General features: G+C 33.2%; 4 protein-coding genes and 1 pseudogene across 4 annotated transcripts; 2 read left to right on the top strand and 3 right to left on the bottom strand.

Annotated features, from left to right (window-relative positions):
- Positions 1-22,724: 22,724 nt before the first annotated feature.
- On the bottom strand, positions 22,725-24,295 carry LOC139856008 (CASP-like protein 2A1; annotated as a pseudogene).
- Positions 24,296-25,296: 1,001 nt separating this feature from the next.
- LOC139853453 (protein ALP1-like) lies at positions 25,297-26,091 on the bottom strand. Its single transcript, XM_071842847.1, has one exon. It carries the CDS (start codon positions 26,089-26,091, stop codon positions 25,297-25,299), a length of 795 nt encoding a protein of 264 aa, XP_071698948.1.
- On the bottom strand, positions 26,092-26,592 carry LOC139853454 (uncharacterized). The gene has a single exon (XM_071842848.1). It carries the CDS (start codon positions 26,590-26,592, stop codon positions 26,092-26,094), a length of 501 nt encoding a protein of 166 aa, XP_071698949.1.
- A 10,970-nt stretch (positions 26,593-37,562) lies between these two features.
- Positions 37,563-38,941, top strand: LOC139856063 (photosystem I chlorophyll a/b-binding protein 3-1, chloroplastic). The gene is made up of 3 exons (XM_071845296.1): positions 37,563-37,770; positions 37,916-37,974; positions 38,241-38,941. Exons 1-3 carry the CDS (start codon positions 37,627-37,629, stop codon positions 38,854-38,856), a joined length of 819 nt encoding a protein of 272 aa, XP_071701397.1. The 5' UTR covers positions 37,563-37,626; the 3' UTR covers positions 38,857-38,941.
- Positions 38,942-45,402: 6,461 nt separating this feature from the next.
- Positions 45,403-48,934, top strand: LOC139852055 (transmembrane 9 superfamily member 12-like). Its single transcript, XM_071841271.1, has 3 exons — positions 45,403-45,515; positions 46,100-48,233; positions 48,658-48,934. Exon 2 carries the CDS (start codon positions 46,185-46,187, stop codon positions 48,159-48,161), a length of 1,977 nt encoding a protein of 658 aa, XP_071697372.1. The 5' UTR covers positions 45,403-45,515; positions 46,100-46,184; the 3' UTR covers positions 48,162-48,233; positions 48,658-48,934.
- The last annotated feature ends 23,155 nt before the right edge of the window (positions 48,935-72,089 follow it).

A 72,089-nucleotide genomic window follows, 5' to 3' on the forward strand; every position in this document is an offset into this window, starting at 1 on the left:
GCTTACCCATGGACTATCAGAAATTGGATAAATTAGACCTGCGTCTAGCAGTTTAATAATTTCTTTTTTAACTACATCATGCATATTCGGATTTAGTCTTCGTTGGCGTTGCACATACGTTTTATGACCTTCTTCCATAAGGATTTTATGTGTGCAATACGAAGGACTTATTCCTTTAATATCATGAATCTTCCATGCAATGGCTGGTTTATGAGCTTTCAACACATAAATGAGTTGTGATTTCTCATTTTCAGTAAGAGAAGACGATATTATTACAGGTAATTCAGATTCACCATGTAAATAAGCGTATTCCAAATGGTTTGGAAGTGGCTTTAACTCTAATTTCGGAGGTTCTTCTATCAATGATTTGTATCGATATCTGTCTTCTTCTTTTAGCATTTGAATTTCTTCTGTTGTTGGTTCATATCCATTAGCTATAAGTGTAGCTAACATTTCAGCTTCATCAATTGGTTCATTACCTTCTCCTAAAGAACATTCTCCTGTTCCTTGTAATTCTGGAAATTCCTCCAACAATTCTGCATGTGAATCTATAGTTTGAATATAATAACATGTATCATCTGCAGATTGCGGTTGTTGCATTGCTCTATCAACTGAAAAGGTAACACTCTCGTCCTCTATACTTAGGGTCAATTTCTTACCGAACACGTCTATCATTGCTTTAGCCGTGTTTAAGAATGGTCTTCCTAATATGAGAGGAACTTGAGAATCTTCTTCCATGTCCAGAACAACAAAATCTACTGGAAATACTAAAGTACCAACTTTAACTAGCATGTTCTCCATTATCCCTCTAGGATATTTTATTAATCTATCGGATAGTTGTATACTTATTCTTGTTGGTTTCAATTCTCCAAGGTCTAGTTTAGTGTATAGTGAATACGGCATTAAATTTATACTAGCACCTAAGTCTGCCAATGCTTCTATTGAACTAAGACTACCCAGAAAACATGGAATTGTGAAACTTCCTGGATCAGATAGTTTTTCTGGTATTTTATTCAACAGCACTGCTGAACAATTAGCATTCATAGTAACAGCCGAGAGTTCTTCCATTTTCTTTCTATTCGTGATCAGATCTTTCAAGAATTTAGCATATCTAGGCATTCCTGAAATCACATCAATGAAAGGATGATTTACATTTATCTGTTTAAACATATCCAAGAATTTGGATTGCTCGGTGTCAAGTTTCTCTTTCTTCATTTTACTCGGGTAAGGAAGTGGTGGTTGGTATGGTTGAAGTGGTGGTTGGTATGGTTTAACATAAGGTTTAGCCTTAACTGTGTTATCTTCATTAACCTTTTCAACTACCGGTTCTTTTTCCTTATCTTGATCAGGTTGTGGTTCTTGTGGAGTAGGAATAGCTTCATCAGAAGTTACAGGTATTTCAGGTGGTTTAAGTGTTGTACCACTTCTTGTGGTAATGGCTTTAGCTGTTTCATTCCGGGGGTTTGCATTTGTATCACTAGGTAGACTTCCCGGTTTTCTTTCACCTATTAACCTTGCTAGGTTACTTACTTCTTATTCCAAGTTTTGAATAGAAGCTTGTTGATTTCTAAATGCTTGAGCATTTTGTTTATTAGTTTGTTTTTGAGATGTGAAAAACTGCGTTTGAGTTTCAACTAGCTTCGTCATCATATCTTCTAAATTCGGCTTTTTATCATCGGGTTGTGGTGGTTTGTTTTGAAAATTAGGTCTTTGCTGGTTGTAAGTATTGTTAGATACTTGTTGATTGCTAGGACCTTGTTGGTTGTTGTATGGAATATTTCGGTTATAATTCTGATTTTGATTATAGATCGGTCTTGGCGGTTGATCATTATTTCCAATCTTTTGTCAAATGTGGTCCTCCACACTGCTCACAACTAATTCGTATTGAGTGGATATCTTTAGTCATCTTTTCCATTCGTCTCTCCACAGCATCTATCTTTGCGGAAATGGAATCTAAGTCATGGCTAGAATCGGCTCTAGCTGCTTTAGATGATCTAACGATATCTTTTTCTTGGTGCCACTCATGTGAGTGGGAAGCAGTGTTATCAATAATTTTGTAAGCATCAGTTTCGGTTTTCTTCATAATAGAACCACCAGCTGCTATATCTAAGTCTTTTCTTGTAGTGATGTCGCATCCTTGGTAGAATATTTGTACTATTTGACAGGTGTCTAAACCATGTTGCGGACATCCTCTTAATAACTTTCCAAATCTTGTCCACGCCTCATATAGAGTTTCATTCGGTTTCTGTGTGAACGTAACAATTTCTCCTTGAAGTCTTACAGCTTTAGATGTCGGAAAGAATTGTTTAAGAAATTTTTCAACTAAAACGTCCCATGTATCGATCGCCCCTTCAGGTAACGATTCCAACCAATCTTTGGCTTCTCCCTTTAAAGTCCAGGGAAATAACATGAGATATATCTGTTCATCCTCCACTTCTCGGATTTTAAATAGAGTGCAGATCCTATTAAAGGTACGAAGATGTTCATTTGGATCTTCCTTCGGCGCACCACTAAATTGGCATTGATTAGTCACCATGTGTAGAATTTGTCCTTTGATTTCATAATCTGGCGCATTAATGTCTGGATGAGTAATTGCGTGACCTTGGCCAGTGCGTTTAGCTCTCATTCGGTCTTCCATACTTAAAGGTTCCAGATTCTCCATAATTGAATTTGTTGAATCGGAATCACTAGAGGATTCTGATTTAATGGTTCGTTCCTCAACAATCTCTGTTTGAATGATTGGTGGTTTCGGAGGAAAATTTAATGGTTCAGGATCTATGAATCGTCCCTGAATATTCTCCGGATTCTCAATTGTGAGGTCGGGTTCAAAAAATGGATTATCGGAAATTTGAATTGGAGTACTTGGTCGACTGGATGACGATTCTAAAGAAAAATCAACAGCGGTAATATTTGTTAGATGTCTTGATCGAGTTACAGGTGGTGAACGTACAAAAGGTGGTGAACGTCTTGCTCGGTGCATTCACTGAATATCCTATTAGTTTTTAAAAGGAAAGAAAAATTATATAAGTTATCCAATTAATAGACTTTTCTGATTTTGCCCACGTTTCGAATAGCCAAAAGATGCAGCAGAGGGGCAGGATTCGTTTGGTCTCAATATAATTGAGGACTGTTTGGCTCCAATAACCCGGTCCACGTACAAATCCAACTATTACTACGAACCAGAAAATTTTGATGTCTATCAGTTTAACCACTTAAAATAAATTTTCGTAATTTTAAGAAATTTAGATAAGAAGTAGAATAAAAATCTATGTCCTAAAACTAGAATGGCGAGAAATAAGAAAGAAAAAGAGCGCGTCGAAAAAGGTCGAAAAAGAAAAGATCGAAAAAATAAGAAAAAAAAGATTGACTTATAAAACTTAAAAATACTTGACTAACCCAACCTTATTACTATCACTAACTTAAAATTATAATCGCAAATTGAGATTACTAATTGGAATGATAATTGATACATAGGTAAAAGACGTCTAAAAATATTAAAGCTTACAAGTAAAACTGTATCCCAAATGGCAATATCTTAAAAAGGAACTAAAACTTAAAAAGGCGTCGCAAAATTCTAAAGCACCTATATCTTAGTCTAAAGAAAAAGCACTTAAGGAATTTTACGGCAAAGCCTAAAAATCTAGAAATAAAAATAACTATGGCAAAAACTATGAATTAAAACTAAATACGAGCGAAAAATACAAATATTACGCTAAAAATAATTAAAAAAAATAAAATATAAAAATATACTAAAAGTTATAAAAAGTACAATTTTTATAAAAATATTATTTTTATATTATTTATTTTATATAACTATTAATTTTAAAATTTAATTAAACTAATTAAACTAAATATATAAATTAAATCTAAAAACTAATAACTAATTAAATAATAAAACCTAATTAGGGTTTATTAAATAATAATAATAATAATACCCGTAATTAATGCAGTTTTAGGGTTGCAGTTGGCGTGTCAGACACTCTCATGCGATCGCATGAGTTTATGCCTTCGGGCTCATGCGATTGCATGAGCTGAGGTTTTGGGCCAGGTTACGGGCTGCTACAGTAGCAGGCCCGAGTGTTTTTATTTTTATTTTTTTTATTTTGCTGTTTTGAATTTTGCTGTTTTATATATTTATGTAATATATTTATATAAATTAAATAAAACTTATATTTTTATAAAATAAAGATAAAGAAACTTTTATAGAACTTAAATATTTAACAAACTCTTAAAAATATTTATATTTTTGTTTTCTTTTTATATTTTCGAATATTTAAAACGTATTTTTACAAAAGCGTATTTTAATAAAAGTAAATTAAAAATAATTTTTTTTTTCTTTTTAGCGTTGCGCTTCCAGCTTTTAAGCAAGAAAGTTCCCCGGCAGCGGCGCCAAAAATACTTGATGTTAAAGCTAAGGGGTATAAAATACTATTACATTTTACAAGGAAATACTATTAAATACGATACAATTTTACACAAGATATCTATTTATTTAGAGAATGGATATACTTAAACCTTGCTACAACACTTATAGGTAGTGTACCTAATCGTACAGTAGTGTAGTTTTTAGTAAGTTCGGTTCGTTCCACAGGGAAAATCTTTTAATCAAAGCTTAACGCTATATTAGTTTAATTTATAAAAATACAAATATATATATATAAGTAATATTATTATTATAAAGGGGGGTTTTTACCGTTTAATGACCGGTTTGTCGATTTTAAAACTTTAGTCGCATTTAAAACCAAATGTAAAATATTAAATAAATAAAAGACTTAATTTAAAGCGTAAATTAAATAACGATAATGAAATTGCGAATAACAAAAGTGCGATAAAATAAACTTGCGATAATTAAAAAGTACGATAATTAAAAGTGCAATTAAATACAATAACAATAAATAAAAATGCGATAATTAGAAGTGCAATTAAATATAAAATAAAGGAAATTAAATATGAAATAAAAGAATTATGCTTATTTAAACTTCCGTAATCATGATGTTTGACGTGTTGATTTTAGTTTTATGCCCATGGGTTAATTGTCCTTTGTCCTGGATTATTTAATATGTCCGTCTAGTTTTTGTCCATAACAGTCCATCAGTCATAAATATAAAGTGCGAGTGTCCTCGTCAAATTATCCTTATACCCGAAGTCAAATATTCCAACTAATTGGGGACTTAAACTGTAACAAGGTTTTATTACTTTGTTTAATAATTACACCAGGATGTCGACTGAGTGTAACCCAAGGTTTTAATACTTTGTTATCAATTATGCCAAGTATCCTTGTACATAATTTCACCCCTGTCCGGTTAAATGAATGATTATTCGTACATATAAATACCCTGCCCATCGTATCCGATCGAGTGTATATGGTTATTTATAGGGACGTTCAATTGTAAATCTTTATATTAAAATTAACAAACTATCATTTAGTTAAACAAATATAAAGCCCATTAATAGCCCATAGTCTAATTTCCACAAGTGTCGTTCTTTTGTCCAAACCCCAATTATGGTACAAAGCCCAATTACCCAATTTTAATATTTTTAGCCCAACATCATGATTACTTCGGATTAAATAAGCATAATAATAACTTAGCTACGAGACATTAATGTAAAAAGGTTGAACATAACTTACAATGATTAAAAATAGCGTAGCGTTACACGGACAGAATTTCGACTTACACCCTTACAACATTCGCTAACACACCCTTATTATTATAAATTAAAATTAAAATATAAATATATACTACGTATGAATGAGTAGAAGAAAAAGATGTGTTTTGTGTTACACCAAAGCTCGATTTTTATAGGCATGTGGGCTGGAACTGTGCACCATGCGATCGCATGGAGTTTCTTCCTCCAGGCCATGCGATCGCATGGCCAGCTGGGGAGACTCAAAAGTCTTTGTTTTTTTATGCCGACGGTTTTTAAATATAATATAATATATATATTAATTTTAAGAATTAATTATATATTATATTATATTCATGTGCATAGTTGACTTGTAATTTTTAGTCCGTTGCGTCGAGCGTTGAGAGTTGACTCTGGTCCCGGTTCCGGATTTTCGAACGTTCTTGCGTACAATTTAATATCTTGTACTTTGCGTTTTGAATCTTGTACTCTTGTAATTTTGAGACGTTTCTTATCAATAATTGGAATCTCATTGATTGTATTTTGTACTTTTGAACTTTTTGGTCGTTTGCGTCTTCAATTCGTCGAATCTGTCTTTTGTATTCACCTTTTATTATTTAAACGAATATCACTTGTAAATAGAACAGTTGCAACTAAAAGCTTGCCTTTCTTGAAGGATAATGCTATGAAATATATGTTCGTTTTTAGCATTATCAACAGTACCCGATGAACAGTACCGATGATTTTTTTTAGATAGAGTATCAAAATCCAAACGTGGGAGAGACCCAACTAATCGAATGATGATAGGGTGGATCGATTGCTCTGATACCAATTGATAAGAATCAAAGGATCCGTTGGAAGACAAACGCTCTTCACAACAATAATTAAAACACAAACGTGTCTAATTGATAAAGAAACTCACGTAACTCTTGTTACGTAAACAAGAGACCAAAATAAATGATATTATTATTTTAATAGAAGGAAGATGTCTTCCAGTTAGAAGGTTACGGAGTATATATAAGCACATAAACACCCAAGTGAACTTGACACCAACTTTATGAAAACATATGGGACTAGGAGTCCCACTTCTAATCTAGTTCTTATTTTAAGAAACAAATAATATAAACTAATAATAAAATAAATAATATAAATAATTTCTATAACTTTCTTTGCCTCCAAGGAAGTGTCGATCCAATTCAATTTGCGTTCCATATCATAAATAATATTATTATTATCAATTTTATTATCTGTATTATTATTTATAATTATTATTAATATTAATAGTATTATTACTATTATAGTAATAATTATTAAATGATAAAATTATTTACATACACAAATAATATACATACAGATATATGATTACAAATACTGTTATATATAAATACAAATACATACACCGCTATAATACAGTATATATATACTAAGTAAATACAGATAATAGATATATGATTATATGAATACGATGTATATGAATATATATACAGCTAAATTGTTTACTGATGGAGTCTGTATCAAATCACTATCCTTCTGTTTAATTTGTCTATTTGATTGAATGATATACGAATCAAATCACAGGAGTGTCCAAGAATTCTGTTAACAGTTGTAGTCTGCTTTATTTATTTTTTTGTTTCTATTGTTTGTTCTTTCTCCCTCGTGATTCACTCTGTCGACATCATTGGGATAAAAATCAAACGGGTGTTAGCTGTTATCCTCACAATCATTCATTGAGTCATCTCTCATATCAATTACCATATTACACTACTGCAATTCGTGTAAATTAAAAACACAAGAACTGAGCAAAAAGTCGTTACCTCTGTTCTTGTATCAATTAATCAAAAGCTTGTTTTCAAATGAAATTTTAAAATCCATAAATGCCATTTTGTTAGGAATCCTCTATTGATACTATCTGCAAAGTTTCCAATTCTAATTTCTATTATCGAATGAGAGTTTTCAAGTCAAAGTTTTAATACCTCGCGATGTAACCAAATGTAATGTATTCGTCCAGATGGATTAGGACGGGGCTTTTCAACTCGCTACTATTATCTCATTCGCGTATTACCCTTGCCATCATCGTGTCCCTACTACCTATCATCTTGGTCCATAAAAAAAATAGTGGACCGTGACATGGTTAGCCGAAAATTTCTATTTGATTAATTAATTGCATAATACCTTAGTGAGTTTGTAATCCACTAATGAGAAAAAAAATCAGTGGGTACCCTTGCTAATAAAATGTCGGCCATAACAACAATAAGTGGATTTTTATTAGTTAAAGCTATTGTATCAACAACATCTTATATACGCGTTACAGTATCACTTTTAACATCATAGTTTATCTTCCCTCAGTTAAGTCACATAATTTCTTTGTGGTTCTTGTGGTGATGGATAAATGAAGGAGAGGATTAACCATGGTTTAATGGGTTTAACAAGAGACGAAGAAAAAAAAATAGTAACAAGTTTAATAGCAGCTGCAACATGAGCAGCTGTAGTAGCGAATAACTTGTGTGATATTGTGGTGTACCTTTCACAATAGAAATAAAGAAACTACAGCAGATTGTCGTTCTCACAGCCCCCAAAACAGAAACAGTGAACAGCAGTTAAGTCATAGGTGATGGTTGTTCGTCAGTCCAAAAAAAAATGAATAGCAGTGGGTTTATTTAAGGATTTCAGTGATGGTTGTCATGATGGTTGTGGCGTTCGGACTGAATAGCACAACAGAAGACATGGTTTTCATGGTGTTTTGAGGTGAGCCGTAAATAGAAACAAAAAGTTTTGTTGTGATGGAATTGTGGGGGTCTTGAACATAAAAGATGGTGGTTTTATCATGGTGAGGTTGTGGTGGTTTTTTTTGAAGAAGAAATAATAAGATGGCGATTGATTTTCGATGAAGATGGTTGGTGTGATTGTGTGAAGTTCTCGGGCAAGAAACAAGGTAGAAATGGGTTTGGTGATGTTAGCCAATGGTGGTGACATGGGTGTTCATATTTGATGACGGGATTTAGTGGGTTTACAATGGTGATAAGGGAGGCGATGGTTGCCGAAGATGATGATTGTGTATGTGGTTGTGTGTGTTCATCTATGTATATGTATCTGTGTTATATATATATATATATATATATATATATATATATATATATATATATATATATATATATATATATATATATATATATATATATATATATATATATATATATATGGATCGGAGTTATTTTATTCCATTAACAGAGATAGGTATTTATAACCCATATTATAGGAGGTTTGATAAGAATGAAACTCCTAATATAAAGGAGATAACAACTAACAATAGTTTGACTACATAAGTTCAAATTCTAACTCCTATACTCCCTCTCAAGTTGGAGCATGAAGATTGCGAATACCAAACTTGCTAAGAAGAAATGCTAACTGTTGAGAGCCCAATCCTTTTGTCAGAATGTCAGCAATTTGTTGTTTGGTGTCGATCGGAAGTGGTTGAATTTCTTTAGATTCCACTCGCTCACGAACGAAGTAGCAGTCCATTTCTACATGTTTTGCTCGTTCATGAAACACCGGGTTAGTCGCTATGTCTCGAGCAGCCTGATTATCGCAAAAGAGAGGAGTTGGGGTAGCTGAACCAATCCTTAATTCATCTAGGAGCCATCGAACCCATATGATTTCACTAACAGTGGAAGCCATTGACCTGTATTCTGCCTCGGCTGACGAGCGAGATACCAAAGATTGCTTTTTAGTCTTCCAAGAGATTGGAGCACCTCCAAGAAGAAGAATATAACTAGTTCTGGACCGTCTTGTGTAAGGACACCCTAACCAATCTGAGTCACAATAGGCGCTGAGTTCAAAACCTCCTTTGCGAGGTAGTAGTATTCCCTGTCCAACAGTAGCCTTTAAATAACGAAGCACACGATGAACAGCTTCTAAATGAGGCTGTCGAGGATCAGCAACAAACTGAGATAGTATGTTGACCGAATAGGTAATGTCCGGCCGGGTTGCTTGTAGATACAGGAGGCGCCCAACCACTCTCCGATAGCGCCCATCATCTACTTTTGGTGCATTCTCACACTTATCCAATTTGTGATTTTGTTCTATAGGGAAAAGACTTGGTCGAGATCCTTCATAGCCGCAATCAGCAAGGATGTCGAGAATGTATTTTCGCTGGCTCAAGAACAAACCCTCTGAAGTCCGGGCAACTTCAATGCCTAGGAAATATTTGAGGTCGCCGAGATCCTTTATGCTGAATTTTTGATCGAGCTCCATTTTAGTATTTTGAATCTTCGCAGCATCGTTGCCTATCAAGACAACATCATCCACATATATAAGAGCTGCCACGAAAGAATCATTCTTTTGATAAATGAACAAGGAATGGTCTGCCTTCGATTGTTGGAAGTCGAGTGCCAATAGAGCAGTGGTGAACTTGTGATACCAGTTGCGAGATGCTTGCTTTAAACCGTAGAGGGACTTGTTTAGGCGGCAAACTCGTGTTTCTCCCTCTTTAGCAAAGCCTTGTGGTATTTTCATGTAGATTTCTTCGTGAAGATCACCATGCAAAAAGGCATTGTTCACATCGAGTTGATGAATTAACCAATCTTTCTTCACAGCAATAGCTAAAAGTGTTCGAACAGTGACCAACTTGGCAACCGGAGCAAAGGTGTCATGATAATCTACTCCCTCTGTTTGTGTAAATCCTTTAGCTACCAATCGAGCTTTGTACCTCTCGATTTCTCCATTGGGTTTAAATTTAATTTTATACACCCATTTGGAGTCAATGGCTCGTTTATTTTCAGGCAAGCTCGTGAGTGTCCAAGTTCCATTCTTTTCAAGTGCTTCGATCTCTCTTTTCATAGCTTCTTTCCAACATTCTCTTTTAGCTGCTTGGTGATAAAACCTTGGTTCTTCATGTGAGTCAATGGAAGCTAAAAATGCCTTATGAGAATCGGAAAAATTATGAGAGAAAAAATTAGATAGAGAGTGTACCGTCGATGAGGCAAGATTTGATGCGGGTTGTGCATTGTCTACCGAAGGGGGAAGATCAACTATGAAGTTCTCCAGATGTTTTGGCTGTGACTTGTGTCGCATGGGTCTACCAATATTGTCTCGGGCCGAAATATCAGGGGTGTCCACTGGATCAGTGGGGTTGGTGGTATTATTAGTTGGGCCGATGGTGTTTCCTTGGTCCAAATCCTCAGTTGGGCTGTTGTTGGTCTCGGTTTCAAGACCAGGAATTGGGCCATGATTTTTGGTTTGATTCCCCTTTGTCACATGTTTCGTACTTTAAGTCAGTATGATTATCAAGCATGAATAAATCACTTTGATCATTGGGGATAAATTTATCTTTGGGTAAATCAGCAAAAGGGAATTTGTCTTCCACGAATTTAACGTCTCTTGAGACAATGATCTTTTTGTCTTGAAGATCATAAATTTTGTACCCTTTCACACCAAGTGGGTACCCTATAAATAAACCCGGTCTCCCTCTCACTTCAAACTTGTCTCCATGAGTGTTGGTGTTTCGATAGTATGAGAGGCAGCCGAAAACTTTCATGGATTGGTAGTCAGGTTTACGATTGAAAACAAGCTCATAGGACGTTTTGTCTTTGATCACCTTAGATGGTAATCGGTTTATGACAAAAGTAGCAGTCAATACACATTCCCCCCAAAACTTTTTAGGTAAATTGGCTTCATACATTAAGGCTCTAGCAGTCTCAATTAAGTGTCTATGCTTTCGCTCCACCACTCCATTTTGTTGTGGAGTGTGCGGGCAAGATGTTTCAAGCATAATACCATATTTGTTATAAAAGGAATGCATCTCATTGGATGTAAATTCACCACCATTATCACTACGAATTCTTTTGATAGTTTTGCCAAATTGAGTTTTTATCAGGTTAACAAAATTCATCAAGTGGGTGCTTGTCTCATGTTTGAATTTTAATAAAAACACCCAAACCATCCGACTATAGTCATCGACGATGGTTAAAAAATAACTAGCCCCTGATAGAGATGGCACACGGTACTTCCCCCAAATATCACAATGAATTAATTCGAAACAATCATTGGTCTTAATATTGCTATTAGGAAATGGAAGTCTTGTATGTTTTGCTTTAGAACAAGAATCACAATTTGTATTAAAAGAAACATTACTAAGAAAATCTATTCGAGCAAGTTTTTCACCGGAAGCATGTCCCAATCTTTTGTGCCAAACGTCGATGGTGGTTGTCAAGGCTTTCCTTTCCTTCCCAAGCATCCCCATTCGGTATAGACCTCCTTTGCACTTACCCGTGCCAATCAAGCTTCTCGTGTATAGCTTCTGCACGACACAAAAATCAGGGAAAAAGGTTAATGCACATTGAAGGTCTTTAGTTAATCTGCTCACAGACAAGAGGTTACACGTGAACTTGAGTATATATAAAACACCATTTATTTCGGTTCCTCCTGGCAACTGACAATTGCCTTTCCCTTTAACAGGAACGACATCTCCATTAGGAATAATTACCGGGGTCTCATGGTGACTTACAGTGGCATTATCAAGATTTTCACTGTCATATGTAATATGCTCAGTGGACCCTGAGTCAACAACCCAGTTATTATCGTCATTACCTTTGGTATTCAAATATACCTTTGGGTTGTTATCCTCTTTACCAGAGGTTCCAACTTCAGAAAAGTGCCTAACGAAGGAATCGTATTGTTCTTTGGTTAAACCGGGAACGGGTGACTGATCATCAGAGTTGGCGAAGGAAGCCTTCGGTTTGGACACTTCCTTTTTCTTGTTCCCCGGCCACCATTCTGGATACCCAATCTTTTTGAAGCATCCATCCGTTGAGTGTCCCTCTTTGCCACATTCTCCACATATTAGTTTGGTATCTTTAGATTGCTTTTGACTCTTGCTTCCCTCTTTACGTGTTGGTGTCCATGCCTTGAAGGCTGCGACATCTTGATTGGGTCTCTTTTCTGTCGATATGTTTCTTTGACGTTCATCCTCGGCTACAAGATGGTAGGCGTTTCCCAGGTTTGGCAGCGGACTCATAGCAAGAATTTGGGTCTTGATAACCGAAAATTGATTGTGCAATCCCATAAGAAATTCATACAACTGTTCCTTTTCCCTTAGTAGCATAGAGTTCTTACCCACTTCACATGTACAGAGGCTGCATGTACACTTGGGTGTTGCAAGAATTGAGTCTATTTCATCCCAAAGCGATCTCAGTTTTGTGTAATAGACTGAAACCGTGGCTCCATCTTGGTGAGTCATTGTTAGAGTTTGCTTCAATTCATATGCTCTAGGAGCACTTTCTTTACCGAATCGTTCTTTTAGGTCATTCCAGATTTCGCAAGCTGCGTTTGCGTATTTAACACTGCTGCGAATGTCTTTCTCCATCGCGGTGGTGAGCCACCCTTTAACCATGGCGTCGCATCTCATCCATAGCATGTATTCCGGAGCCGTTGATTGGGGTTTCTGTAACGTTCCGTCGATAAACCCAACCTTGTTCTTGGCGTAGAGGAAATTCAACATCTCCTGTGACCAATCAGCGTAGTTGGTGTCATTGAGGGTGTCATTCACGTGCATTTGTTTCGGGTAGTCTGAGGCGTGAATGTAGTATGGAGAATTTACATCCGACGGGTTTTGAGAAGTTCCTTCATCGCCAGCCATGGCAATTTAGGTTTGGTTTTCTGATTTTGGTTTTTAATTGGCTCTTGATACCATAAAGAATTTAATATGGATCGGAGTTATTTTATTCCATTAACAGAGATAGGTATTTATAACCCATATTACATGAGGTTTGATAAGAATGAAACTCCTAATATAAAGGAGATAACAACTAACAATAGTTTGACTACATAAGTTCAAATTCTAACTCCTATAATATATATATATATATATATATATATATATATATATATATATATATATATATATATATATATATATATATATATATATATATATATATATATATGTCCTATATATTTATTTTACTTAATAATAGTTAATAATAATAATATTATATAAAAATATCACTTCAAGTTGAGGAACAAGTTAGAGAAACACGGTACAACTTATTAATCTTTCCAATTCACGGATCAATCTACTATAATAATGAATATAGTAATCAGCAAAAGTTAACAGAAATAAAATAGTGCAGCCGCCTGTCTTGTACCGACAGTTTTCACGGACTATTATTTCGTACCCATTGTTTACTTAGTGGCGAATAAAAGTGTTCAGAAAATCCCATATTTTTTTAAATTAACTATATTTATTTATTTTGGTCATTATGGTATAAAATTGGATCATTAACTTGTTAAATAAAAATTACATCAAATGTCCCTCTCAATTATGGGTAAAATATAAAAAGTGTTAAAACTTAACAAATAGTTCCTAAATACATTTTTAATAAGCCTAAAATTTGTAGAACACATTTTCGGATCACCGTTTATTTTAAAATCATAAGTTTGAAATTAACTTGCTTAATATCAATCGGAACATCAAACGAGTATTACAATCATTCAATATTTATTTTTAATATACTTTATTTATATATAGAGATATATTTTAAATAATAATTATTATAATATCCTATGTTTATTTTATTAATCTTTAATAACAAAAACATATAATACTTCAAATTATATCTCGAATTATTATTTATATATACATACACACATATTTATTTACAATTAATTGTTCGTGAATCGTCGAGAGCAGTCGAAGGTCAATTGAATATATGAAACAGTTTCAACATTTTAAGACTCAACATTACAGACTTTGCTTATCGTGTCGGAAACATATAAAGATTAAGTTTAAATTTGGTCGAAAATTTCCGGGTCGTCACATGAAAATGATAGCAAGATGATGTCACTGGTCCCGTATAAACGTGCACGTGACGAGCCGAGTTCTGGTGCGGGTCCTAGCCAGACTTTGTATTTTGATATTGGATGGGCTGGTCCTTCGAGCCAAGGTCATGAACATACAGGAAGAGCTTCTTTTGTTATAGCAATGGATACAATTTGTCATAGTGATGATGATTCAATGGAAAGCGTTGCAAATCATCCGGGATTTGTCGATGAGGTTAATTATCCGCTGATGTCAGAAATCAAGAGCCCTGATGTCAGCTGTGACGATCGCTCCAAATCCATATGGACAATACGTCATTCATTGATTTCATTGCGAGGTATTTGACCTCTATATGATACGTTTTGTAAACATTGCATTCTTTTGAAAAGGTACACCATAAATGAATATTTAAATCAAAGGTTTTCGACATCTGATGATTTCTACATATAGACAATCACTGTAAATAATAGTTTACAATAGTACTTCCATTGACAATGCAGTCAAAATAAGATACATGGTGATGATTTGGTGAATGCAACATTTCCTTAAAAAATATGCCATGTATAACTCCATGCACATAGCTTGTCTAACATATAAGCAAACAGCGGAAGACTTCTAGGGAACCTGAGAATAAACATGCTAACAAGTGTAAACACAAAGGTTGGTGAGTTCATAGTTTTAATGTTTCGTATAATCTGTATATAAAGGTGGATCACAAGATTTCAGTTGTTTCATCCAGAAACGTTTATCAAAATATTCTACAAGATTGAGCACCCTGGTAACTAAACTTAACGTATATATAATTTGTACCCTTTGTATAATCATCTTAATAATACACGCAAACCAACGTGTACGCTTCTCAAATAGCATACATCCGTTAAAAGGCTAGTGCTCTAGCTCGGACGGGGATATCAAGCCCTATGGATCCATATATAACTACTCGCGCCCACCAGTTCTTATAACCGGCAGTTACTAGTTACCAAAGCTAAGGGATTTTTGGTTCAAACTCGGTGTAGAATTTAGTATGTACTTGTATCCATTGCGTTTAAAATAAATTGCATGTATTCTCAGCCCAAAAATATAGATTGCAAAAGCAATTAAAAAGGGAGCAAATGAAACTCACGCATATAAATCTAGTATTTTCAGTATTTATAAACAGTCGCATGTATTCTCAGCCCAAAAATATATTGAGTAAAAGGGATCATATGAAACTCACCTTAGCAGCATATAAAGTCGTTCACCAAAATGTGATCAAAACACGGATTACCAAATAACCGTAGATCTCAACCTAGAGAACATATGTTGGTCAATAAATGTCTATCAAGCTAGGTCAGGTCATAGTGTATCACAATCCTAATGCTCGATATTGACATGCAAAAGTTATCCAATGTTGTTTCAAAAAGTCAATTTTGACAATAGTTTAACAAAACGAGACGTACCTTATATAAGGATTCATTTACTCGGTTGGTAATATTCAAAAATCCAATTTATCAATCTCGTAAACAAGTTGTTTAAATCTTAATTATAGATTCAAAAGCAATTTCAATTAACTTCAATCATAATTCAGTTGCTCACATCTTTTAATCCATTCATCGAAATTATTCGATATCTAAATGAAAAGTTATTGATTTTTCGTCAGCTTTCCAAAAACATGTATATCATATACTTTTTACCAGTAATATATGTATTTAATTCGTGGTACATCATAAACTGTTTAATAAGGAAATTTAGCATACAAGCATGTATAAATATATATACTCGAGCACTAGATATGGATACACAATTATTATATAAAAGATAAAATATAAGTACTTACATATCAATATTGAGATTCAATATTGTAGAAAAGTACGTAGACGTAACGGAGATGATAACACTAGGTTTGACTTGCAAATAATACCCATGAATATTACCCATAACCTCCTTGGCAATAACCCATAATTTCCTTAACTCTGCCCCGCTCGTAAAACCCGTTTTTAAATTACTCGAACAGCACTCCGTCGTAGTATTTTATGTATAATACTAATAATAATAAGATTAATAATAATGTTAATCTTAATATTAATTTTAATAATAGTAATAATAATAATAATAATAATATAAATATTAATAAAATAAATAACAGAGGGAGGTATGTGTGTGTGTCAAATGCCAGAACTCGATCGCGTTTTATAATGTTTCCTGAATCTTGATCCCATGCGATCGCATGGGTAATGTGGGTTAGTGCCATGCGATCGCATGGCCAGCTGTTTGGCACCCAATCTGTTTTGTTTTCATTCTGTCGACATATTTATATATATTATATATAATAATATATATATAATTTAAATAATTAATTATATATTATATTAAATTCACGTGCATAGTTGACTTGTAATTTTCATTCCGATAAGTCGTACGTCGTCACTCGACTTATGTCCCGGTTTTGATTTTTCGAACGTCCTATCGTATACTGAGAAAACTTGTACTTTACGTTTCGTGAATCGTACCTTTGTCAAAATATAGTCTTAAATCATCCATAAACTATACCACTGTAGCAAAGTTACTGTAGCAAAGCCAATTTTTACTGTAGCAATTCACTGTAGTAAAGAGTAATTTTCGAAAACACTGTAGCATTTTGGGTACTGTAGCAATTTGAAAATGTTACCATCGTCTACTAAATAACTTGAAATTATATATATGTATATATCTTTTTAATATACATAAATCAGTTTCTAAATACACATTGGAAGTTATTTATAAATAAATTTTAATAATAAATATTTCAACTTATCATATATATTCAAATAGATATTTAAACCAATAAGTTTAATGTACGGTATCAAATAATTAATACATTGTTACCTTTTCAAGTTATAGTATATATGTATCTATTTACATATAATTGTTCGCAAATCGTCGAAAATAACCGAAGGGTATTTAAATATATAAAAGTAGTTCAAAAATTTTGAGATTCAGTTTTACAGACTTTGCTTATCGTGTCGAAAATGTTAATCATACAAAGATTAAGTTTAAATTTGGTCAGAAATTTTCGGGTCATCACATCAGCATTCCAGCTCAGCAAAGCACCTAATGAGCAAAGTTGTCATCCTTCTCTTTCGTGCAATGCGGTTGTATTTTCTGGCCTTGAAGCATCAAAAGATGAGGTGATGCAGGCACACAACTCATCTCCTTACAATGAATGTAGGTACCGTGCAAATGGGATCGGTTAGACCATTTACTCTTTTCAATCATATTTATATTTATATTTTCTGTATGTACATTTTAAAGATGGTCTTTGGATGTGTGTTGCTGTTTCTCATAAATTTAAAATCTTGCACACACAAATTTATAAAATCTCGCACCAAATATGTTAAGTTTGCACAAAAATCAAAAGTTTGCATAATACATTATACACCCTAGTTTGATTAAGGTATTGTTTGTTTTTAAGATGTCTTTGTCTGAAGATATGCGGACCATGTCTCTGTAAGGAAGATGTGGCCTAAAGGTCGGTCTGTATGCCGAATAATGAAGAGTGTTAATTATGTCAGCAACACTTAGAAGCATATTTCTAAGTCTGTCTGCAGACAGAATAAAACATTATTTTACCTTATGTATTCAGAAAAACAAACTGTCTACCGCAAAAACGTCTACGGGCGCTCTTACATAAGACATAATAAGATTTGTAGACTGAAAAACAATCGACACTTAAATCAGTTTGTGGTCTTTTCTAATTTAGGGCCTCCAAATGGAGAAAGCAATTTTGAAGAACCTGTGGAGTTTGACCCAATAAAGCATCATAATTTTTTCTGCCCATGGGTGAATGGGAATGTGGCTGCAGCTGGGGTTAGTAACGGTAACAATGGTGCGGGTGCGAGTTCAAGTGCTATAAGTGGTGTAGCTCTTTGTGGATGGCAGCTGACTTTAGATGCTTTAGATGGCTTTCAAGGGCCTGAACAAAATCAAACAGTTGAATCTGAATCAGCTGCTTCTCTCTACAAGGTATCTCATGTCCAATTTTGTTCTTTTACTAATAATTCTTGTACTTGTTTCTGATATCTATGATATGATCGGTGTACTTAATTTCATATTTAGTTTCTTTAGTGAGATGCGCTGTTATATATACATTCATTTTAGAATACAGCTAAATTTGAATTGATTGAGGGCGTGCGTTGTATACGTATTTGCAGGATGATCGTCGAGGTTCTGGAAAAAAAACTCTATGGCACGACACTCCTTTAACAAAAACCGTGGCCAAAGTTGAAAGAATCATCTAACGGTTTTCTTTTTTCATGAACTTTTTCAACAACCTGTTTATCAGAGTCAAAATAGGCCGGTTGAGATGGAAGTTTTCTGGTACGGGTTGGATTGATACCTTGCTGGAAAATACTTGTCTCTAATTATTTACAAAAATTGTGTAATTATGCTTTGTATAAGTCAATTTTATTTCTTCGATTAATAATCTTGTTTTTTGAATAAAAATGACAAAGGAGGTTATTATGCATTAAAAATACACTTTGGCTACTCACGTATACGAACCGACTTTCTTTTGATAAAACATAACATAAATCAACCTGTTAACTTGTTCACATAATTTGTTTATACAGGTCAACATCAATGGCTAAGAAAGCTCAACAACTCTTTTCAAGGAGCCGAATTCAGCGCTTTAGGTTTAGTGTTTTCTCAAGACCTTCATAATTGTGAATCTAGCTTTAATGGTCTGTCTAATATTTGCCATTCTGTCATTTTCATTTCTGTCTTTGAATCTACCATTATAAGATTCTCTGATTCATTCATAGGAATATAAAGTCAGCTCGGTTTTAGTTACTAGGATAATGATGCCACCAAGACCAGTGGCAACGATACATATAGTAGAGATCCATTTTATTGATCCGTGTTCACAATTTTTGAGCTTTCTTACACAAAAAATGCACATCATACACACATTTAGTTGCTTGGAATAAATAGATTTCAGGGTTGCAATGAAGTTACATAATTTGAAGCTTGGGTTATCGCTTTTATAAATTACACATCTATTACATGCTTATAAAATGCCAATGGAGTGACATCACTTCCTAATATAAACCTTATCTTAAAAAATTATGAAGTACACATGTCATTTTTTTAAGCCCTCTTGCTTACATCATCAATATTATTAACTTTTAAATTAATACTAAAATTAATTAATATTAACTTTTAAATACTAAAATTAATTAATTTTTTAAGTAATACTAGTATATTATTATTGCATGGGTGTCTGACAAAAAGTTGTTGTTATCTTCTCCCACACACTTTCTTCATTTATTCTTATTAAACTCTTATTTAGGGTTGTTTTTTTTTTCATCTCTTCTTCATTTTTCAGATCCAATACAGATTCAAAAAGGCAGAGATAATCAAGATTTTCTTGAGATTCAACAGGTACCTTTTTCATTTTTGATTTTTCGTTTCCTTCAATTCTAATCATCGCCATCATCTACGGTCACCACCACCGCAGCAGCCATCTACAGCTGCCCTCAATCTCACCGTCGTGGAAATCGATTGAAGAAGTGGTGGCGGGTTTGCAAAATCGAGTGAAATTTGAAGGTAGCCTTTTGATTAATACTTTGTATTATGGTTTTTTTCAGGAATTGATATGATCTGAAACACAACGGGATTTAAAATTTTAGCTATTCAATAACATCTTCTTCTCTTGGAATTTAAATTTTTGTCTACTGTTTTGTTTTTTTTTTTTTCATTTTCTTTTCTTTTGATGCATTGGTTGAAATTTCAATTTAAAAAGTTTATCTAAGTTTTTTGTGTTTGATTGCTAAGGAAATGATATAGGCTTAATCGTATTGCATTATTTACTATGACTAATCATTTAAAATGTATGAAAATACATATAAGATGTTTGATGAAATGTCTAAGAGAGACGTAAGAAAGAAAGTGATATGATGGTGATGGTGTATGTTTGAAGGACAAACTTGATCTCACGAGTTTCGAATCTAACTAATTCAGGTATGTATTTCTTGGATTTCTTTGTGTTTGTAGTAGCTCTTGATGGTAGTGATGGTATAGTTTTACTTTGAAAATGAAACATAACTCATAGTGATTAATGCAAGTTTGAGAAAGGAAGCGCATTGGAATGTTTATTCTGTAGCGGGCTTATTGCTACATACAAAATAAATGAAGTTACACATATAGAAGTGCAATTGAAACAGCAATGAAGTTATGTGACACATCGAATCAATTGATGAAATTCAGTATGCTATAGGTTCTATCTCTCGCCTTCCATTATGACTGCATTTTCAAATTTCTTATTGTCTAATTTGATTTATTTATTTCTTAAATGTTGTTTTTGCTAATTATTTTGCAACTTGAAAACATAACCATGCTTACAAAAGAGAGTGTGACAAAGATGAGCAGTGCGAAATAACATGGCTTTGTAGATAAAGGATTTGAAAACTTAAAAGTGCACCAATGACATTTGTGTCTGGAACTATGCATTAGTAGACCAACAAAAGTATCATCTTAGTTTTTTTTTTTTTTTTGAATAATAGTATTGGTTTGGGATGTCTCAGTTTGTAATGATGTTTATCTGATGCTATACTTGATGTCATTTGAGTTGGGTTTTGGACTTTAAAGTCTTAATTAGATAATTCATAGTTCACTTGCTTTTTCTTGATTTTACATGTATGATTGTTGGATATTGGTGCAAGTTATAAATATTAATTTAATGAATGTTATATGGGTTTTGATTTTGAATTTTTTAGATGAGAATGACTTCGGTTATTTAAAAAACATAATCAACTTGACCAAAGAACTTTGCATTGATAAGTTTCTGAAACTGAATCACCAATAAAAGTGCATTGGTGTGGCAATTTGAACCCATTTATGTTGGTCAATCAAAGTTGTCCCTAAATTGATTGTAATGCGTACCATTATGAATATTTTAAACTTATTGTCATGTATATGCATACAAGTAAGACTGCACCTAAAAGTATAAAAAATGTGTAACTATAGATTTTGATTACTTTGATTATTACGCGGTTTGGTTTCTTACATTGTAGTGATTATGGAATAAAGTTTTAAAAGTAGGCTATCCAATAGTCATTATAAAATACTACGTAGATATATATCTTTCAGTGCATGTAAGCAGGCTTATTGTTATATATGCATATCATGTCAATGCGTGTTTGATTTGTATTTTACTCGAGAAAGGTAAAGCAGACCAAGAATTCACAGGTGGACCAGCGGGAGGCGAACAAGATTATGGCGCTCAGTGAAGCGGAGCTGCTCAAGGAGGTTGAGGTCATGAACACATTCACTCGAACATAGAAACTAAAGGTCGAGTTCTTGAGTATGAAATTAAGGTAAGTTTAGGCAATTTACTCGGTTTATAAACTTTTAAGTTTTACCTTATACTTACTTTTTTTACAAGAAAATCATGGTATGATTTTTGGTAGATTATTTCAACTCTAATGTAACTCAAGAGACATATGTTAGAATGAAATCTTATCTGTAACATTATGTCTATGAAGCCTGATTGTAATACTTTAAAGGCTGTGTTTTGATGCGTTCCGGTAACAGGAGATTGTTAATTGTTGACAATGGAAGTGCTTATGTCTACTATAATGGCGGGAGAGTTAAACCAACTTTTGAATGGTATGTTATTCTTTTTTTTTTTATCATTAATTTTTTTTAAGATTATAATTTGTAAAGCAAAGCAAGTGATAAATGTTGAGGTATAGTTGATGACTGAGCAAATATTTCGTTAGATTTATGAACAGTCTTTTGAAATACTTGCAAACTATCAAATTCATTCAAATACTAATTTCAAGGTCTAAGTTTGTTTATTAGATGTTAATGGTTGCATTTTGTACTGTGGAGATTTGGAGTACTATCAAAAGGAAAATGATGATGAAGGTAAACGCATTACAATCAGCATGAAAGATTTAGAGCAAGTTTTTGTAACTTTTTAAATTCACACCCATTTTCAATCAGCCTGAAAGATTTTAGAGCAAGTTTTCTTCCCATGCCTGAAAGACTATGTTGTTTTGTTTCTTATTAGACGTTCTTTTTTCCCATTATCTTTCTTTGGTAAAATTTTTGTATGTCGTTCGAGTATTCGGTTAAACATTGTTGTTTCCTATTTCGTAGAACTTGATGAATTATGTTATTTTATCTAATGTTGATTGTGTAATATATCATTCAAAAAATTTTTCTTTAAAATCACGTGATTTCACGGGTATCTGCACTAGTCAAGTTTATAAAATACAAACAAGAAAATCCATGAAGAACACTATATATCATATATAACCTCTCTTCACAATCTTATTTTTGTTCTTCATGAAAACCAAACATGCACACAAGTCAACACTATTAGTTCTCGATGTCAACGTTCTGGATCCCTTTGTTATGGTATCCACCAGGTGCATCATACTTGCTGAATAGCCTATACGAAGATATGAGTGACAGCGAAATGTAACAAAGCACCACAACAAAGGTGATGATGATCGATGTTGTCGCTTGTTTGCAGAAAAGTGGCCGTAGGTCCCACATGCCTCACTCCATGTCACCGCCACGTCACCTTTGTATGACAGAAACGCAAACTCAGTTGCCACCGCACCAGCAGCCAGTATCAAGTATGTCAAAACCTATAGGTACAGTGCATAAAACTATTAACTGCTGCTTGCTTTGTACTATAGTACGGAGTATTCTTTATAAAATATGTATGTGCAATAATGTATCTTTTATTATTTGTGGAAACCATATTATAATAATGATGTTTTTAACAAAACTACTTGAACGTCTTATAAAAATTTATCAAATATGCTATTTGGATAAAGTAAGATGACTTGTAAGTAATAAATTTGGATACAAGTTAAAGACATTTCAAAGACAAGTATATAGACTTAATTTGCTATGAATGTAAGGTTTAGAGGACGAAACCTACAATTTGAATTCAAGTATATAAGCATAAGAACTAACTACATAATTAACCTTTTTTTCTTTTTTGTAACTATCGTATTAAAGTTTTTAAATTTTTAAATACACTTCAAACAGTACATGTTATTTTAGCTTACAATCTCAAAATTATTCAATTCATTAGACTAATTAGAAATTAAATATAAAGTATAGTTACCTGATCAAGGAGAAAGAAGGTCCAGGCTCGAGGCATGGTTACAGGGCGAGGTATTGCTGTGACAGCTGCCGAGAGTAGCGAAAAACCAGCACATATGCCATTAGCATGCACCAAAAACCTGTGGTTATAATTAATTTCTTATAAACACAATATATAATAAAAACTATGTAATCTTTTTTATAGCAAGTAAGCATGTCAGGCAGTTTCCATATACAACTTAACAGCATTTTTTGTAACTACACATAACATAACGTAACCTATACGAAGTACTCCGTATTATTTATGTCTACAATACAATATTTTAAAATACGAAAAAACTATCGTATTTGCTCAAATTAATGGTATATTCATGTAATAAAAATACAGTCACATGTTAACTAAATCCTTGAGTGATAATGAAATAATCTATTAATCTTGTTTATCCAAGATTTTGTTTTTGTTTCCTCTGAAACTTTGAATTAGAGATTTTGTTTTTGTGATATCAAAGAACAAATATACCTGAATGCGGTGATGTTGGAGTAAGATAAAGATCCATACTCATTAGACTCGGAATCTTTAATCATGATAACAAGTGCAGCCACACATAACCCCACCGGAAACAGCCTCAACAACGTTTCCAGCGTTCGCATGCCGGACAAGTTATCATCTTCTTGATCAGGTGATGATCCTATTGGATTAGGGGTTGCTACAATACTCTTTTCTACTTTGTGATCAGTCATTTTAGACCCTAATATAGATTGTAACTTTTTTTTTTTTTTTGGTATTGTATGAAATTGAGTAGAGATGCGAAATGTGGGCTAACTATCTTGTTGCATTAGCTTATGATTATATTTATATTTACATGTAGTAATAAATAATAAATGGTGGTCGTAAAATTTAGGTGAAGTTAGGTGATGTTACATTCAATGCTAGCTTAATAATTTTATTAAAATCAAGTTGTTTTTCCCCATGTACACCATATCTCATATCATATTCATATGGACATTGATAACTCTCTGCAATTTGCTAACTTTATAACAAAAAGTTAATTGTTGAACACCAGTCCACCAACAAAATGTTTAATCATGCATCTTTAAAATTGCTCTAACATCATGTAACTATGAATGTCTTAGATCATATACTGTATTTAGTAATGTGTGACTAAAAATTAATATGATGCAAATAACATGTAGAACCAAAAGTTAATACTACTTTACCACTTATTAAACGATGTCACTTTATTGTAGGTAAATGGGGATGTTGAATTGAAAACGAAAGGTAGGTATGTGAATTTTGTTGGGTCGGTAGTTAAAGGTCTAACAATCGAGTTAGTTAGCATTGTAGGAAGTGCAGAAACTGCAAAAAGTTTACTTCAAGATATTATGGTTCAAAGAAGCATGAGCATAACATAGAGTTAGTTAAGCATTGTAGGAAGTATTTGAGGTATTCTTTAGACCATTCCCAACCGTGACTGTGACTTCACAGGCAGTTGGGACATTTTTTGGCCAAAAAGTGCAATTTTACTCTGACTGGGCAGTGTCAGTTTCTGACATTTTTTAACCCAAAATGTCAGTTTTCAGTGTCAGTTTCAGTAGGGTCCACCAGCTTTTAATTTTTTCATTTTTTATATATAATTTAACACATTATTTAATATTTGAAAATAAGATATTTATTAATAATAAAAACAAAATACAAATAATTAAATAAAATAATTAATAAAAAACATACAATATAAAATAATAATAATCTTAAAGATTACATAAATAAATAAATACTAATTCGTTCGTCGAAATGCCGTTGGAAGATTCCAAATATGCTCGATTAAATCTTCAGTCAGCTGGTCGTGCACCGCCCTATATCTTATTTCTCTTGTGACAACGTCTTGATCACGTCCTTTATTCCTAACTCGTTGGGCACGATTTGCTCTTTCCTCGGTTATAAACCTTTCTTCCCATTTACATAACGCAAAATCATTGTCTTCTAAAATCATATTATGTAAAATGAGACAACATTCCATTACTCTTCGCATCTTGTTTACTTTCAAAGTCCGTGAAGGTTGACTTAAAATATGAAATCGTCCTTGAAGAACACCAAAAGCCCTCTCTATGTCCTTTCGTGCACTTGCTTGAAATCTCGTGAACTTAATCCTTGGTTCATCTGTGGGGCACGACATTCCTTTGATCAGTGTCGCCCAATCAAGATATATACCATCGGCAAGGTAATAAACTTTGGTGTATTGATGACCATTAATCTCAAATGGTGCAGATGGAGCTGTTCCCTTCTTTAGTGCATCAAAAACTGGTGACTGATTCAAAACATTGATATCGTTGTTAGAACCTGCCATCCCGAAAAAGGCATGCCAAATCCACAAGTCATATGAAGCCACTGCTTCAAGCATAATCGTCGGTTTCTTGTGATCACCCCTAGTGTATTGTCCTTTATGAGCGACCGGACAATTCTTCCATTCCCAGTGCATACAATCGATACTACCGAGCATACCCTTGAATCCTAGCTTCTCCTCATGTGCACTATATATTCGTGCAACATCGGTTGTTGTGGGAGATCTCATTTATCGACTTTTATGAAAATCAATAATACATATACAAAAGTTGTCTAAACATATTACTGATGTTTGCTCACTCATATGTAAATATTCATCGAGAGCATCGGGGCTTAATCTATAAGCCAATTGATGTATAGCCGAAGTACACTTTTGTAAAGTAGTAAACGACTGCCTACCAAGTGCATCATTTATTTCTCTAAAAAAATCAAAATGTTCAGGAATATAATTACCATTAAAAGTAGTTATACCTTGAGCTATACGTAGAAATAAGTTTATGCGCATTCGAAACCGCCTTTTAAATTTCTTAGCAGGGTAAACGGGTGCGTCAGCTAAGTAATCATTCCAAAGACGTTGCGCTGCTGACTCCCGATCTCTCGGAATGTATCCACGAACTCTTGGATTACGAGGAACGGACTCGACTTCGGACTCTTCGTCCAATTCTTGAATAAGTTGGATAATACGAACATCCTCCGAATCTGAATCGGAAGCTAGTAAATATGACGCCATAATTTTTTTGAGTAAAAAGTATATTTTTTGAGAGTAGTGTTTTTTTATTTTTATTTTTTTTGTGTAAAAATGAAATGCAAGAATGGGTATTTATAATGGGAAAAAAAAAAAAAAAAAGGAAAAACGGCTATAAAGCCGTTGCCTAACGGCTATGACACGTGGCCCAATCCTGACGCGACACCACCAACTGACGTTTTTTCCGTCGAGATCCCGACTAACGCCAGTTAGTGATGAAACTGACGCCACGATAACGGCCGTCAGTTTTCGTCAGTTTTGGCCAGCAAGGACTGACCTTGCAAACCGACGCCCGGTTAGGAAAGGTCTTACAAAGCCCTGATAAACAATAGGTGAATTTGATTAAACCTTAATGGGGAATGTACATATTTATTTGTATGGTTTGGACAAGTATTTATCTCAAATTCTAATTTATTAAAATAGTAAAATAAAAATTTTGATTGGAAGCTGTTAACACCTATTTTCTTATGAGGTAAGGCTTAGTGTGTTAGCACAATTCTAGAAGCGATCTAGCTGAATGTGGGGGAGTATTGCAGATTGATGTTTACCCTCGGGAAATAATCTCTGCAGACCCGGCACACAGATCTGGAAATCTGTGGGGTGGCTTAATCAATCTGTTGTCCGTTTAGCGTTTAGCTGTTAGCCGGATGACTTCTAGTGAGAGAAAGTACTGTGTGGGAGAGAAAGGTGAAGTCTCTGCTCACAAGTTGTCAGAATGTCTGAATGTGTAAAATGACGACCCAAGAGGTCTATTTATAGTGACAGATCCATCGGATTGTTCGGGGACACGTGTCAGATGATGATATGTTCTGTTATTCGTGATCCGAAATTTATGCTGAATAGGGCGCTCTCCGTTCAGGGCTTATGCGCTAGGCGGCTTTTAGGGCTTACGCATGACGGAGCAGCCTGTACAGCGGAGAACGCTGGACGGATAATTCCACAAAACTGTTGTTTCCAGTCTTCCTGATGCTATTTTTATGCGATCATTATGCCTTGTGCGTGTATACGATAGGATACACCATTAAGTCCCCCCCAGTTTAATGACTTAAGCGTTTGAAAAATGATTAAGTTGTTAAACTTCTGATAACACATCCCAACCAAGTCTTCACGTTTCCCTTTTGCATCGGGGAGCACGTTACAGGCATTAAATGATAGGTAAAATTTACTGACTTCGTAATGATTGTTTTTACATGGCTATAATACCCCACGCGCCTCCAGCTGTAAAAAGCGTTTTTTCGTATTCACCTTTTAATCGTGTCCATACACGTGTGTGGTTGAAAATAAAACCCCCAAAATCACCACCAAGCACAGCTGTCACAACTTTTTCCTTTTTAACCACCATAAACCCTGATCGAGCATTCACTTTTACAGCTTCCTTCTACAGTGTTCATCTTTTACCATCAATACCTTCTTTACTTCCTATTTCATTAAAACTTTAATGGTAGCCATAAAGGATGTTACAGCTATTCATAGCAGAGTAAATGAGAAATATTTGGGCAAGCTACTGCAACGTTTTTCTAGATTAGCTGGTGTTGAACCAATAATTCCTGCAACTAATGCCAGAGCCTGCTCACCACCCCTGGCAAGGTTGCTATTTATGGCCATTTAATTTTCGATTTTTGTTTGCGACTGCCATTTACTCCATTCTTTTTAGAAGTTTGCAAGTTCTACGATGTTTCCGTTGGTCAATTTGAACCAGCATCAATTCGAAAGATTCTTATTTTTGAAATGTATTGCCACGCAAGGAATATAGAGCCATCTATTCGGATATTTTGTCATTTGGTACGTATAGCATCCCACGAAAAAGGTTGGTTTACATTCAACAAAGTTCATGGATTTCTGAGACCTGCACTTGATCATCCCAGCAATGATTGGTAAGCTTCATTTATCTTTATAAATGAAGATGCAATTGATGACAAATACTCAGCTGCTCGAGTTTGGCGTAAATACTTGCATACCGTATCAGTTACCTTTCCAAGACTAAAGAACAAGGAAAGCATTTTGTTTAAGAAAATTAAAGCTGAACAGATCAACGACGTTAAATATGGGGAACACATGCTTTCATTGACATCTGTAAGCCAAGATTGGGATATCACACAAGGTTATGCCTGTGTTCTTGCTGGGAGGAAGAGTAAGTGCTTACTTTTGCTATATATGCTTAATAAGATGCTCCTCTTTATTTATCCAATTTACTGCTGTGACTTTTAAACTTCTGCAGAAATTACTCCGCTTACCGCCATGCGATCATCGTCTTACTCGCAACTTACCTTTACTACTCAGACAATTATTGACGATACTCTCATTCCTGAAGAGGATACTGTAAGGGAGGAGGAAGATGAAGAAGAATAAGTAGAAGACATAGGTATGAACCGAGTTGCTTCTAGGGAACGTCGTGCCTTGGGTAATGAGAATGATAACACTGAATTATGTAAAATACCAGACCAAAACCTGTATTTGTTTTCTTTTAAGCCCAGTACTGGTGGATTTTATAATCCAAACCCTTCTTTATACATTATGCCACCCTTGAAATCTTGTGAAGCATATTGGAACTCTTTTATAAGTAATAATTTCCCTTTATCTCCAACAGCTAGTGCACCACTCCAAGACACTACATTAGTGACTCTTCCGCCTTCCGACAAGAGAAGAAGAACTGGTCAAAATCCTCCGTCATCCGCTCAACAAGGAGCTGGCACTAGTTCCTCTCAGAAACAAATTACGTTTCCCAATCTTGACACAAATATACTGTCTTTCTTTTTAAAGGGACCACCACACTCTTACGAGGATTTCATGAATTTTTTGAACGCCATGGTTTGTCCTTCACTAGCCCAATTTTTTAGCAGCCTATCTGATGTAGATGCTAAGAAGGTTAAGGCACAAAGTATCATTCTTAACATTGCTTCTGGGTTAAATGACCTTTAACGCCTATCTGAGTTGCAAAGCAATGAAATTAGCACAAATAAGGAACTATCGACTGAAAAAGAGAAAGTAACCAAGATTGAACAAGTAGCTACATCTTTAAAGAGGGAATATGATACGATGAAGAGGCTTTATGATAATAGCAACAATCAGAAGGCGGAATATAAAGAACAAGTCAAAGAACTATCCTCCAGAGAAAAGCAACACTTGTGCAAAATTGATGAACTAGTGAAGGAGAATGAAAAACACTTGAGCAGAATAACGCTTTGAAAGAGCAGCTTAAAGCTAAAGAAGAGAATGAAAGACGTATGATAGCTGGGATCCCTGTTCTTATAGAGCGTATCTTTAATTGTCAAGCTCTGTCTCACAGGATACGTGAGTTCGTCCGTCTTGCTAAGTCTGCTGAACGACTAAGCTTTTTCAACTTTAAGAAAAGAAAACTTCCAGAATTGCCAAATCCAATGCCTGTTGTTATTACAACGAAGATTAACGAAAACGCCATCAAAGAAGCTGATGCAGCTGGTGCACTGATAGAAAATATGAAGTTTGCTGATCTTAAAAATCTTTGTAAAAAGCCAGATGTAACAATAGACGATGTACTAAATTATACTCCTCAAGATGAATGAAATACTATATATATATATATATATATATATATATATATATATATATATATATATATATATATATATATATGCCTTGTATAACATTTAATATTGTACTTGGTTGTAATTATTAGAAAGATGCCTTAATTTAGTAAGATTTTCGGTGTAAATAATGCATAAGATATTGATATTGTACGTTGCAACCGTTATGCTTGTAAATATTGAAATTATATTCTCCGTTATACGCTTTCCGTCATGAAACTCATGAGGAAAAGTTATGAACTATTTTCGCCTTTAAACATTTTGCAGGACGCCATGGTCCGTTTTCTGTTTTGCTCTGTATTTTGTGTATATAAGTTGTGTCATGACATTTTTTTTAGATTCGTTTCATCGCCTCGATGCTTTAGTGAGTTCTACATGTCTCACTATCGATACAACCATTTTGATTATGATTGCACTTCTACCACCGAAATGGTATCTTTCTTTCTGCGGGTAGGGATGACACACAGCTATGTGACACCTGGGCTAAAAGTCCTTGTCCGGATAAAATTTATGAAAAATATTGCCAAAAGAATAATTGCTATTATTCATATTCATAAAGAAATTTTTACATTTATGACTAGATCTCATGCATTTGACAGTTGATCAAGCTGCCCATGCAAATAGTACTACGCATAAAATTTCTTTAAATTCATTGCATTCCAAGCTCTTTCGTATTGCTCGCCAGATGGCGCAGCAAGCATATATGATCCATTCTGATTTACTTTTGTGACCTTATAACGTCCTTCCCATTTTGGGGCTAGCTTTCCAAATTTGATCTGCCTGCTTGCCTCATTATCTCATAGAACCAGATCACCAACTTCAAATTGTGTATGCTTTACTTTCTTATTGTAATATTTTTCCATTTTATGCTTGTGATCTACTTGCCGGATGGCAGCCATCAACCTTCTTTCCTCCAACAAGTTGAGATTCTCCCTTAATGCTTTAGAATTAGCTTCAATATCAAATGCCATAATGCGTTGTGTTGGTACACATATTTCAGCCGGTATTACTGCCTCTGTACCATATACTATACTGAAGGGTGTTTCCCCCGTGCTCCGTTTTGGAGTCGTTCGGTGTGCCCATAACACATTTGGCAGTTCATCCACCCAACCAGTTTGACTCAGCCCCAACCGTGCCTTAATGCCAGCAACGATTTCTTTGTTGGTAACCTCCACTTGTCCATTCGCTTGAGTATGAGCAACAGATGTAAAGTTTTTCTTTATACCCAGCTCTTCATACCAACTCCGAAATGGATTTTCTGCAAATTGCTTGCCGTTATCACTGACTATTTCATTTGGCACCCCATAACGACACACGATATCATGCCAGACAAACTTCTTGACATTTTCTCCTGTGATTTTTGCTAAAGCCTTTTCTTCAACCCATTTCGTGAAAAAATCGATTGCTACCACCAAGAACTTAGCATTACCAGTGCTTCTATTGAACGGCCCCACAATATCGATAGCCCACTTACAGAACGGCCAAGCGGATGACACTGGTATCAAGTCATATTTTGGAAGACGCTGAATTGTACCATGCCTCTGATAATTCTCACATGTTTTTATGATTTCTGCAACATCTCGATAAAGGGAAGGCTAAAAATACCCTTGTCGCATGATCCGTGATGCCACAGTACGGAAGCTGGAGTGTTGAGAACAAACTCCTTCGTGCATTTCTTTGACCACCTTTAATGCTTCATCATCGGTTAAACACCTTAACAACAGACCATTGCAAGATTTTCGATAAAGGACACCATTAACAATTTCATACATTGGTGCTGTTACCCTTATTCTTCTTGCTTCCGCCTTATCAACAGGTAACCATCCGTCATGCAAATACCTCAAATATGGAGTCATCCAAGTTTCCTTAGCACCTTCTACTATTGCCATAATTGGTTTTTCATTTATTGATTTCTCCTTAAGCTCTTCAACCAACACTCGTTTGTGCAAATGATCAAAGGTTAAAGTAGCCAGCTTGCTCAAGACGTCAGCCTTTTTGTTCTTATTTCGAGGGATTTGCACGACTTCAAGGTTATCAAATTTCTTTGAAATTGCCTCCACCAACTTTACATACTGCCTCATGGATGTATCCCTTGCATCAAACGTTCCATTAACCTGCTGGGCGACGATTTGAGAATCAACACATGCTCGTAAACTTGTTTTGCCCATTTCTACCGCTATGCGGAGGCCGGAGAGTAATGCCTCATATTCTGCTTCATTGTTTGAAGCATAAAAACAAAATTTCAATGCATAGGTATACTCTTCTCGGTCTGGACTTGTTAAAACTAGTCCTGCACCTGTTCCCTCTTCACTGGATGCTCCATCAGTGTGTAATTCCCACACATGCTGTTGTGGTGCCATTTTGTTGTCATACTCTACTTTTTCATTTGTTTCCAAGAGGAAATCTGCCAAAATTTGCCCTTTAACTGCATTCCGGGGAGCAAAATTGATTTCATACTCCCCCAACTCGATGGCCCATTTTGCTAAACGGCCAAATGATTCTGGACGCCGGAGTACTTGCTTCAACGGTTGATCTGTTAACACTAAGATAGGATGACCTTGAAAATACCTTCGTAAACGCCTTGAAGTATGCACAAGGGCATAAACCAGGCGGTGAAGTAGTGGATAATTTGTTTCACTAAGCTGCAACACTTTGCTAACAAAATATATAGGCATTTGCACGCCGTTCCGTTCTGCGATTAAGACAGAACTTATCGCCTCTTTTGAGACATCTAAGTACAAAATTAAGGTCTCCCCTTCTTTTGGTGCTGTTAATGTAGGTAACGTTTTTAACAACTGCTTGACCTCTTGGAATGAATTTTCGGCTTCCGCCGTCCACACAAAATCTTTTTTATTTAAACAGCATTTTAACACCTTCATGAATGGAAGCGACTTTTCAGCTGCTCTGGACAAGAATCTTATTAATGCTGCCAGACATCCATGCAACCGTTGAACATCTTTCTTGCTAGTTGGCGACTTCATGTCTTCAATTGCTTGAATTTTCTTAGGATTAGCCTTAATACCACGTTCTGTGACAATATGACCTAAGAATTTTCCCTCTTCTACACCAAACGTTCACTTCTTGGGATTTAATTTCATATTGATTTTTCGTAGAGATGCAAAAGTCTCTTGTATATCTCGCAACATCTTCTCTTCAGTATGACTTTTGATGACAATGTCATCAACATAAGCTTCTAAATTATGCCCAATTTGATCCTTAAACGCCATATCAATAAGTCGTTGATATGTTACTCCTGCATTCTTCAAACCAAAAGGCATTTTCATGTAACAGAATATGCCTTCCGTCGTGTGAAAAGCCGTTTTGTCTTCATCTTTTAAAGCCATAGGTATTTGATGATATCCCTTAGCTGCATTTAGGAAACATTTGAATCGATATCCTGCCAATGATTCAACCTTCCAATCAATTTCAGGTAAAGAATAATTATCCTTTGGGCATGCTTTATTGATATCTGTGAAATCCACACACATCCGCCATGAGTTGTCCGGCTTCTGATATTACTCTAATTAGTCATATCTTTAGTCGTAATATCACGTCCTATTGTTGTTTATTTCATATGTAAACATAGTAAATCCGTTTGTATTTCATAGTATTGTAATATAGTCTAGAATCATTGTAAACTTGAAGAAATATGAAGATATTGTATGGTAACAGCTCAGAGATCGAAAACGAGACCAGAAACCCAAAGACAGAAGAGTGCGCTCAGCGCACCCCAAAATGTGCGCTCAGCGCACATTGCATAATTTTGATCAGAAGATTTCTTAGCCAAAACCAAAGTGCGCCAAGCGCACTTATTGATGTTGCGCGCCGCACACAGTGGTGCGCTCAGCGCACCCATACGCGCACTTTTGACAGAAAAGCATATTTGAACGTGCGTAGTCGAGCTGTAAAGTATAAAGTGAAGTAGGTGAGAGTGCGCTCAGCGCACCCTTGCTGTGCGCGCCGCGCACAGCGCTTTTCACCAACTTTTTAGCTTATTTAATTCCATTTCCAGTTTCATTTGAGGAGTACCAGTTTCCTTTCTGCTCAGAGATGAAAACATACGATTCAAAGCAGTTCCTAGGCTTATCAAAGTGCATCTAAGCACTCAAATCATTGAAGAATCCAAGATCATTCAAGAGCTTCATCCAAAATTACTCCTAAAAGGTTAATCTTGTATTTACAATGAATTCTATCTTTGTTACTGTTATGTTTAAGTTTTCAAGCATGATTGTTGGCTAGTCCATTTTATGTTCATCTAGATAAATAACCGAGATGTTGAATGGTTACTATTGATTGATCGTAATTATGCACGATAGTTTGATGTTTGAATACAAGAACCATTCTTGTTAAGTTTAATCCTTTCGATTCAACTAGTTGATATGTTCATTTGATTAAGAAACATCATCTTGTTAAGTTAATGTATTGATTTACACCTAGTGACATGTGTTTATCCGTCTTTTACCAAAAGGGATAAGTTGAGTTCAAATGGTTAATTTACATAAGAATGTAAGAACGACTCTTGTAGATACTTTAGAATAGCTTAATTAGTATGTGTAATTGTCTAGGAGAATGACCAATTCCTTATAATCTATTATACACACTTTCAACTACCTAGTTACATCAATTAACATGTGTTAGTGATTTGCCTTATCTAGTGACGTTTATAGGGATCTTATTATAACACTTAGTTAATTGTTTGGGTTGGGTGAATTGAGCATTTTACCAGACCAAGGGAATGAACTAAGTTAAACCTTTAGTTGATATAGGAGTGGATCGTGTACAACACACCATTGACTTGATCATTCTTCAAGTCTTCAAACTAGTTGAATTAGTTGATTACAAATAGGAGGTCTTAGATGTCAAGAACATCACTTGCGTTGTGTAATCCCGTTGGAGTGTTTGTGCAAGACTATTCTTGGTGAACCAATTAATTAGTTCTCGTGCATAACCAATCAATCCGATCTTAATCCTAAATAACATTCAACATTAAGGGTAAAAAGTCTAGATGAGCATATTTCTTTAATTTGAATTCAAAACTATCTTTCTGTTTTCATAAACTAAAAATACCAAAAATATTGTCTTTTTAATCTCATTCATCACTTGATTCGCCTATCGCAAAAGGGCAAACCAAAATATATCTTGTACTTGTAATTTTCTTAGATAATCACAATTTAGTCTATAATCCTAATTTGATTTAGATACTGTCCTTGGAACGATACACGGATTTTACCATTTATTATACTACTACACGATCGGGTACACTGCCCGTTAGTGTGTAGCAATCTCTAATCGGTATTTTTTCATACTATTTCATACGATAATTCATATACCACGTTTTACACATCAGCTTCCTAACCATGACTGGATTGGCCACCCATGTCTGATATTTAACTTCTCGCAGGATTCCAGCATCTACCAAACTGCGTACCTCATCACGGAGGAATTTGCTTCTTTCTGGCGCCATGCCTCGCTTCTTTTGACAAACAGGATGTATGTTAGGATTCACATTTAATATATGTTCTGCGACTTCCCTTGGAACACCGGTCATATCAGACGGTTGCCATGCAAAGACGTCTAAGTTTGCTGCCAAAATGGTGTACAATTTTTCTTTACATTCGGCGAACAATGTATGCCCAACTATGATTTTTTGATCTGGAAATTGTAAATTTGGCGAGATTGACCCGTCATCATGTATTATTGGCTTAACTGTTGCTTTTGTTACTTGAGAACACTCAATTGACTTCCGCCGTTCTGCATATAACGTTGCTACTCCGCCTGGCGTTGGAAACTTCATCATGCCATGTACAGTTGATGTTACAGCTCCAAACGTCATTAAAGCAGTTCTTCCCAAAATTATGTTGTACTGTGAATTTGCTTTAACCACCAGGAACTCAATGTTGGCTGTGCGTCTTGGGGGTGGCTTGCCCAAGGTTACTTCAAGCAGAATACTTCCTTCAGACCAAGACGGTTCACTTGTAAAACTTGCTAACGGCACGTATGTTTCCTTCATTTTTTCTTGTTCATCTTTGGGAAGCTGTATGAAGCAATGTTCATACATAATGTCTGCTCCAGCTCCCGTGTCAGTATAAATGTTGCGTATTAAGCAATTAGCAACTCGCGCTTCTATAACCACTGGACCATCGGATGGATTTGTGTTGAACATAGAAGGAAATGATATTAATTGCTCTTCCCAATCTTCTAACACTTCTGCCTTCCTCCGTTGTCCAGCTTTCCATGGATGTATCATGCCTACTTCTATGGGTACCCATTCGTTACCCTCGCCGTCTTTATCAGTGTTGGTGAGATGATTCGTCTTAATAATGGATGGCTCCATTGTTAACACCTATTTCCTTATGAGGTAAGGCTTAGTGTGTTAGCACAATTCTAGAAGTGATCTAGCTGAAGGTGGGGGAGTATTGCCGATTGATGTTTACCCTCGGGAAATAATCCCTGCAGACCCGGCACACAGATCTGGAAATCTGTGGGGTGGGTTAATCAATCTGTTGTCCGTTTAGCGTTTAGCTGTTAGCCGGATGACTTCTAGTGAGAGAAAGTACTGTGTGAGAGAGAAAGGTGAAGTCTCTGCTCACAAGTTGTCAGAATGTCTGAATGTGTAAAATGACGACCCAAGAGGTCTATTTATAGTGACAGATCCACCGGATTGTTCGGGGACACGTGTCAGATGATGATATGTTCTGTTATTCGTGATCCGAAATTTATGCTGAATAGGGCGCTCTCCGTTCAGGGCTTATGCGCTAGGCGGCTTTCAGGGCTTACGCATGACGGAGCAGCCTGTACAGCGGAGAACGCTGGACGGATAATTCCACAAAACTGTTATTTCCAGTCTTCCTGATGCTATTTTTATGCGATCATTATGCCTTTTATGCGTGTATACGATAGGATACACCATTAGAAGCATTAGCATACAATATCCCATTTTCACAAGCTAGTACCAATTTGAATAAAAATTTCACTTGGTTAGGCTGATAAGTTGTAGACAATCATATCTCCGAACTAACATAAAAAAACATGTAAGTTAATATTGTTGTTGAATTTGTGCTTTTAATCCCATATATATGAAAAATATCAAGTTATGTAACAAAGAAGTTTCATTTTGGCGAAGTGACAATAATAAAAAAAAGTTGTTCAAGTAATATGAACAAATTAACAATTAACAATTTGTAACATTTGTCAAATTCCCATGGACAACAAGAAAGCGGATAAAAATCTCTTATCTAAGCAATAGATTTGCCACATGTACTAACCTCATTGGAACAAAACATCCCAAACCTCATCTGCAAATTCCAAGTTGGCTCAACACAAACCACAACCATAACCTCATTTGGCCCACCACCACCCTTCACCCTCCTCCTTATGTTTACCTGTTTTTCTTTCACAAATGGTAGTAGCACAAACAATTAACCATCTTCTTCTAACATTTACAAGCTAGAAGAAAATGGCAACACAAGCTTTAGTATCATCATCATCATTAACCTCCTCAGTGGAGTCTGCTAGACAAATCTTTGGTGCAAGGCCTGTTTACTCACCTTCAAGAAAGTTATCTTTTCTTGTTAAAGCTGCTTCCACCCCTCCTGTTAAGGTACAAATTTTTATGTTATTTTTTTACGTATAAATAAATATAATTATATAATATGCATGTATATGTATATATTGCCAGTATTAGATTGATTATTAATATTAATTATTTGATGGCTTGCTGTTTATTTTTATGTTATGTGTATCAGCAAGGAGACAGACAACTATGGTTTGCATCCAAGCAATCCCTGTCTTACCTTGATGGAAGGTAATTTCATGACATAATTGAATTCTAGATGAAATTAATTTTCATTTCAATTAAAGTATGATTTGAACTTAAAGATTTATCATTTATTTCAACAAAGAATGGTATAGTATAAGTTTTATAGTAAAAGCTAAGTGCTTTTCAACTTAGAGTTCGACATGAAAGTGTGCAGTAAGTACAAATTAAACATGGATATTGAAAGTATCAATTTTGAAGATCAATCATATGTTCCTTGTTCTGTTATACCTGAAACTTTGAATGTTAAACAGTCTCCCAGGTGACTTTGGATTTGACCCACTTGGTCTTTCTGACCCAGAAGGAACTGGAGGATTCATTGAGCCCAAATGGCTAGCTTACGGAGAAGTTATCAACGGGCGGTTCGCCATGTTGGGTGCAGCCGGAGCCATAGCACCCGAGATTCTAGGCAAGCTTGGGCTCATCCCAGCCGAAACCGCCCTCCCCTGGTTCAAAACAGGCGTCATTCCCCCAGCAGGCACATACAACTACTGGGCTGACCCATTTACACTATTTGTACTAGAAATGGCACTTATGGGCTTTGCAGAACACAGAAGACTCCAAGATTGGTACAACCCAGGGTCAATGGGAAAGCAATACTTTTTGGGTTTGGAAAAGGGGTTTTCGGGGTCAGGCGACCCAGCGTACCCGGGCGGGCCATTTTTTAACCCGTTAGGATTCGGTAAAGATGAGAAGTCAATGAAGGAGTTGAAGCTTAAAGAGATCAAGAATGGTAGATTGGCTATGTTGGCAGTGTTGGGCTACTTCATTCAGGGTTTGGTGACCGGGGTTGGACCGTTCCAGAACCTTCTTGACCATTTGGCTGATCCAGTTAACAACAATGTCTTGACCAGCCTTAAGTTCCATTAGAAAATTTGTTGCCTTCCATATGTAATATTATGTGCAGAACTTTCTTTGAACGAAATTAATTATATGCTAAACTGAAACCTTGTTACTTATAACTCTAATTACATCAATGCATATGTAATCTAGTGGTAGTGTGGTACATCCATCATATACCAACAACCATAAATGTTCAAAAGTTTAGGTTTTTATATGCAGTCCAACTTGGTATGTTACAAAACCAAAGAGCTTTGAATCCTAATTCAAAAATATGATTTAAGGCTTTAAGTAACGATATAAATGTGAATCATTGGCATAAAAGGTTAAGGCTAACGTGCTAAATTAGCTCTGAACTTGATATTATATATATATATATATATATATATATATATATATATATATATATATATATATATATATATATGAATTGGTTCATCTACATTGAACCTTAAAATACATAAGATAGTATACCAAACATTAAATGACATGTGTCTTTCTTATAATTTTTAAATAAAGGACATTTTGGTAAAATTACAAATTAAAACTCAAAATAATTTATTAGTTAATTATATTTGATTGAAACCGTCGTCTTTGCATATTGTTTAAATACTTCTCGTGAAAATATGCTTCACAGTTTCATATACCAAGTGTAGTTTTGATACTGTCATTGAATTTTCAAAACTCTTTTAATGAACTACGGAGTACATATATATATATATTATATATGATATGATTATAATTTACAGTGAATAAAATAGTCATCTAATTTTATTTAGATGACATCTCCAACAAATAAAAGATGACCAACAGTCCAACACATGTGCATAATTTGCAATAACTTTCCACTGTATCACATTTGTACGACAAGTGTATCAATATCTTAAGATTAAATTATTAAAGGGATAAATTGTTCATCATTAAAGCATAAATAAAAGTATCGATGTGCATTATTTGTCTTCAGCAATTTTTGTTAAGCTCCATCAATTGTGTGATCAGTTTCTACATGACTGCAATGTTATGTTGATATCGTTTAAAATATCCACATTGTGCATCAAATAACTCACGTATGATCATTTCTTTTTTGTGCATCGAAAATACTCTCGCATACATCAAAAACATAATATATGTACCAATTTAAGAGGCTTCTGTGGTAAGTAGTCATTAGAACTACATGCGCATGAATACTCATCATGCATCAATAAAATCTTCGTGCATCACTTGTTTGATGCTATATATGTACATCACTTTTTATTAGTTATGGGCATCAATTTTAAAATACATCATGTATCAATAGATTCTTATCGTATCACTTATTTTTTATATCACTTTTATTAGTTATGTGCATCACTTTTTATTAGTTACGTGCATCACTTCTTATTAGTTATTTGTATTAATTATCATCCTTTGAGTATCTGTTCGTGAAGACCTAAAAACAAGCAGCAAAAAATGGAATTCTCGGAGAAGAGGACTAAAATACTATAATGCCCCTGGCCTCCCATTTAAATAGGGAAAAAAATGAATTGACTCGTTTAAAATCTCTATCAATCCAACGGTTAACATTTCTTCGTACATTTACTTACTTTAACCAACATTTTACAATAACCTAACCCTATATATATAATGAATTGACTCGTTTAAAATCTCTATCAATCCAACGGTTAACATTTCTTCGTACCTTTACTTACTTTAACCAACATTTTACAATAACCTAACCATATATATATATATATATATATATATATATATATATATATATATATATATATATATATATATATATATATATATATATATATATATATATATATATTTATTGGTAGGATCAAGAGGGAAGTAACCATTCGAGGGGAAGCGGGGGGAAGCAAATTTTTTTTTTTTTCGTTTTTTGAAAAAACTTTGTTCACGAACATTATAGATGAGATGAAAATATGAACATTTAGTAGAGACACTTTGTGATCAATGTTTTTATTTTGGCGGGAAAACGCTCGAAGAAGTAATATATAACAATTATCGTGTTTTTCGAGCGTATTTTGAGGTTTTAGCTATTGGGGTTTAGATATTAGGGTTTAGATATTAGCGTTTATAGGGTTTGGATATTAGGGTTTAGAAATTTAGGGTTTAGGGTTTAGATTTAGGGTTTAGATTTAGGATTTAGATTGAGTTTTTAACACAGACGGTTTAGAGTTTAGGGTTTAGGGTTTAGGGTTTGGTGTTTTGGGTTTATGGAATAAACCCAAAACACCAAACCCTAAACCCTAAACTCTAAATCGGGCTAAATTTTACTTCACAAAACATGAAGAAAAAAAACGTTCATGTTCTTCACGAACAATATTATCTTGGATGTTATTTTTGTCGATCGTTTTCCTGCCTAAATAATAACATTCATCACGAAGTGTCTCTTCTAAATGTTCATATTTTCGTGTGATCTTGATGCCAGAAAAAAAATTCAAAAAAAACGAAAAAAAAAAAAATTTGTTTCCCCCCGCTTCTCCCCGATTGGTTACTTCCCCATTGATCCTGCCCCTATATATATATATATATATATATATATATATATATATATATATATATATATATATATATATATATATATATATATATGGATTTGGAATTGATTTGCGGCTGGAAATAAAAATGTAAATATATTGTAGATTTGTATATGGACGCTACTCAACCCGAGACTATTAAATTGAGACGGAGTGTAATTATCTAAAACCAGTGTTGCAAAAAAACGACCGCGACGACCGTCATAACATATTTACTAGTGTACCCAGAGGCGGAGACAGGGGGATGTTTAGGGATGCTTTGCATCCCCCAACTCTTCAAATAAGCGAAATATATTGTGTTAAAAATTGTATATTAGTTGAAAATATCCCCCAACAAATAAACATAAGCATCCCTTAATTCATTCCCTATCCGTGAATCATCAAATTTTGCCCCAAAACCTACATATTTTGCTCAAAATCATCAAATTTTGCTCAAAAATCTCTAAATTTACCCCAAAAATTTCATAATTTGCCTAAAAACCTCAATTTTTTCCCCAAACCCTCAATATTTTGCCCAAAAAAATTGCTAGGTTTTTTTTTGCCCCCGATGAAAAAAATTACTGCTTCCGCCACTGTTCATAAGCATCCCCTATTCTGTATTCCTGGCTTCGCCTCTGAGTGTACCGTGGCAATGGATCAAAAACAGATTAAATAACAGTCAATGATTAAACAACAGTAAAAAACGGTCAACAACGGAAAATAAACCGGTGAGACGGATGTTGACCAACGCTGACTTTCTATATGTATTTCAAACATAAACATATCAAACATTATGTGATGACCCGGAAATTTCTGACCAAATTTAAACTTTATCTTTAAATGATTTAATGTTTTCGACACGATAAGCAAAGTCTGTAATGTTGAGTCTCAAAGTTTTGGAACTATATTCATGTAATCAATTATTCTTTGACTGTTCTCGAAGATTCACGAACAATATATATATATATATATAACTTAATGTGCATATATATATATATACATGATTTCAAGTTATTTAGTAAACGATAGTAACATTCGATTATTGATTCGATTGATATTTAGATAAGTTAACTAAAACGTTTAAGATGAACCAGTAAAACACTAATTTGCTACAGTATTTTCGAATTGCTACAGTACCCAAAAAGCTACAGTGTTTTCGAAAATCACTATTTGCTACAGTAAAAAACTTTGCTACAGTAACTTTGCTACAGTAAAACGCTATTTCAAAATGTATATGTATATACTACGAGACGATGATTTATAGAAGTAAATGACCAAAAAACTCGAAAGTTTAAGATACACTTTGAGTGATATAGTTTATTGATAATTTAAGACTATATTTTAACAAAGGTACGAGTCACGAAACGTAAAGAGCCAGTTTTCTCAGCGTGTGAAGGGACATTCGAAAAACCGGAACCTGGACATAAGTCGCGTGATGAGGTACGACTTATCGGAACAAAAATTACAAGTCAACTATGCACGTGAATTTAATATAATATATAATTAATTATTTAAATTAAATATATTATATATATTATAAATAAATATGTCGACAAACGTTAGGACAAAAATATGTGAGCTGGAAATTCATGCCATGCGATCGCATGGCTATACAGTGTAAACCCCATGCGATCGCATGGGGTATTGTTTCAGGCCAAGTAGTATAAATAAGCTCGATCTGGTTCCAGTTTATTTCATTATTTATTTTACTCCGTATTATTTAAGTTATTTATATTATTATTATTATTATTATTATTATTATTATTATTATTATTATTATTATTATTATTATTATTATTATTATTATTATTATTATTATTATTATTATTATTAATCCTATTATTATTAGTAGTATTAGTACATAAAATACTACGACGAGGTCATGAGCGTGTCACTTTCAAAATGGGTTTCGAGCGGGATAGAGCTAAGGAAATTATGGGTTATAATTATGGAGGTTATGGGTAATATTCGCAAGTCAAACCTAGTGTTTATCATCTCCGTTACGTCTACATACTTTCCTACAATATTGAATCTCAATATTGATACATAAGCACTCATATTTTATCTTTTATATATTAATTGTGTATCCATGTCTAGTGCTCGAGTATATATATTTATACATGCTTGTATGCTAAATTTTGTCGTTAAACAATTATGATGAATCACGAAGTAAATACATATATTACTGATAAAAGGTATATGATATGCATGTTTTTGAAAAGCTGGCGAAAAATCAATAACTTTTCATTTAGATATCGAATAGTTTCGATGAACGAATTAAAAGATATGGGCAACTGAATTATGATCAACGTTGATTGGAATTGCTTTTGAATCTGAAATTAATATTTAAACAACTTATCTATGAGATTGATAAATTGGATTTTTGAATATTACCAGCCGAGTAAATGAATCATTATATAAGGCACGCCTCGTTTTGTTGAACTATTGTCAAAATTGACTTTTTGAAACGACTTTGGATAACTTTTGTATGTCGATCTAGAGCATTAGGATTATGATACACTATGACCTGACCTAGCTTGATAGACATTTATTGATCAACATATGTTCTCTAGGTTGAGATCTACGGTTATTTGGTAATCCGAGTTTCAGTCACATTTTGGTGAACGACTTTATATGCTGCTAAGGTGAGTTTCATTTGCTCCCTTTTTAATTGCTTTTGCAATCTATATTTTTGGGCTGAGAATACATGCACTTTATTTTAAACGCAATGGATACAAGTACATACTAAATTCTACACCGAGTTTGAACCAAAAATCCCTTAGCTTTGGTAACTAGTAACTGCGAGTTATAAGAACTGGTGGGCGCGAGTAGTTATATATGGATCCATAAGGCTTGACATCCCCGTCTGTTCCAGGTATATAAACCTTAGCCTGAACTATAAAACAGACGTATGCTATTTGAGTTTAGTACACGTTGGTTTGCGTGTATTGTACATGTTGGTTGCATGTATGTTAAAACATGGGCACTTATTATAACGTTAAAGTTTAGTTACCAGGGTGCTCAATCTTGTAGAATATTTTGATAAACGTTTCTGGATGAAACAACTGAAATCTTGTGATCCACCTTTATATACAGATTATACGAAACATTAAAACTATGAACTCACCAACCTTTGTGTTGACACTTGTTAGCATGTTTATTCTCAGGTTCCCTAGAAGTCTTCCGCTGTTTGCTTATATGTTAGACAAGCTATGTGTATAAAGTCTTACATGGCATATTTTTACAAGAAAACGTTGCATTCACCAAATCATCACCATGTATCTTATTTTGACTGCATTGTCAACTGAAGTACTATTGTAAACTATTATTTACGGTGATTGTCTATATGTAGAAATCATCAGATGTCGAAAACATTTGATTTAAATATTCATTTATGGTGTGCCTTTTCAAAAGAATGCAATGTTTACAAAACGTATCATATAGAGGTCAAATACCTCGCAATGAAATCGAAGAATGACGTGTTCGTCCATATGGATTTGGAGCGATCGTCACACATTAATAGTTAAAACTAAAGGCAACGTGATCAAACACAATATACTTGCCTTAAATTTGAAATATTTATCTTTAAAATGTTTAAGTTTGAAATATTTATAAAAAAAAGTCAACGAATGTCAACATCCGTCTCGACTTCGTATTAACCGTTGCGACTCTCCAAGGTCTAAACTGTCTCGAACCTGTTACCTTGTCTTGTGTGAAACCTATAACCAACTTTTTAGAAGTCAAATCCAAATAGCACTACAATAATTACATTTTTCTAGTGATATAAAACACATGTTGTTGAATATTACTAATATTTATCTGTATTTGTATTTGTATTTTTATGAAACTAAAAAACGTTATAAACAAAACAAATCCACGTTATAAGCTGTCATCATTAAAAAAGGATGCACTCTTTAAAAAAGAGATGATCCTTATTAAATTTGTTTATTGTTTATACGGAGTAGTATTAAATTATGTAAATTAATTTTAAAAAGTGGTACTCCGTATAAATAAAAAAAGTAGATCGCATCTGGAACTAAAACACACACACAGACCTTCACCCAAATTCAGTCATGTCGTACTCTGCTATCTACCTATCTCTCTTCAATTAAACCCTAGCGACGTAGGGTTTCATCAACTACATCATTCCGTTCAGATCTGGTACATTTATCATTTTTACCATATCTTCAGCTTTCTTTTCATTCCTCTAGCTACATGTAACCGTTAGTATTTATTACTGTATATATGTATATAGGCCTATGCTACGAAAGTATAATGAACTAGGTTTTATCACTAATTTAATCATCCTTGAAGATTATTTGCCTATCTGTTGCTACCACATACTATATATCATTATCAATTTCATCAATTTAGTTAGATCTGTGCATATTAATCTATGAGTATGTGTTCGTTTTGAACTTGTAGATTCAGTAGTTAACTGTATATAACCACATGCAGAGGAACGCACTTATACTGATTGATCTGATTGAGCTGATGAAATATGTTTTTTAGGCTATAAAATTACTATACGAGTAATCATTATTGATGGTAATTACTGCTATGAGTAATTTAGTTTCTAGTATAATTTATTTTTTCTTTATGTGAAGAATGAAGATGAATCCTAGGGTTTGACATTATTGTAATTACTCACCTCATCCGAGTTCATAAATGGCTGAGTTCAAATATATGATTTTAAGATCTTGTTGTTGCACGAGGAGAACTGATTATCGATTAATGCCTTATAGGTTTTGTGATAGTTGCGACTGCATCGGCGAATCAAGTTGAGGGATCTGGTAGAGATTGGTTTCGTGTTCCTTTAGACCAAAGGCCATGTCATTGATCTCGAGAGGGACATACGGGCTACTTCTCACATTTGTCATTCTCGTTTCGCATATTTGCAATGGATTTTACTTACCTGGAAGTTACATGCATACGTATTCAACACATGATGAAATATATGCCAAAGTTAATTCTTTGACGTCTATTGAGACCGAGCTTCCCTTTAGTTATTACAGTCTACCGTACTGCAGGCCTAATGGCGGTGTAAAGAAAAGTGCAGAGAATCTAGGAGAATTACTTATGGGTGATCAGATTGATAACTCTCCTTATCGGTTCCGAATGAATGTTAACGAGTCTGTTTTCTTATGCACAACCCGCCCGTTAAGTGAGCATGAGGTAAAGCTGTTAAAACAGAGAACTCGCGATTTGTATCAAGTTAATATGATGCTGGATAACTTGCCTGCTATGAGATTTGCTAACCAAAATGGAATTAAAGTTCAGTGGACCGGGTTTCCTATTGGTTACACGCCTTCTAAAAGTGATGACGATTACATCATCAATCACCTGAAATTTAAGGTGTTTATACATGAGTATGAAGGCACGGGTGTGCAGATACTTGGCACAGGAGAAGAAGGTATGGGTGTAATCGAATCAGCTGATGATCAGAAAAAGGCTTCTGGATACGAGATTGTTGGTTTTGAGGTTTTCCCTTGTAGTGTTAAATACGATCCTGAGAAGATGGCAAAACTCCACCAATACGATGAAGTGCCATCTGTCAACTGCCCGTTGGATCTAGAAAAGTCTCAAGTTATAAGGGAACAGGAAAGAATCTCATTTACGTATGAAGTTGAATTTGTGAAGAGTGATACCAAATGGCCATCTCGCTGGGACGCTTATCTCAAAATGGATGGTGCTCGTGTCCACTGGTTTTCAATTCTAAACTCGCTAATGGTGATTTTCTTTTTAGCTGGTATTGTTTTTGTCATCTTTTTGAGAACAGTGAGAAGGGATCTCACACGATATGAAGAACTCGACAAAGAATCTCAAGCACAAATGAATGAGGAACTGTCTGGATGGAAACTCGTTGTTGGTGATGTATTTCGTGAACCTAATAACGCAAAACTTCTATGTGTAATGATAGGAGATGGAGTCCAGATCACAGGAATGGCGCTTGTAACAATCGTTTTCGCTGCTTTAGGTTTTATGTCACCAGCTTCACGGGGTATGCTTTTAACAGGAATGATAATCCTTTATCTGTTATTAGGAACTGGAGCTGGATATGCTGGCGTATATCTATGGCGAGTTATTAAAGGAACTTCAGAAGGATGGAGATCCGTATCTTGGTCGATAGCGTGTTTCTTCCCGGGGATTGTTTTTGTCATCCTAACAGCATTAAATTTCCTTCTCTGGGGAAATAATAGCTCGGGTGCCATTCCTATATCTTTATATTTCACACTTTTATCACTCTGGTTCTGCATCTCAGTCCCACTCACCCTCTTAGGAGGATTCTTAGGGACTCGAGCCGAAACTGTAACATACCCTGTTCGAACCAACCAGATTGCTAGGGAGATTCCAGCTAGAAAATACCCTTCATGGCTACTAGTTCTTGGTGCTGGGACCCTTCCATTTGGAACCCTTTTTATCGAACTCTTTTTCATCCTAACTAGCATCTGGCTCGGAAGATTCTATTATGTCTTTGGATTTTTGCTCGTTGTGCTTCTGTTGTTGGTTGTTGTTTGTGCTGAAGTTTCTGTTGTGTTAACTTACATGCATCTCTGTGTTGAGGACTGGCAGTGGTGGTGGAAGGCGTTTTATGCTTCTGGGTCGGTTTCTGTATATGTGTTCTTGTATTCGATAAAGTATTTGGTGTTTGAACTGCAGAGTTTGAGTGGGCCAGTATCCGCTACACTTTATCTTGGTTACTCGCTCATCATTACAGTTGCTATTATGTTGTCTACTGGCACAATCGGGTTCATCACATCTTTCTTCTTTGTTCATTATCTTTTTTCATCAGTTAAGATCGACTAGAACAACATTTGGAGTGAAATGGTTCCTCATTAATCTTACAAAGACACTGTATGTGGTTTTTACTTGTTAAAGGTTAGAGATTTCAGAATCTATCATGTTTATCTTTTAGATTTTCAGCCTCTTATTACTTGTATGATTCAACATTTTCAACAATACAAATGCTTTGCATCTTTTCTTTGCTAATTATTAGGGTTAATATGATTTAATCTTTTCAAGTTTCAACTTTTTTACTAGCTTTTATTCAAGTTTTTTCCTTCTCATATTTCAATCCTTCAAGTTTGCATTGACTTATTTGTTTATACCATTGCATTTTTGAAAGTTAGATGGTTAAACTAGATAAATTTATAAGAGCAAAAGTATTGTACAAGTTAAACTTCATAAGGTAAAACCATCAAAATTTTAGAACTTGAAGGATTAAAGCATGATGGAAATCTTTTTAGGGTTTAAGTTGTAACATTCAAAAGGCACTAATTAATTGTATATTTTTTTATTGCAGAATGAAATGAACAGGTTAAGTTGCTGCCTCTGCTTTATCATGGCTGTAGACTGTAGTGATCTCTTACTGTAATATTTTTGTGTGCCATTTTTTCTATCTTGAGCAAGATGCTGAGTTTGTAAACCAAATCCACTATTAAGCAAGATGGTGATTCAAAACATAGATCATCACTTAGATAATAATTTAAATAGGTTTAATATATCAATTGCAGGTGGATTACAACATGATACTGAGAAGTGAAGAACCCTTATACAAGACAAAAATGAAAATAATCGAATATGTAAATCCTTTCTTGCAATAATTGATATGGCATTCGTTAAATTGTTCTAGTGATCGGTCCAATAACACAACTTTCGTCATATTCCAATCATAATCCCACATCCACCACAATAATGACATATATGCCATGAATAACTTTTTTAGACAAGATCATTCAGGCATACCCGGTAAACATGCATTTTCTAAATTTAGTAGCAAGCTTTTCCATGTTCACATTCTTACTTTTCACAACATTTCACTAAAAAACTCATGATCAAATTATACCTGTAGAAGTGGAATTCTGAAACCCCATGGCAGTGACGGTCTCCTTTTAATCAGGAGAAAGATATTAAAATAAGCCGAATTAATCTCAAAACATTGTCAGTGTCTTTTTTTACAAATATAGACATGAAATTCGTTAAAATTTATGGCCAAACTAATCAACTGAATTTTGACGTGACTTGGCACGACTTTTGAGGTTCAGGTGAACTTTAGAATCTTTAGACTATTCGTAATGCGGCATTACCTGCTCGGCGTTATCCTTGTCAGCATACAGTAACAGTGTAACACCTTGTGAAGCCTCTAGTAAGGCGTTTGAAATTGACATTGCGGAGCGTAAGCCAGATAAGCGACGAAATAGAAGATGGTGTTAGCTTTTTGATCTCCAACCACAAGTTAACACGTCTATATTAATTATTAATTTAATTATTTTATATTCAACTCCCAATTTGACACTCAAAATTAACACAACCACCATTTACCTTTAAAATTTAACATCATCACGTCACATTCAAAAAATCAATTTTTCTTTAAAACGTGTAGAATCTGAGTCCACGTCACATCCACCATCCGGTTGAGGGTGGTATAAGCTAACCTCTTATTTTAAGCAAACCTTGTCCCACCTGTACAATGTGCTCGTGTGATCGTACACTAGACTTAAAATGTAAGACTCTGAGGTCAATTTTATTGAACCACTTTTGTTTAAGGGGACCTTATCCTACTTGTATAATGTGCTGGTGTGATTGTACATTAGACGTGAAATGTACGCCTCTATTTTTCCATTTGCGAAGTAGTGCTACCCTATTTTATTTATTTATTTATTTATTTATTTTTATTTTTTTGCAAAATAACGAAAACTTATATAAATACGGTTTCATGACCTGTCCTAATTCATCTGGACGAATACATTACATTTAGTTACATCGCGAGGTACTTGACCTCTATATGATACATTTTACAAACATTGCATTCGTTTTTAAATGACAAACTTTCATTACAATGAAAGTTGACGGCATGCATACCATTTCATAATACATCCAACTATAATTGACTTAATAATAATCTTGATGAACTCAACGACTCGAATGCAACGTCTTTTGAAATATGTCATGAATGACTCCAAGTAATATCTCTAAAATGAGCAAATGCACAGCGGAAGATTTCTTTAATACCTGAGAATAAACATGCTTTCAAGTGTCAATCAAAAGGTTGGTGAGTTCATTAGTTTATCATAATCATTCATTTTCATAATTTTAATAGACCACAAGATTTCATATATTGACACGCGTAACTCGCGAATTAAAATTCATTCATATGGTGAATACCTTGTAACCGACCTTAACAGGATGCATTTTTTTTTTTTTTTTTTTTTTTTTTTTTTTTTTTTTGAAAGGCAATGTTAGTGGTTAGAGTTAATTCACGAAAATCCCCCCCCCCCCCCCCCCCCCCGAGACTCGAACCCTTGGTCTCCTCGAACACCATGTTAACATGGTGACCAATGAGGCAAAGCCCCATTGGCGGATGCATATAGAATATCCCCATCATTCCGGGACTCACATCGGACATGATAAATCGAAGTACTAAAGCAGTTCAAATTCTCTGACTGGGCCTTGTTAGTGCACATAGATCTATCTTTAGGATTCGCGTCAATTGGTGGCAATTATCATAAACACCAATTCTTAGGCTACCAAGCTAAAAAGGGGCATATTCGATTTGATAATCCAACCATAGAATGTAGTTTCAATTACTTGTGTCTATTTCGTAAAGCATTTATAAAAGCAGCGCATGTATTCTCAGTCCCAAAAATATATATTGCAAAAGCATTTAAAAAGGGAGCAAATGAAACTCACAATACTGTATTTTGTAGTAAAAATACATATGACGACATTGAACAAGTGTAGGGTTGGCCTCGGATTCACGAACCTATATCATTTGTATATATATTAAAACATATAATGGAAATCACATAATTTCATTTATTAATATATATGTATTTGTAGTTATATAAAATTTATACTAGATTTCATTTAAAATCATATATTTATATTATATCTTAAATTATGTGTTATATATATTTATTTATATATATATATATATATATATATATATATATATATATATATATATATATATATATAATGGTTATTGTAGTTATATTAGTATCTATATATATTTAGTATTATATTAACAATACATAATTTGTTATATGTGGTCATATATATAATGATAATATGTTTTTCATATAGTTATATGGAATATCAATATATTTATAGTATATATAATAAGTGTGTTTTTATGTACAAAATATTTATTAGTTAAAAATGATAGTTTTGATATTAATGTTTTACTAATGATAATAATAGTAGTTTTATTTGTCACACCCCCCAAAATGGACCAGGGGTAATTGTGACCAATCATATCATAACACAGTTGTATATATGAGACTTTTTAAATAAAACCTTTGTTAATAAAACAACGGAAGCAGTAATACATGTTTACATTATTATTAAAACGTAAAATAAATGTTTATGAACTAAAATATAATATGCGATGTGGACTCCATGCAAACATCAAATCTATCATCACAAAGTTGCAAACAGCTAGCTCAATCATCACCTGAGACAAAACATGCTTAAAGTGTCAACCAAAAAGGTTGAGTGAAATTCACAGGTTTATAAATAATATCCAAAGTTTTAGACCACAAGATTTAGTTTAAAGTTGATTGATATAGAAATATCAATCTAAAAGTGTTGCTGCATTTTGTAATATCGCTACTAAACAAGTTTACCCTATGACACCTTATACTGTCAGTGTCGTGGAATCATTATTATGTAACCAAAGACCAACGGTCGAATGGTTAGAGACGTTACTCTCAATAGGCCTACTCACAATAATTAAGTTTGCATTTAAACGTAGCAATTGACGATATTACGGTAGGGATTTAGCATGAATCAAAGCATGACAGCATAGTTAACAATTTAGTACTTGTGTCTAAGTGTAAAACAGTTATAAAGCAAGCATGTGTCTCACCTCAAAAGTTGTAAAACAATTATGAAACAGTAAAAAGTGGGGCTATGAAGTTCACCTTAGTAGCACACGAAAGAATTGAACGGAAGGACGTGACCGAGATCTCAACCTAGAGATAGAACGTATGATCAGACATTGCCTAACAGACAATAGTATATAGTACTATATTGATAGTAATGGTTCACTAAAGAATTTCCATTTTCGGGAGGTTACTATTTATGGAAAGTTTCCACTTATAGTAATTTTTCAATTTTAGAAAGTTCGGGTTAATCTTTAGCAAGATGTTGTACAACTCTACTCAAACTTCGTTGCTATCAAATAAGTCAGGAATGACCAGATGTAACCGGGGGCCCAGGATTCTTGACCAGAATCTAAGTCATGGCATTCGAGATCCACAAGCTTACCCATAAATGGCAACCTAGACATCATTCACTTACGACCGTGAGTAGCGATGAAGTCCACATGAATTATACATTATCTTTGATTAACCTTCACTTTAGGTGTATACACACAACGAATTATTAATGTACTTAATAATTATATGTGTGATAATATAACCTAAGTTTTATTTAATATTTAGTTATTATACCTTAGTATGTCTTATATATATTAAATATAATTACCTTTAAATAAATACCTAAATTACTTCAAAAATAATAGTGTTTTATTAATCGAACATTATTCAAAAATGTCTAAATAATAAATTAAATATCTAAAAATTACATACATAATTTTTATAGTCTTAGTTAATCATATAGATTAGTAGAAAAATTTAAGAAAACATTTTTATTATATTTTTGTATTTATTTTTGTTTTTACCCTTAATGTATTCACAAAACAATTTTAATTCTACGTAATTACTAAATAAACCCAAATAATTATTTTTATAATTTTATAAGTTTATATCAGTCTAATAACCTGTAAAAAAATATTTAAAAAAATATTTTTTTATTTTTTTATATTTATTCTTAATTTACCTTCAAATTACATAATAATAGAGTTTAATTATATAATAAATACCAATTCGACCCAAGTAATTATTTTTATAATTTTTTCAGATCTATATAAGTTTTAAAAACTCAGAAAAAATTATATATATTTTATTTTTGGTTAAAAGTATTTATTACGAATTTTACATTGTTTTTACGTTTAAACACTACATAATTCGTATTTAATTATAAATAATATTCCATAAATTATCAAAATTATTTTTATGCATCATAACACTTATAATACTAATTATAACATATAAACATAATTAATTTTGAATTTTACAAAGAATATACAATAAATATAAATATAAATGACAATATTGAAAAAAATTAATAAAAATAGAAAGTACCTCAAATTTTCTTCAAGGTTTTGAGAGAATAACTTAAGTTTTTGTGTTTGGCAAGAAAAAATGAATGAGGATCCATGTATTTATAGGTAAAAAATGGTTGGTGAAAAGAAAAAAAAATAATAAAATAAAGGTGCCAATTTTGACAAAATAATAAAAACATGTTAAAAATGTTTTTAATAAGTTTTTGTTTTTGAAAATATTTAGTCAAAATTCATGGGCTCATTATTTAATTTATAAAAAAAATCTTATTTCTTTTTATTTTTATTTTTTTATAAGCTAAAAATATATATATAATGATTAAAATAACTTATCATTTAATTAATAATTATGTTACATATAGTTTTAAATATAATGCGCATTAATATTAACTAAAGTTATTTTATATAATTAGTGTAAACTTTAGTTAACAGAACGTGTCGACTAAAAATAAATATTTGATCAACGTCGAATTTAATTATATATTACGTATGGATAACAACCCTATAGTCAAATTAGTCAATTCAGGCATGGAAATATGAGGGTTGTTATAGTACCTACCCGTTAAAAGAAATTTCGTCCCGAAATTTAGTTGTTGCCATTAATCGGTGTTGTTCGTACATAGACGAGGATATTTACGTTTTATTTGGTTTTCACGTTCCCAGGTATGCTCGGGGCCTTGCGTGAATTCCAACGGATAGAATATTGTTCTGTTTCAAGAATTACAATCATACAAACCATAATTTCTACAAGTTCTTCTATGAAGTGCATTTTATTATTAATGCGGAGATCATTCAAAATGATGATGTTATACAAGTCATTTCAGTAAATTGGATATATAAAATGTGTTATGAATAATATCGAGCTCATTTAAACCTTGAGCGTTTATGCCACCACGCTAGGGTAGACAAAATAGAAAGGAGTTCATGAAAATCATAGTCGTGAAATTTGATAGAGATTGTCATTCTTTACAACAAGAATGATGAATATGAGTTGAAAATATTGTTTTATCAACATTGGGTAATATGGATAAAACGATTCGATTATAGGAAGAGTATAAATGAAGTTATCTTAAAAGTTTGAAATAAGGAATTATCAGTTTGCCTTAACTTTTGACATAATCAAAGGTGATTTCCGGAATTCAAGGGATTTAAAGGAAATCTTTATAATCTGTATAAGATTTGATTCTCCGATAATTAAGGAAATTAAAATTGCCTTGATTGTTGTGTCTAGAATTTTGCTATAAATTAGCTTCTTTTGTTTCATTATCTTCACCACTTCTATACTTTCTTTCTCGATTCATACTTCCAAAGATTGTGAAAATGCTCCATCCAGTTCTTATCCTGGATATTTTTCTGACTATCGTTTCTGTCATTCTTCTTTTTCATTTACCCCCAGAGGAATCTGTTTACTTCTACAATTACCTTGGGGTTATAGTGTTTTTAATTCTCCCGTGTCTTTATGTTGCTATACGCATTGATATACACGGTTTGTAATTTCCGTGTTGTTATCGGGCTTTATATTTTCCCTTATATGTCGGAACTCTATGCTCTTGTTTTTCCTTCCCGACTTCAAGTCAAGCGAATAATGGTCTAGAATTCGTAGGTATGGAGTTTCAAATGATCATAATATACAAAGCAGAAGGAAAGGTAATAGCACGATTTGATTTGTCAAATTACTAGAATTACTAAGGATAGAACTATCAAGAATATATGTTCTTGATATGTTCAGAGGTTAAGTAGAATGTAAAAGTCATGTAACATGGCAAATGATGATTATAAAGTCTATGAATCATCATCTTCCATTAAAAATTTAGCATGACTTACTGTAATATAATCACGTTGGCCTGACATCATTATATTATACTAACTCATGCTTCAATTCCCAACACTACCTCAAATCATTCAAAATTTAAACTTGTATGTTATAGAAATATAGAAACTAAAACAGTTTCCTTTATTATGTAACACATAAAGTGCGAAGTGATAAATAATTTCGGACAAGAGTAGTTATGAATGTATCTTCAGAAATATGGAGGATATTTATAACGAAAGATACGTGATATCTTAGAATTTTCTAAGATCAAATGATAACGAGAAAAATTCTTCTGTAAGGATTTAGAATGCGTAAGGAGATCTTTTGTGATTTTCATCAGAAATCGAATCATCTAGATTCTTTGATTACAGGTTTAATCCTTGTGATTTGTCCACGGTCTCCTTCATGGTTTGCTCAATCCGTTTTTCAGCACCAAATTTTCTATCGAGCGTTCCCAATACCCCATTCTTTATCATCAAACTCCTGGCCATTTAGGCCACCTACAATTTTGCTATTTCCTCTGCATTTAATGCAGCCATATTTGAATCGTCGGTTATCAATCTGAGATGGTTTCAAGAAATTTCGTTTTTAGATGATTGAACGCTGATTGTGATCGTCAAGATTCAAAGGATGTTTTCAAAAATTTTGAATTTGAAGTGTTTAAGCCTAAGATGCATCCATCAATGGATCTAACAGTTGACGAAGAAATGTTTGTGATTTTCAAAAGTAAGGAATGGTAAGTTCGGTGGTTTGATGTGATAATTCATCATAGAATACGAATGAATATAATTCATGAATGTAGTGATCTTTAAGAAGATAACACTTGCTAAAGTTTTACTTAAATTCCGATATGTCAAAATCAGAATATGTATTTGAATTTGTATGAAAATGGTTGTTCTTTAGTGAACGGATACATATGTGGATGTAAGTAGTATAGTTAATGACTGTTGAATCAGAATTGAAGAATGTACGGTGTAACATATTAATGTGAGATATAAATATTTCTCGGGTATTACCTACTCGTTAAAATATTTTCACCGTCAACAGTTTGTACAACAGAATATTTAATTACAATCTTTATGAAAATATACGTACATATATATTTTCTTTCAGATGTAATCATGAATTTAATGAGTTAATATAATTTAAAAGTCATTTGATTTACGGTTGAAATGAGAATTAATAATCTCCAAAACATTAGAGATTTAATAATTGTCGCGAAATATTTCGCTAATGAAGTTATGAATCAATACTTCATCGTTCATTGTTATTGATATATCTCGGTATATGATGTTGGTGCTCGTGGATTTCTTGTGAAATTCACAAGGCACGAATAATGTTTTCTAGAAAGTTTTGAGTACATCGAAAATGGAAGTGTAAAATCAAACATGTATTTGAATAATACACTTGATTTATTATGAAAATGGAGTTTAGTGTGCTGAAGCAGTGATTAACGATTGTTAAGTCATTAACGAAGGATGTACATCATAGCATATTAGTGATATGAATTAACCGAGTAGTATTTACTAGTTAAGATTCACACGTAATAGCTTAGTACGAAAATATTTATCATTGTTCCAAACCATATATATATATATATATATATATATATATATATATAAAGTATACATATATAATTCTTCAGGAAGAATGAGTCAATACATCTTAACTCATTATTACTAATATTCCTTGGTATCTATGGGGCGTATGATGTTAATGTTTGAGGTACTGAGTGTGATGTTGAGGCGTGGAATGCAGATGTTGTTGTTGGTGTAGCTGATGCTGTTGGCGGTGATGCTGATGGTACTGGTGGTGCTGGTTATGCTGCTGGTGCTGCTGCTGGTGCTCGTAGATTTTGCACCATATTTTCCAAAGCCACTACTCGAGCGCGAAGCTCGTTGACTTCTTCTATTATTCCGGGATGATTGGCGGTTCGGACAAGGGGATGAATAAGATATGAAATTCTAGATATTATATATTCGTAACGGGATATCCTGGAAATGAGGGTGAAAATAGTGTTCCGAACGGGTTCGCCGGTAAGTGCTTCATGTTCTTCGCCAATAGGGCAATGTGGTGGGTGAAAAGGATCACCTTCTTCACTTCTCCATTGATTAAGTAGACTATGAACCCACCCCCAATTCATCCAGAAAAGGTGATGACTAATTGGTTGGTTCATTCCGGTTACGCTGCCATTAGAGCTTGAGGAGTTCAAGGAATCAAGTGAGAAATCCATATTATCTGATCGGAATAAGGGTTTTTGTTATAAGATGAGTGTTGAATATTGAATGATATATTTGTCTTCTTGATATACGTCTATATAGCAAAAAGATTTCCGTAATTTACGGAGGAAATTTAGAAAAAGTGTTAGACAAAGTCTATTAAGATAGATATGATAAGATATAATAAGATATGATGTGTCTATACTCCAATAATAGCAGTATGACGTGTCGAGGTCATAAAATGATAAGTATGTATTCTGATAATCTTTCGATTAAAGACTTTCAGTTCGTAATGGCCTATTCAGGTCTACGGCTTGAGCTATAGGATCCTTTAAATCGATAATCCAAACCCTTCTATTATAGAGTTTCGTAGACGCCATCCGTCAAGAAAATTCAATGATAAAAAAAAAACGAGAAATCAAAGATTTAAAAGTAATGAATATGAGTAGTGATGACATTATAATGTCTTTGACATAATTCAATGACATTTTCTGGTTCACAAACCGATGCATAAAGGCATAAAGCATATAGGTACGTGATATAACAAGGAGGTTATATACGTTTGAGTATGAATAGTAACAAATATAGGAGTTTCAAAAATCATGGATAACATTTCATGTAAAACATATGTAATACACAAAACTATGATAGATGACATAGGAATGTCGAGAACGGTGTCGCATTTAAATGTGGTGGCGGAATTGAATAGTACTTAGGAAAGTGAGCAGAGTTCTTAGGTTGGTTCGGCATTCTAAGATAAGTAAAGTTTATAAAGTATAGTGTAGCATTTAACAGTTTAAGGCAACAATTAAAGGCACTATAGTCAAGGAAAGTTGTAGTCCTACATTGCTAAGGTACCTAATTGTATAAGGCACACATAAAATTCAATCCTGGTTCTCTACATCAGCCTGCTCTGATACCAATCTGTCACACCCCCCAAAATGGACCAGGGGTAATTGTGACCAATCATATCATAACACAGTTGTATAAACGAGAACGACTCTATATGAGACTTTTTAAATAAAACCTTTGTTAATAAAACAACGGAAGCAGTAATACATATTTACATTATTATTAAAACGTAAAATAAATGTTTATGAACTAAAATATAATATGCGACGTGGACTCCATGCAAGTATCAAATCTATCATCACAAAGTTGCAAACAGCTAGCTCAATCATCACCTGAGACAAAACATGCTTAAAGTGTCAACCAAAAAGGTTGAGTGAAATTCACAGGTTTATAAATAATATCCAAAGTTTTAGACCACAAGATTTAGTTTAAAGTTGATTGATATAGAAATATCAATCTAAAAGTGTTGCTGCATTTTGTAATATCGCTACTAAACAAGTTTACCCTATGACACCTTGTACTGTCAGTGTCGTGGAATCATTATTATGTAACCAAAGACCAACGGTCGAATGGTTAGAGACGTTACTCTCAATAGGCCTACTCACAATAATTAAGTTTGCATTTAAACGTAGCAATTGACGATATTACGGTAAGGATTTAGCATGAATCAAAACATGACAGCATAGTTAACAATTTAGTACTTGTGTCTAAGTGTAAAACAGTTATAAAGCAAGCATGTGTCTCACCTCAAAAGTTGTAAAACAGTTATGAAACAGTAAAAAGTGGGGCTATGAAGTTCACCTTAGTAGCACACGAAAGAATTGAACGGAAGGACGTGACCGAGATCTCAACCTAGAGATAGAACGTATGATCAGACATTGTCTAACAGACAATAGTATATAGTACTATATTGATAGTAATGGTTCACTAAAGAATTTCCATTTTCGGGAGGTTACTATTTATGGAAAGTTTCCACTTATAGTAATTTTTCAATTTTAGAAAGTTCGGGTTAATCTTTAGCAAGATGTTGTACAACTCTACTCAAACTTCGTTGCTATCAAATAAGTCAGGAATGACCAGATGTAACCGGGGGCCCAGGATTCTTGACCAGAATCTAAGTCATGGCATTCGAGATCCACAAGCTTACCCATAAATGGCAACCTAGACATCATTCACTTATGACCGTGAGTAGCGATGAAGTTCACATGAATTATACATTATCTTTGATTAACCTTCACTTTAGGTGTATACACACAACGAATTATTAATGTACTTAATAATTATATATGTGATAATATAACCTAAGTTTTATTTAATATTTAGTTATTATACCTTAGTATGTCTTATATATATTAAATATAATTACCTTTAAATAAATACCTAAATTACTTCAAAAATAATAGTGTTTTATTAATCGAACATTATTCAAAAATGTCTAAATAATAAATTAAATATCTTAAAATTACATACATAATTTTTATAGTCTTAGTTAATCATATAGATTAGTAAAAAAATTTAAGAAAACGTTTTTATTATATTTTTGTATTTATTTTTGTTTTTACCCTTAATGTATTCACAAAACAATTTTAATTCTACGTAATTACTAAATAAACCCAAATAATTATTTTTATAATTTTTATAAGTTTCTATCAGTCTAATAACTTGTAGAAAAATATTTAAAAAAATATTTTTTATTATTTTATATTTATTCTTAATTTACCTTCAAATTACATAATAATAGAGTTTAATTATATAATAAATACCAATTCGACCCAAGTAATTATTTTTATAATTTTTTCAGATCTATATAAGTTTTAAAAACTCAGAAAAAAATTATATATATTTTATTTTTGGTTAAAAGTATTTATTACGAATTTTACATTGTTTTTACGTTTAAACAATACATAATTCGTATTTAATTATAAATAATATTCCATAAATTATCAAAATTATTTTTATGCATCATAACACTTATAATACTAATTATAACATATAAACATAATTAATTTCTAATTTTACAAAGAATATACAATAAATATAAATATAAATGACAATATTGAAAAAAATTAATAAAAATAGAAAGTACCTCAAATTTTCTTCAAGGTTTGGAGAGAATAACTTAAGTTTTTGTGTTTGGCAAGAAAAAATGAATGAGGAGCCATGTATTTATAGGTAAAAAATGGTTGGTGAAAAGAAAAAAAAATAATAAAATAAAAGTGCCAATTTTGACAAAATAATAAAAACATGTTAAAAATATTTTTAATAAGTTTTTGTTTTTGAAAATATTTAGTCAAAATTCATGGGCTCATTATTTAATTTATAAAAAAAATCTTATTTCTTTTTATTTTTATTTTTTTATAAGCTAAAAATATATATATAATGATTAAAATAACTTATCATTTAATTAATAATTATGTTACATATAGTTTTAAATATAATACGCATTAATATTAACTAAAGTTATTTTATATAATTAGTGTAAACTTTAGTTAACAGAACGTGTCGACTAAAAATAAATATTTGATCAACGTCGAATTTAATTATATATTACGTATGGATAACAACCCTATAGTCAAATTAGTCAATTCAGGCATGGAAATATGAGGGTTGTTATAGTACCTACCCGTTAAAAGAAATTTCGTCCCGAAATTTAGTTGTTGCCATTAATCGGTGTTGTTCGTACATAGACGAGGATATTTACGTTTTATTTGGTTTTCACGTTCCCAGGTATGCTCGGGGCCTTGCGTGAATTCCAACGGATAGAATATTGTTCTGTTTCAAGAATTAAAATCATACAAACCATAATTTCTACAAGTTCTTCTACGAAGTGCATTTTATTATTAATGCGGTGATCATTCAAAATGATGATGTTATACAAGTCATTTCAGTAAATTGGATATATAAAATGTGTTATGAATAATATCGAGCTCATTTAAACCTTGAGCGTTTATGCCACCACGCTAGGGTAGACAAAATAGAAAGGAGTTCATGAAAATCATAGTCGTAAAATTTGATAGAGATTGTCATTCTTTACAACAAGAATGATGAATATGAGTTGAAAATATTGTTTTATCAACATTGGGTAATATGGATAAAACGATTCGATTATAGGAAGAGTATAAATGAAGTTATCTTAAAAGTTTGAAATAAGGAAATATCAGTTTGCCTTAACTTTTGACGTAATTAAAGGTGATTTCCGGAATTCAAGGGATTTAAAGGAAATCTTTATAATCTGTATAAGATTTGATTCTCCGATAATTAAGGAAATTAAAATTGCCTTGATTGTTGTGTCTAGAATTTTGCTATAAATTAGCTTCTTTTGTTTCATTATCTTCACCACTTCTATACTTTCTTTCTCGATTCATACTTCCAAAGATTGTGAAAATGCTCCATCCAGTTCTTATCCTGGATATTTTTCTGACTATCGTTTCTGTCATTCTTCTTTTTCATTTACCCCCAGAGGAATCTGTTTACTTCTACAATTACCTTGGGGTTATAGTGTTTTTAATTCTCCCGTGTCTTTATGTTGCTATACGCATTGATATACACGGTTTGTAATTTCCGTGTTGTTATCGGGCTTTATATTTTCCCTTATATGTCGGAGCTCTATGCTCTTGTTTTTCCTTCTCGACTTCAAGTCAAGCGAATAATGGTCTAGAATTCGTAGGTATGGAGTTTCAAATGTTAATATTTCGTATAACATAAATATAATATTAATATTATTAATATAAATAAATAAATACTAATAATAATAATAATAGAAATAATAATATCACTAATACTACTAATAATAATAATTGTATTAATAATATTAATACTAATGTTAATAATAATAATAATTAGTGATAATTTTACTAGTAATTATGATAATAGTATTAATAATAATAATAATAATCTTTAATGATAATGGTAATAAGAATATCTACTAATAATACTAAAATATTAATACAAAAAATTATAACTTTACTACTAGTTATAAATATAATGATATTATAAATGATAACAATAATACTACTAATAGTGATAATAATAATATAACCAATTAAATGAATCAATTTTCATATTATATTTTATATATAGTAATATTAATACCACTGAAAATAATAATTATAATAATATTAGTATAACAAATATATTTTTAACTTGTAATTACGTTTTAATATATTAGTTTATTATTTAGGTAATATTTAATGATTATATTATATGTTACATGATATCATTTATTGAATTACAATATAGTAATTACTGATAGCAATCCTATATATATAGATAATAGTATCATATATATATATATATATATATATATATATATATATATATATATATATATATATATATATATATTCTTTTTAATAATAACTTAATTATTCTATTTAATAATTTACATTTTTAATTCTAATTGACTAAAGTTATTTTATAAATTCAAAATATTATATATATATATACTTATACTTATATATATATATATATATATACATATTTATTTACACACAACTGTTCGTGAATCGTCGGGAGTGGTCAAAGGTCAAATGTATACATGAACACAGTTCAAAATTTTTGAGACTTCAACATTACAGATTTTGCTTATCGTGTCGATTTCATATTGAGATTAAGTTTAAATTTGATCGGAAATTTTCGGGTCGTCACATACGGAAAACGTTTTCGAAAAGAAAACATCTTCAACAAACAAGGCTCGAACCTAAAAAGCGGCGATCAAACAAACTATCTATACCGAGCCTCAAGTTTATGTTAGGATTAAATCACGTGAGCCCTAACAAGACTTGATAACCCTAGGTTATCAAACCCACTTACAATAATAAAAAATAGTTGATGCATATGAAGAAACTAGCAAAAACGATAACGACAAGAGAATTTAACGAGTTTATATGTAATTACGAATGATTACTTTAATCCTCGGTCACCAAAGAGAGCTCTTTTATTGATAAATTTCGTGGATATACATTAGGGTTACAATAAGATGTATTTATAGGCATAACATAACAAGGAAACAACTTGAGGAGCAAGAAAAAAGCGTGCTGGAAACTTCCTCGTCAGGCCATAGTCGCGTCGCGCCCAGAAGGAGCCGCGTCGCGCCTCTAAGGCAAAAACCAAAACAGAAACTTTCTTCGATTTGACCCATGTTCCCATTCTAGGCCGCGTCGCGCCTAGGAGAGGCCGCGGCGTGCCTTATCTCTTGAACCGAATTCTTTTCTCGTTTTTCAAATCTTGTTTAACTCGATTTGCACTCCAACACTTGATTATACCGTAACAAAACTCAACAAACTAACTAGAGACAAATCACAAAAACGAATAATACATTATGCAACGAAAAGCCGCGCAAACTCATACAGAGTATCAAAATTGTTTAGCTTATAGGGCCATGGATAGTGGTGACTGTGACGTGGGGTGGATGAGGGGTATTTTTGAGGGTATTCCTGTGACGTGTTAAGCAGGGGTTGTAGTGGGGAAAATTGTTGAATAAAGTTGCGATTGATGTGCCAAGATATGATTGGAGATCTGGTTAATTGTTGAAAAATGTAGGAAAAAAATCGAAAAACAAAAAACAAAAAACGCTCAAAATTTATGCGTTTGTCTTTGACAAACGAAGACAAATGCCCTCCGAAAAATTAACCACAACCGATGTGACGACCCGTCCTAATCCACCTGGACGAAGTCATCAACATTTGGTCCCATTGCGATGATCGACTCCAAATAATGTCCTTAAAATGAGCAATTGCACAGCGGAAGACTTAATTCGTACCTGAGAATAAACATGCTTAAAAGTGTCAACCAAAAAGGTTGGTGAGTTCATAAGTTTATCATAAAACAATAAAATTCATCTTCTTGATAGACCACAAGATTTCCGTTTATAAATATATGTACACTCGCAAGTGTATAAAAGTATTCTATAAGTTGTAGGCACCCGGTAACAAGCCTTAACGTTCATGTTTTACCCTCTGAAGTACACCAGATCAGGTGTGTTTAATATAACTTCGAAGTACTAAAGCATCCCATAGTCAGGATGGGGTTTGTCAGGCCCAATAGATCTATCTTTAGGATTCGCGCCTACCGTACATAGACAAGTAGTTTAATGTTACCAAGCTAAGGGTATATTTCTGGTTTAAACCCACGTAGAATTTGTTTTAGTACTTGTGCCTATTTCGTAAAACATTTATAAATCAGCGCATGTATTCTCAGCCCAAAAATATATATAAAAAGGGAGCAAATGAAACTCACCTTTAGCGCAGCTACCAAAGTACACAGATAATAGTGTAAACGATGATGAAAGCTAACGCGCGAGATATCGACTGGAAATGCCCTTAGAAATTGAAACCAAAATAGCACAGTATAAACGATCAAAAATTGCTTCCCATTTGATGTAGGACGTAAACTTCTTGACATATGTGTTTACTTTATTTGCTATATGAAAAGTTTGCTTTGAGAAAATGTTGTGAAAGGAGTTTAGTAAATATGAATATTAATATGAATGTCTAAATATGATAATGGGCCGATAGATACTAACAGTGTGATAAATTAAACAATAATTTTGGGATTTGATCACCTAATCCCTTTTATAATTATTAGTTACTCACTCCATTCATATATCAACTTTTATCACCTAACCACTTTTCAAATTATTAGCTATTGACTTCATTCACCATTTTAAATGACATATATTACGGAGTAACTTTTATCACCTAATCATTATTGGTTAAATTGCAAGGATTGGTCATAATATTAATATTAATATTAATATTAATAAATAATGTTTATATAATACTTATTATCTAATATAGTTCATATTGATTATTTTACTTGAAGAGGTGCCAACCACAATACATGTGGCCAATAACTTGTAAGTAGGTGCAAAACACAACAAGTGAAAATGGAATTGAGTCAATCATGTATTTTTATATAATATAATAATAATAATAATAATAATAATAATAATAATAATAATAATAATAATAATAATTATTATTATTATTATTATTATTATTATAATATATTAAGTACATGAATATGGAACTAATACGTGTGATATCTTTCACCATAGCCGCCCCACTTGTCCTTGTTCGACCCCGTGTTTTCACATACTGGTATTTCGTGCTCATTTTATAAAAATTGACGGGTAAAAAGTATATATAGAAAAATTATAAAATATCCATATATATTTTTTTTTAAGTTTTATAAAATGACTCATAAAAAGGTTTGTCCGTCCCCTGTCCTCTGTCCCAATTAAAATATACATAATTTTTAAAATAAAAATTCTAAAAAAAATAATTTTATCAACTTAAAAGTTTCATAATTTTTTTTACTAACCTCCGTCCCATATATATATATATATATATATATATATATATATATATATATATATATATATATATATATATATATATATATATAAATTAAGAAGTGATTGTAATTGGGTCCTTGAATGCCACGTTTTAATTGATTCATAATATCATTTTGTCCCACGTCTCATATAACCCTTTTTTTTATTACTCGTAATAAATAATGTACATGTAGTGTGGTAGATTTATTAAGAAGTTAAGCACGTCACATTTTATTAGGAGCATTAGTAGATAATTTTATTATAAATATGTAACTAGCTTTTTGTTTAAAGGTTATGATGAATGAAAATTGGTGTTAGCCAAAAGTCTATTTCTCTCTTTATTTCTTTGGAGACTAGTCATCTCGAACTGGCTTCTATCATTAATGATTCAGGAAAAAGGAAAAAGACTAACAATATAAAGTGTAATAGTAATCATGCTTGTGAAAAAATATGTCGATTAGCATATTTTAGTAATTTCAAAATATTGTTGATCATGTACACTAAAATGGTACTTGTCTATTTAAATTCTCCCATAATATGTTTAGGATTCATGCAGGTTAGAATCTAATATTATATCTTGCTAGTTGGGTTAAACTTTAGTAAACCTATCATAACAGAGTTTGTCTGTTACTCGTTTACAGTCTTAAATAAGATGTACGGAGTATTAAATTCAAAGTAGGAAGATAAATGTATTTTTATCAAACCTATTATTTATGAATTTATGTTTATTTTTAGATCCTCTTTAGTTTAATTTAAACTTGTTTAATAACAATCAAAATGACAAACGAGTGTTACTATCGTTTGCTAAATAAATTCTAAACTATATGTATATATATAAATGTTTTCAATATTATTTAATTTATCAAGAGACACGAGGCAATTATTGTAAAGCATGCATTGAAAATTAAGCAAGAATCTCCACTGACTTTTGTCTAGTTTCCGTTAATCGACACTTTTGTTCTTACTTGTAAACCACTTTACCGTTTATTCAGAATATTGTAAAAAAAGAAAAAAAAATTCAAATTATCGTGGACCTCACAACAGAGACTTATAATAATATCACAATATTTATGGAATTGATAATTGCTAACAAGAATATCCTTTAATTAAATCGTTTGATATTCTCTTTCAATTCCGTAGTTAAATATATCAAATATGTATCGAAACCAATAAGTTTAATGTACAGTATCATACACTTAATACTCTGTTAACGTTTTTAATTAATATATATATTTATATATATATAGTTATATATGCACATCTATTTACATATAATTGTCCATGAATCGTTGGAAATAGTCAAAGGGTAATTGAATACATGAACATAGTTCCAAAAATTTTGAGACTCAACATTACAGACTTTGCTTATCGTGTCAAAGCCAAATAAAGATCAAGTTTAAATTTAGTCGAAAATTTCCGGGTCGTCACAGTACCTACCCGTTAAAGAAATTTCGTCCCGAAATTTGAGTGAGGTGGTCATGGCTAACAATAAAAATGTTTTCATGATGAATATGCATTGTAAAATAGAGTTTTATTACTAATTACTATATGGTAATATGAATAAAACAATTCGTTTATATGAGGAGTACGAGTGAAGCTATCACTAAAGTGTGAAATGAGGAAATAAAGTTTCGTCATAACTCTTGACGTAGATAGGGTTGATTTCCAAGTTCAAGAGATTCAAAAGAAAATATTGGAAATCTATGAGATCTGATTCTTCGAGATTTAAGGAAATTAGGATCTCTTCAATTAAATGCGATGATCTGTTTTGATTACTCTGTCGGATATTTCACTATAAATCCAACTTCTTTGTTTCCTTATTATTACCACTCTCATCTTACTTCAAGTCAAGCGAATAATGGTCCAGAATTCGTAAGTATGGAGTTTCGAATGAACTAAATGTTCTAATCAAGAAAGAACGTAATAGCACGATTTGATTTGTCAAATTACCAGAATCATTGAGAATAGAACTATCAAGAATATATTTTCTTGATATGTTCAGAGGTTAATTAGAATGAAAGAATTATGTAACATGGCACATGATGACGTTATGATCTGTGAATCATCATGTTCCAATAGAAACTCAGCATGACTTACTGTAATATAATCACGTTGGCCAAGCGCCATTATATTATACTAATTCATGCTTCAATTCCCAACTCTTCTCCACAATTCATTCATAATTTATACTTAGATTTTACAGAAGTTTCCAAAATAATTAAATACAGAATACACGAAGAGGTAGATAATTTCGAACAAGAATATTTATGAAAATATCCTCAGAAATATCGAAGATATTTTGATGATATTTTGGAATTTTCTAAGTTCGAAGATTGATGGAGAAAATTTTCCGCAAGATTTTAATGTGAGTATGGAGCAAGATATTCTCTAAAGATTTCATCGGATCCAGATTTATCTAAATTCTTTGAATATAGGGTTTGGTCCTTGTATTTGTCCTTGGTCTCCTTCATGGTTAGCTCAATCCGTTTTTCAGTACCAAATTTTTAATCGAGCGTTCCCAACATTCCATTCTTTATCATCAACTTCTTGGCCATTTAAGCCATCTACAATTTTACCATTTTGTCTGCATTTAATGCAACCATATCTGAATCATCGGTTATCAATCCGAGGTGGTTTCAAGAGAATTGTGTTTTTAGATGATTAAACACTGATGGTAATATGGTAGAATATAAAAGGTTTCCCGGTAACAATAAAAGAGAAAGCACTGACATCAAGGTTATAATAAGGTTGATTCGAACGAAAAGTCGAAGTTGACTTGTTGGAGCTGTGACAAAATTTGCTACTTTGAAAGGGATTACCAAATTATTTTGGGTAATAATAACACTAAAGGAATTAGCACAGCTACGTGTTAAACGTTTACTCAGTTTTTGAGAGTTTTCATGTGCATAACTATATGTATCAATCTTTTCTTCCATAGATGAAGTGCGGTTGGTTCATCCTCTCGATTGAAGTGTTTTCCAGAATCATGAAAGATTTGAACATGGATTGGAATCGTCAAGATTCAAATGAGGTTTAAGATGAAATCAAGTGGCAAACTTGAAGAGTTGTTTAGTTTCATATGTTATAATCAATATTTTAATTCATTTTAATTGTCCAATGTTAGCAGTCCAATAGTCCAGTCCAATAATTCATATATAATTTTAATATATAATATTCGAATTAATTAATACGTATCGTGACCCGTGTACCGGTCTCAGTATTGATCACAACTCAAACTTTATATATATTTTGGAATCAACCTCAACCCTGTATAGCCAACTCCAACATTCACATATAGAGTGTCTATGGTTGTTCCGAAATATATATATAAATGGGTCAATATGATAGGTCGAAACCTTGTATACGTGTCCCGTTATCTATAGTGCGTAAAATAAAATAACAGTAATTAAATGGCGATAAATAAAATTGCGAGAATGTAAATTGCGATAATTAAATTGCAGTAAATAAAATATAACTAGTTAGCTAGGAACAGTTAGCTAGGAACAGTTAGCGTGGATTCTTAACAAAATTCTCTATAATTAATTTGTTTGTTTCTAACAAATTTTATTTTGTCCAATGTTTTCTTCATTATGCCACTTGTTGGATTCTGATAGGTCAAAATCCAAATATGAAATTGAATTTGAATGGAAATATTTATTCTTTGGTGAACGGATACGTATATGTATGGATTTGAGCAGTATTTGTTAATGATCGCTGAATCAGAACTGAAGAGTGTACCGTATAACTCATTAATGTGAATTCTAAATATTCCTCGAGTATTACCTACCCGTTAAAATATTTTCATCATTAACAGTTGGTACAAAAGAATTTTTAATTACAATCTTTATGAAAATATACCTACATATATATTTTCTTCAGATGTAATCATGGATTTAATGAGTCAATAAGGTATTAAACTCATTTGATTTACCGTTAGAACTAGAATACATGATCTCTAAAACATTAAAGATTACATAATTGACGTGTTGGATGAAGATAAATGAGGTAGAACGATACGTAGAACGAAGATAATCGATGTTGAACGATATGTAGAACGAAGATCATACTCGAAGTACAAGTAGTGATAGTGAGGCATGTGATGTTGAGGCTTGTGTTATTGGTAGTAATAGTGTCAATGCTGGTGGTACTGTTGATGTCGGTGATGCTGCTGGTGCTTGTAAGCTTTGCACCATATTCTCAAAGCCACTACTCGAACGCGAGGTTCGTTGACTTCTTCTATTACTCCGGGATGATTGGCGGTCGGAACGAGCGGTTGAATAAGGTTTAGAATTTTAGATAGAAGATAATCGTGACGAATTACTCTGGAGATGAGGCTAAAAATGGTGTTTCGGATAGGTTCACCGGTAAGTGCTTCAGGTTCTTCGCCGAGAGTGCAGGTTGGTGCGTGGAAAATATCGCCTTCTTCTTGTTTCCATTGGTTAAGTCGACTACGAACCCATCAGATGAATTGGGAATGGCTGATTGATTGATTCATTTTGGTGACGCTGCTTTCGGAGCTGAAGTGGGACTCCATATCGGAATCCGAGGAACTTGATCTAATGGTGAGTTCCATTGCGTACGATTGAATAAGGGATTTTTCGATATGAAATGATTTTCGGATATCGGATGATATTCTAATTATATAGTATACATATACATAGTACAGAAGATCCCGTAGATTACGGAGGGAATTAAGGAAACGTGTCAGATAAAGTCTACAGTAACAGATACGCTAAGATATGAATTAGCAGATACGCTAAGATATGAATTTATCTACACACTATCTATCAAATAAGTGCAGGAAGTCGTGTCTAGTCTTAGGAATAATAAGCAGGTAATTTTCCACTAAGTATGATAAACAATACGTATAATATGCAGCTAAGGTCGAAGTCCAGACTTGCTAATGCATCCTAACAACTATTAGTTAGACACACTAATGCAAGACCTGGTTCACTAGGACCAACGCTCTGATACCACCTGTGACGACCCGTCCTAATCCACCTGGACGAAGTCATCAACATTTGGTCCCATTGCGATGATCGACTCCAAATAATGTCCTTAAAATGAGCAATTGCACAGCGGAAGACTTAATTCGTACCTGAGAATAAACATGCTTAAAAGTGTCAACCAAAAAGGTTGGTGAGTTCATAAGTTTATCATAAAACAATAAAATTCATCTTCTTGATAGACCACAAGATTTCCGTTTATAAATATATGTACACTCGCAAGTGTATAAAAGTATTCTATAAGTTGTAGGCACCCGGTAACAAGCCTTAACGTTCATGTTTTACCCTCTGAAGTACACCAGATCAGGTGTGTTTAATATAACTTCGAAGTACTAAAGCATCCCATAGTCAGGATGGGGTTTGTCAGGCCCAATAGATCTATCTTTAGGATTCGCGCCTACCGTACATAGACAAGTAGTTTAATGTTACCAAGCTAAGGGTATATTTCTGGTTTAAACCCACGTAGAATTTGTTTTAGTACTTGTGCCTATTTCGTAAAACATTTATAAATCAGCGCATGTATTCTAAGCCCAAAAATATATATAAAAAGGGAGCAAATGAAACTCACCTTTAGCGCAGCTACCAAAGTACACAGATAATAGTGTAAACGATGATGAAAGCTAACGCGCGAGATATCGACTGGAAATGCCCTTAGAAATTGAAACCAAAATAGCACAGTATAAACGATCAAAAATTGCTTCCCATTTGATGTAGGACGTAAACTTCTTGACATATGTGTTTACTTTATTTGCTATATGAAAAGTTTGCTTTGAGAAAATGTTGTGAAAGGAGTTTAGTAAATATGAATATTAATATGAATGTCTAAATATGATAATGGGCCGATAGATACTAACAGTGTGATAAATTAAACAATAATTTTGGGATTTGATCACCTAATCCCTTTTATAATTATTAGTTACTCACTCCATTCATATATCAACTTTTATCACCTAACCACTTTTCGGCGGCTTGTACGAGCACACGACTCCCAGCTGATCGGGCCTGAGTCTACCGATAGTCCCTGCTACTCAATTCACAGTATAGTTATCCAGATGCAGGGGATGCATCATTCACACTATACTCCACAATCAGTAGCCTATGGACCCAACCTCCCCTAGGCACAGTTGACCTCATACGGACTCTAACCTCTCCTAGGCACGGTCTCGAGTCCCCAGTCTCCCTAGGCCCGACTGGTGCCATTCACACAGTGTACACATAATTCACATACAACATCAGGCAAACGATATTATTATTCTAACATGGCAATTTCTACACTATGCATGGTAAAAGAGTCAACCACGGTAGCATGATATGCTACTTAA

The sequence above is a fragment of the Rutidosis leptorrhynchoides genome, chromosome 6 (genome assembly GCF_046630445.1).
Source record: "Rutidosis leptorrhynchoides isolate AG116_Rl617_1_P2 chromosome 6, CSIRO_AGI_Rlap_v1, whole genome shotgun sequence".
NCBI classification, from domain to species: domain Eukaryota; kingdom Viridiplantae; phylum Streptophyta; class Magnoliopsida; order Asterales; family Asteraceae; genus Rutidosis; species Rutidosis leptorrhynchoides.

Excerpts from the sequence above, each read along its gene's own strand:
- LOC139853453 (XM_071842847.1), bottom strand. The coding sequence starts at position 26,091 with ATGAGATCTCCCACAACAACCGATGTTGCACGAATATATAGTGCACAT.
- LOC139853454 (XM_071842848.1), bottom strand. The coding sequence starts at position 26,592 with ATGGCGTCATATTTACTAGCTTCCGATTCAGATTCGGAGGATGTTCGT.
- LOC139856063 (XM_071845296.1), top strand. The coding sequence starts at position 37,627 with ATGGCAACACAAGCTTTAGTATCATCATCATCATTAACCTCCTCAGTG. Across the intron at positions 37,771-37,915 it reads CTTCCACCCCTCCTGTTAAG|CAAGGAGACAGACAACTATG; the intron begins GTACAAATTTTT and ends TATGTGTATCAG. Across the intron at positions 37,975-38,240 it reads CTGTCTTACCTTGATGGAAG|TCTCCCAGGTGACTTTGGAT; the intron begins GTAATTTCATGA and ends AATGTTAAACAG.
- LOC139852055 (XM_071841271.1), top strand. The coding sequence starts at position 46,185 with ATGTCATTGATCTCGAGAGGGACATACGGGCTACTTCTCACATTTGTC.